The 54,576-nt window shown below is 35.8% G+C and overlaps 3 protein-coding genes across 3 annotated transcripts; 1 reads left to right on the forward strand and 2 right to left on the reverse strand.

Annotated features, from left to right (window-relative positions):
* Positions 1 to 4,265: 4,265 nt before the first annotated feature.
* Positions 4,266 to 18,791, reverse strand: LOC128549273 (uncharacterized). The gene is made up of 7 exons (XM_053525831.1): positions 18,766 to 18,791; positions 17,990 to 18,093; positions 14,975 to 15,162; positions 12,716 to 12,878; positions 10,676 to 10,777; positions 7,500 to 7,768; positions 4,266 to 4,445 (listed from the first exon to the last, which is right to left on the reverse strand). Exons 1-7 carry the CDS (start codon positions 18,789 to 18,791, stop codon positions 4,266 to 4,268), a joined length of 1,032 nt encoding a protein of 343 aa, XP_053381806.1.
* A 417-nt stretch (positions 18,792 to 19,208) lies between these two features.
* Positions 19,209 to 42,733, reverse strand: LOC123540019 (uncharacterized). Its single transcript, XM_053525833.1, has 6 exons — positions 42,436 to 42,733; positions 28,337 to 28,400; positions 25,317 to 26,587; positions 24,071 to 24,164; positions 21,033 to 21,196; positions 19,209 to 19,310 (listed from the first exon to the last, which is right to left on the reverse strand). The coding sequence occupies exons 2-6, from the start codon at positions 28,395 to 28,397 to the stop codon at positions 19,209 to 19,211; spliced, it is 1,692 nt and encodes a 563-aa protein (XP_053381808.1). The 5' UTR covers positions 28,398 to 28,400; positions 42,436 to 42,733.
* Positions 42,734 to 46,640: 3,907 nt separating this feature from the next.
* On the forward strand, positions 46,641 to 48,970 carry LOC123539585 (uncharacterized). The gene is made up of 2 exons (XM_045324229.2): positions 46,641 to 46,966; positions 48,482 to 48,970. The coding sequence occupies exons 1-2, from the start codon at positions 46,696 to 46,698 to the stop codon at positions 48,919 to 48,921; spliced, it is 711 nt and encodes a 236-aa protein (XP_045180164.2). The 5' UTR covers positions 46,641 to 46,695; the 3' UTR covers positions 48,922 to 48,970.
* Positions 48,971 to 54,576: the final 5,606 nt, after the last annotated feature.

Here is a 54,576-nt window from a genome sequence, read left to right on the forward strand (position 1 = left end):
CGGTGATTCTACCCAGGTGCCCGCTCGTGATGAAATAATGCACGGAGGGGCACCTGGGGTCTTCCTCCACTATTAAAGCTGGAAAGTCGCCATATGACCTATGATGTGTCGGTGCGACGTTAAATAAAAAAACAATTAGAATAAATTATGCTATGTTATCTTGCACACCTGTTTAGCAGTAAAAAGATCAAATAAATCATTAAATGTTATCTTTCACACAGGTTTAACAATAAACAAGAGCTGTCACTATTGGTGACAAATGCACCCCCCATCCCCACCCTCCACGAACCGTGCCCAAGAATGCTACAGTTGTCTGCCAAAAAAATCACGCATCATTTTGTGACCTTGACTTTAACCCCATAGACCTGGGTCATAAGTGTGATACCACAAAATGGCTAACATTTATGTCAAATTATTTTGGAATCCCTTGATAAATGGCAGAGTTTCCGACCAAACAAGAAACCTATTTGACTTGTGGAGCTAGGGGTCTGGGTCTTGCGCATGACATGTCATCTCGATATAGGGAACATTTATGTTAGTTATTTCAAAATCTCTTTATTCACGGCAGAATAATGGTCTGGACAAGAAATAAACCCTTTGTCCTTTAACATCTTAGTGTAACCTTGACCTTAGAGCTAGGGATCTGGATCTTGCAAATGACAATCGTCTTATTATGAGGAACATTTGTGCTAAGTAATTTTAAAATCCCTTATTCAGTGGCAGAGTTATGGACCGGACACGAAACAAACCCTGTTAACATTTGCCTTCTAAGTGTGACCTTGACCTTAAAGCTAGGGGTCTGGTTCTTGAGCATGACACGTCGTCTCAATATGGTAAACATTATTCCAAGTTATTTCAAAATCCCTTCATGGATGGCAGAGATATGGACCGGAAACGAAACAGACCCTATTAACCTTTGACACCTAAGTGTGACCTTGACCTTGAAGCTTGGGGTCTGGGTTTTGCCTCATTATGCTAAAAATTTTAGTCATGTCAAAATCCCTGTATGGATGGCAATGTTACTACCCGGACAAGAATTTACACGGACGCACGCACGCACAGGTAGACGAACGGACGGTGCGATTTTAATATGTCCACCTTCGAGTGCATAAAAAAATAGAGTAAATTATGTAATGTTATTTTTACACCGGTTTATCTATGAAAAGGTTGAGAATAAATTTTGCTTTGTTTATCCTGCATGCCTGCATGTTTATCAGTGAAACGTATCTTTAGTTGAAAGACATTAATCTGTGTTATTTTTAATACGTTTATCAATAAATATTACTTGAAAAGGCATTAAGCTATACCTGATTATCAGTAAAAGGACTTGACAAGACATAAGGCTGTGTTATCTTGCACAATTTTTAACAATTAAAGGACTTAAATCAGCATTATGCCTGAAAGCTCCATAAATTCTACAATGATAAACAGAATTTATCATATGTAAAATACAGATTAGATGACATGGTTCGACAGAACCTTACACTTTATACCTTTGCAGAGACTCTATAGTTTTTGTACATACATTTATAGATAAATGGTTTACGTTTGTCTTTCTTTTTTCTTAGGAAATAATGGCAAGATAATAATTCCTATTGGAATCATATCAAATTGTTTTCTGTAGCTAACGTGAAAACTGAAAAACAATGACACGGACATGCATTATATATTCGGGAAAATGCATACGTTATTATGTAACCTGTCTGGCTTGTACGTTTTGGCAAATGGTTTCCTGTTGGGTAAATGTATCGTATGGTTGGGGTGCCAAATAGGTCGTAGAAGGGTAAACTCAAAGATATGACACATTGATTGTGTAGACTCGGCTGGAGTTATGGTTTGACATTCTGAACACAATTATCCAATGAATATAAAAACTCAATAGTTTTCCCAAATAACAATTTCTCATAAACGCAAAATGATATACTGGTACCCGTTTCACGAAACTTTTTTAGGATAGATAGAACTTAAGGGTATAGTGTTTCAAGCAGTCTGCCAGATCTATTTTAATTGTTCGGTTATTCCTAAAATATGGGCCAAAGAACACAAACTAAGGTAGACATATTTGAAACTGAATGAATGACAACGACTTAATTATGAATCAAGCTTTATCCTGACATATGAATGAGCTTTAATAAGAGTCCATACTTAGGAAGGAACTAAGCATGAATCCTATTTACTTTGCAGGGACCTCCGTGGCCGAGTGGTTAAGGCCGCTGACTTCAAATCACTTGTCCCTTACCGATGTGGGTTCGAGCCTCACTTGGGGCGTTGAAATTTTCATGTGAGGAAGCCATCCAGCTGGCTTACGGAAGGTCGGTTGTTCTACCCAGGTGCCCGCTCGTGATAAAATAATGCACGGATGGGCACCTGGGGTCTTCCTCCACCATTAAAGCTGGAAGTCGCCATATAATTGTGTTGGTGCGACGTTAACTCCAACAAAATAAATAAATGAATAAATACTTACTTTGCTGAAACAGGTCCCTGGTATTTATAAAGTCTAGTGCTAGAAACCAGAAGAAAGCCGTGTCGAATAAAAGAAACCTTTCCTTACCATTACAAACTTAAAACTTGGATATTTTGATAGCAAAACCAAACGTGAAGATAAAATAGGTATAAACGCAAACCTTGTTTATGTCGTTGTACATAACATCACTTGTTACAATAAATTTGACGCCGGTATATTCTGACGGTGATCTCGCTTGTAATAAAGTGAGGGAAAACGTTTTATTTTCATAATTAATTCTTTGCACATCTGTTGCTGTAATATATCCTATTTTGACTTGGCTCTCAACTTTTACGCCATTTTTATCAACTGCCGTGCTGTTCCTTAAAACAGAAGTTATAACTGTTTTTGAAATGTTCTTTGTAGACGTTACACTGTTTGCAAATTAGTCGTTATATTACATAAAGATACTGAACGAAATTGAACTTAGATTTAAAAGAAATACCTTTTCTTCTGAATTAGTAAAATTAAGTAAAAAAAAAAATAAGGTCATGAAAGAATTGCTACAAATTTGTGTTCTGTCAAGTTCGTTACAACGAGTGACAGAAGAAAAGTTTCGAAAAATTTGAGATTTTTATAATAAAATTCATAAAAACATATGAAACTAATAAAATCATTCCGATATTGGCATGTTATTTTGCAGTCGCTGACCAAATTTATTTCTATTTCTCCGTAATATCAGAATTTATAAATTTCAAACTTCCATCCAGAACCAGCCGCCTTTAGGTAGTTCTGCACGTTCGATAAACCGGAAGTGATGGCGTAACGACATTTATCCGGGAAACGTAGAATAAAACCTGGATTCGGCGTACGGAAATGAAAATTATTTTATGAATTAATCGAAACAAATTTATTACAACGGCACTGTTGCTACATTTCTGAAGTCAAAATATGATATTAAAACTTCAGACAAAATCAAAATAATGTCTTAAAATTAGCGTGAAATGTCCGGTTCTCTTTACTTAATATAATATGGTAAAATATCTCAAAAATAACCACACGGACCTATACATTTTATTTCGCCAAATTATAGGCCATGTCTTTATTTACAACTGTGAGAAGGTTCGTCAAAATCTACATTGAAGAAACATATCTGTTCGCGAAAATGTTATGAAAGTTATGATTTTCCCATAGACTCCCATTATAAAATATTGCGTGAGGTCCAAATTTTTCAAATCAGTCTAGCAAAAAACCAAGCACACGACCCTATCATTTTTATTTGCTAAACTTTCTAGGTATATTCTAGGTATATTCTTAAGTTTTGAAATATCAGAGTTTAATCAAATTCTAAATTGTAGAAAAAATTTCGATCCAAACGTGCAGAACTACCTTAATAGCTGTATGTCTCAAATTCATTTTATAATTTTACTTAAGTAAGTGCGTCACTTACATCTTTTCATAATCTATAAAGGTATACTACGCCCAAATTTCATTTTTAAAAATACTAAAATGTTACTGAATATTGTATGTATAAGTATAAAATTAACCAATTTATGTGTATTGACAGTACTATGCATTGGGTTTGAAACAGTACACACTTAATACAGGTGTAGTTAAATATATGTACAGTATAAATGTAAACGACCTCTAAAAACTGAGTGTTTTTTTTTAATTATGAATGTAGCTCCTCATACACAATCAGCTCATATATTTAATAAAGTTTAATACATTTGACGAAGATTTTCTACTTTTAAGCATCTAATGATAAGATATTTTAACGAAAGATGGTCATTGGATATCTTAAAATACAAATCATGTTAAATTAATATACGTACACTATTTCAAAATGGTCTCTGCTACCAATAGAGTTTATGCCGGGAAAGACGTGTTCGGACTTGTACTGTTCTACCGGTGGTATGACGACAACAGAAGCCCAGCTCAAATCCTTCGACCGCATTTGTAGATGCACTTGTATTGGTTTGGTTGAGTTGATGTCGTAAAGCTTAGATGTAAGGTGTAATAAATGTGACGTGTTATAAAAATGAAGTCATAAATATGGCGAGTAATAAAAATTACATAATAAATGTGCGTGTAAAAATATGACGTGTAATAAATATGACGTGCAATGAATGTGACGTGAAATAAATGTGACGTGTTGTAAAAATGAAGTCATAAAAATGACATGTAATAAATAGGAGTGCCCGCCCGCTTAGCTCAGTAGGTAGAGCGTCGGTCTAAGCATCGCGGGGTAGTGAGTTCGATCCTGGCGGGGCGTATGTTCTCCGTGACTATTTGATAAACGACATTGGGTCTGAAATCATTAGTCCTCCACCTCTGATTCATGTGGGGAAGTAGTCAGGTACTTGCGGAGAACAGGTTTGTACTGGTACAGAATCCAGGAACACTGGTTAGGTTAACTGTCCGCCGTTACATGATTGAAATACTGTTGAAAAACAGCGTTAAACCCAAAATAAACAAACAATAAATAGGACGTGTAGTAAAAATGTAATAAATGTGACGTGTAATAAATGTAACGTGTAATAATCAAGTAAGCAATGTAATTTAGATAAGATTAAACAAGATAAATCGTTCCATACTTATATCTTTTGCTGTAAGAACATGTGTTTTGTGCCACTGTTAATATCACAAAACAGTGTTTATTAAGTCACAAGAAAAAAATATATATACCCGTCATGAAATATAAAAATAATGCGGCACTATGAATATTTTTATGAATATTTTTTTCTGTATTTTATGCACATATACGCTTTGCAAATTGATGTTACAACTGGAAGCCAATGAAATAGTTGCAGAATAGACTTTAATTATCTTAGCATAGCATTTAGGTCATGCTCTAATCTTTAGCCTGCTGGCGGCATGCCATTCTGCCTTTGCGACAAGTGCAGACCAAGACCAGCCTGCACGTCCGTGAAGGCTGATAGTGGTCTGCACAGTTCACTAAGCAGGCAGTAAATTTTCACTGAACACTCCTTCGAATAATAAATGGTAATGCCCAAAATGAATGATGGATTGGACCATTTTAGATATTTAGCAGGCTAAAGGCTAACCAAAACTTCTAACATCGCCTGCATATTTTTGCATTATCGTTTATAGTAGTAAAGATACAGTAAACAAATTTCTTGTGAGTTTAGTAATATACGTCCTTGATAAAAAATATTACAATTTCAATAAAATCAAGTGATGCAAAAACATCTTTCAGTTATTTAACGGCCAATATAATATACCCTTTTAAAATGCGCTCATTTGATTGATCGAAAAGGGTGCATGCGCGGTCCATAAAAAGCGATATTGACGCACAAAAGTGATAATGACTCTTGTGATATCACTGTTTCTTATATGTATGAAATATGGACAGTCCAAAGAATACATTTCAGAAGGGCATGTAATATATTAACAATTATAAACTTATGTTTCGGTCAATATGTGTTTTACGGACCTGTAAGATCCTCGGTCAGTCTCATTTATACAGGTGCGTAAAAACACATATTGACCGAAACATAAGTCGATAACTGTACAATAACCATGTTTCAGAAGACACATACATGAAGTGTTTTCTTTAAAAAAACACGAGCAAATATTATGTTTAAGGATACGTAAGATTGTCGCGTTTTAACTCACGAAGTGCTCAAGGTGAGGTATTGTGACCGGTCATTTCGTCCGTCGTGCGTCAACATTTGCTTTGTGAACACCCTAAAGGCTACAGTTGTGATCCAATCTTTATGAAACTTAATGAAAATGTTTATCTTGATAATCTCTAGGTTAAGTTTGAATCTGGGTCATGTGGGGTCAAAAACTAGGTCAGTAGGCCAGATCATAGGAAAAGCTTATGAACACTCTAGAGGCGCCACAGTTGTAATCCAATCTTTATGAAACTTGGTCAGAATATTTGTCTTGTTAAGTTTGAATCTGGGTTACGTGGGATTAAAATATAGGCCACCCGGTCAAATCAAAAGAAAGCTTGTGAACACTCTAGAGGCCACACTTGTGTCCTAATCTTTATAAAACTTGGTCAAAATGATTGTCTTGATGATCTCTAGGCCAAGTTTGAAACTGGATTATGTGGGGTCAAAAAACTAGGTCAGTAGTCCAATTCATAGGAAAAGGTTATGAACATCCTACAGGCCACAGTTGTGACCCAATCTTTATGCAACTTGGTCAGAATGTTTGTCTTGATAATTTCTAGGTCAGGTTTGGAACTGGATTATGTCCAGTCAAAAACTAGGTCAGTAGGCTAGATCATAGGAAAAGCTTGTGAACACTCTAGAGGCAACAGTTGTGACCTAATCTTTACAAATCATTGTTAGAGCGTTTGTCTTGATGACATCTAGGTCAAGTTTGAATTTGGGTTATGTAGGATTTGAAAATAGGTCACCCGGTAAAATCAAAGGAAAAGCTTGTTTATACTCTACAGGCCACAGTTGTGACCCAATCGTTATGAAACTTAGCCAGAATGTTTGACTTGATGATCGCTAGATCAAGTTTGAAACTGGATCATATTGGATAAAAAACTATGTCACCAGGTCAAATCAAGGAAAGGTGTGTGAACACACTAAAGGCAACAGTTCTTACCCAATCTTAATGAAACTTAGTCAGAATATTTGACTTGATGATCCCTAGATTAAATTTGAAACTGGGTCATGTGGGGTCAAAATCAAGGTCACCAGGTCAAATCAAAGGAAAAGCTTGTGAACACTCTAGAGGCCACAATTGTGACTTAATCTTTATGTAATTTGGTAAAAATGTTTATTTTGATGGTCTTTAGATTAACTTTGAAACTTGGTCATGTGGAATAAAATAAATTGATCACCAGGTCCAATCAAAGGACAAGCTTGTGAACACTCTAGAGGCCACAGCTGTAACCCAATCGTCATGAAACTTGGTCAGAATGTTTTTCTTGATGACTAATAGGTCAAATTTGAAACTGGGTCATGTGGGGTCAAAAACTAGGTCACCAGGTCAAATCAAATCAAATCAAATAATCCACCACTTATTTAACCCCCTGAAAGCATGAAAACATATATATCACAGGTCTTACCATATCATTCTCTACGGCTCTGCAAAATGTAATTCCGGTTAGGCTGATTGTGTCCAGGTGGTCATAGTTCCCCCTAATGATAACTATGGTACTGTCTTCAGTTGCCACTAGACGTATTTCCGCTTTCTCAGTGCTGTCAAGGTTTAATGGCGGAATGTAGTGCTGTTTACCTAGTGTCTCGCGCGGTGGCATCTGGGCCCTATTGTCGTCTGCACCACAAAATATAGCCATAGGCCGATTTGCTGTTAGCAGCTTTTGGTGGCCTAGTTCTACAATGACACAATACCAACGACTCATTATTTTTTTTAATTCATTACATTAAATCTGAAAGTAGAATGTAAATGGTTCATAGCCCGCCCGCTTAGCTCTGTAGGGAGAGCGTTCGTATACGGTCCGCGGGGTCGTGAGTTCGATCCTGGGGCGGGGTGTATGTTCTCCGTGACAATTTGATAAAAGACACTGTGTCAGAAATCATTCGTCCTCCACCTCTGATTTATGTGGGGAAGTTGGCAGTTACTTGCGGAGAACAGGTTTGTTCTGGTACAGAATCCAGTAACACTGGTTAGGTTAACTGCCCGCCGTTACATGACTAAAATACTGTTGAAAAAAACGGCGTTTAACCCAAAACAAACAAACAAAAATGGTTCATATCAAACAATAGAAATCCTGAGTCTGAATCACTGTAATAAGTGTTCTATAACTTTAATCGTTTCTTTTTAAAAATCGCACCCACCCTCAAGAAAGGAATCTAGCCCCATAGCACCTCCTTGCGACACCAAAGCCAACCATTCTATTTCATTACCAAATTATGAGTGTGTAAATAACGTAACTACATTTTATGTTAATTGCACCAACATTACGACGCAACAAGTTTTACTGCTAAGCTGTGTTTTCAATAGAACGTAGAGGTTGATGCAATCTTTTTCATTTGATTAGATATCATAAAAATGCAGGAATATTAGACAAAGTGGCCTCGTAATATTTGTGAACAATACAAGCCGGAAATATTAACAATTTCAACCAACAAAGGTGTCGGCCGCTCAACCCAGCGGTCGTGGGTTCGAGCCCCATTGGGGTCACGACCATAACTTCTCATATGACACCAGTACTGGTTTTTCCTGGAAGCTGACTCGAGAGTAAGTAGTCTGACATTGGTCCAAACATACTCGATGAGGTTCATGTTTATGCATTTGGTTACCTCCCCTCATGTATTTCTTAAGGTTCATGTTTATGCATTTGGTTACCTCCCCTCATGTATTTCTTAAGGTTCATGTTTATGCATTTGGTTACCTCCCCTCATGTATTTCTTAAGGTTCATGTTTATGCATTTGGTTACCTCCCCTCATGTATTTCTTAAGGTTCATGTTTATGCATTTGGTTACCTCTACTCATGTATTTCTTAAGGTTCATGTTTATGCATTTGGTTACCTCTACTCATGTATTTCTTAAGGTTCATGTTTATGCATTTGGTTACCTCTACTCATGTATTTTCGGTTTTGACTTTTCTACTTTGTAGCCTATTATTCTTCAAAATATTTATACCAAATTTGTCTAACACAAATTCTAGAGACGAAACTATAAACAATTTCTAAACAAAGCTCTGCGTTCTACAAAATATAATATTCGCACTCACTGTAATATTCAAGCACTGCAATCTCTCAAAACAGTTTATCCTGATTGTTCTTAAGAACATGGTATAAATATAAAATTCAAAAAGAAATATTCTTGTCAGTGGCGATAACCAAACATACAGCTTGAATTTTAAGCTTTAAAAACCAACAGGTAAGTGTTAACATAACCTATGAGAATACAGAAGTTTATTACCAATCAAGTTATTTTGTGATAACCTTTTCCAACATATTGTTTGAATGTTTTTGTTTATGTTTTCAAATTTATTATCGAAGTACGCCTAACAACGTTGATACTACATCTTAATTAAGTTAATCAGAAGTGGACACTTGTACCATCTTACAGAGACTTTGTTTTATCATACTTTTAATTTAAGCCTCGAAGAACTAACCTCGCCATTTTTACCATGTTTCTGACCAGGTTCGGTGAGCATTCCATTCTTGAGTACAAATCTTTTTTTAAAAACTCTTAAATCCAGCTGGCTTACGAAAGGTTGGTGGTTCTACCCAGGTGCCCGCTCCTGATGAAATACTGTACGCAGGGGTACCTGGGGTCTTCCTCTACCATCAAAGCTGGAACGTCGCCTTTTGACCTATTAAACTGTGTCGGTGCGACGTTAAACAAAACAAAATACAAATAAAATAAATCTGGCATAAATCTGGCATTCCTTAATAGCAGCAGAGCAGACAATTGAACAAACTTGAAGACTTGGAGAAAAGGTTCTGTGAACATCCTTAAGGTATACAGACACTAAATAGGAAAATGGTGCGAAAGAAATGGTAGCATAATGGCGGATTCAGATAATAACTGTTCTCATTTTTGTATTTGTTTGTGTTTTGTGTGTGTGTGTGTAGGGGGGGGGGGGGGGGTTGTTTTGCTCTGTAAAGCTATGTTCCTTGTTTTCTTTGCATTTTTTCTGAAATCACAGGCCAGCTCAATGCTGGATAATTAGGAAGCATTTTCATAATGAAATGACTGCTTCACAGAATTTATCATGGAATCTTAGGTCATACAGCACCACTACAATTAAGGGTCTCATTTTTAGCTGATTTTGTAATTTGTGTTTGACTGAAAATATTTTTCTTGCACCAAACATGACCCCTACTTTTCTTTTAATTTTTATTCAGCACTGACAATATCCTTCAAGAAAATGTAAGTTACAGACATTTAAAATAGGTCCTGGCCCAGCCATTGGAAATTTGTCAATTTTAGACAGAATAAAGAATGCTAGCTATTTAATGTGTTCGTGCCTTAAGGGGCTGAAGAGGCATTGTTGTATAAGAGTTTCTTTAATTTTACCCGTTTTCTAAAATGGACTCGTCCATCATTCAATTTGGACAATACCATTTATTATTCGAAGGGGTGTTCACTGAAAATTACTGACTGAACAGTGTAGACCATGATCAGCCTGCACGGATCTTGGTCTGCACTGGTTGCAAAGGCAGAATCACTTTCCGCCAGCAGGCTAAAGGTTAAATACAGTCGAGCAGAACGGTTGGGAAAACTGGGAAAATAAAACTGGGAAAATAAAAGAGTTTTACGGTTACCTTTATCATACATCTCTTTAGTTATTGAAACTGGTACAGGTCCAACAGGTCCAACGTTCGATTCTGTGTTATCTTCGATAGCATACCCTGTGCAAACTGAAACTGAAACAAGCAATGACACTGTTTTATACATAGTTTCAATTTTTGATATCTTTTTTTTTCAATAAGGAAATTACACCTTTTCAATGTCAATGATTTCAAAAGCCAATTTATTATCACATTTTCACAGTAGGTGTTGAGCAATCTTCAGTAGGAAGTAAATGCAAAAACTAAATCCCTGTCTAGTGTTGAAAATAATTCCAGTGTTTTTTTTTTTTTTCGTTTTTTTTTTATTGAAGTTAGTGATTTGTTGGTCTCATATTTAACAGTCTCTTGAACCCGCGTACAAAAAAAAACTGGACTAATGACTAATTTCACACTTTACAGAAATGACTAGACACAGATGTAAACAGTTAAGGGACCTCTTGTTTGTTTTCCTCCGAGTTTTATCATGAAATTCAGTGTCTTACAATTATGTGGAACACAGAAGAAAATATTTTTTATTCAATGTATACAAAAACAGAGATGGTAAACGTCCTTTTATTGTGGTATGTTTAGGACATGCATTTAATTTTTTTAGGTTAAATTATCTCGTGCGCACGACATCTTAGCTCGTGCGCACGACATCTTATCTCGTGCGCACGAAATCTTATTTCGAGCACTAGACATCTTATCTCGTGCAAACGACATTTTATCTCGAGCGCACGACACTTTATGTCGGGCGCTCGATATCTTATCTCGACATCTTATCGACAAGATGTCGTGCGCACGAGATAAGATGTCATGTGCTCGAGATAAAATGTCGTGCGCTCGAAATAAGATGTCATGCGCTCGAGATAATTTAATCTTTAAAAAAGTAAATGCATGTCTTAAATATACTGTCGTATCTTTTATACACTTGTAGAAAATTTCATTGAAATTAAACCTTGTCCAATAGCTTCAAGACATTCTATTTTGAAGTGGAAAACAAATATAACTAAACTATCTTATTAAATTTTAAATTATTTCTATTGGCAATTATAGTTTACACACAATTTACACACAATAATCAAGTGACCTATACAGCAACTCGAATTAAGTTTTATCAATAATTATCATACTTGACTATATAAGTTATGTTTTCAAAGTAATGACTTGACAGCCTTTAGTCCAATATATAGAGGATATTACATGAGTGTCTTTTCATATTGAATTTATTAAACGAGTTGAATAAAATAATAAAATGCGAGGCTGTGCCGAGCATTTTATTAATTTTATTAAACGAGTTTAATAAATTCAATGTGGAATGTCACAAATGTAATATTCTTTTTATCACATGTTAGCCTTTCTTGTCGAAACATTAAAAATTCGACTTTCTTTTACTATATAAACAAGTCAATTTGATCAACGTCTCCTATACTATAAATGACGTGGACGTCAAAGCTTTATTACACTAGTGTATTATCATTTTTTATTTAATGGCTTTATTACACTCCCGCGACGTCAAACATGTGATGAATGTAGTTGTTACAGATTTTGACAATAACTTGCACTCAAAACTGTTACCTTTTCTGAGTCGAGAAACGCCAAAGATCCCCCAATAAGTTTAACCAAGAGTTTTGAAACTTGGTTACGTAAGGAGATTTGATGACTACAGATCTTTGTGTGAAGTTTCAATGAAATAAATATAGGTGTTTTAGATACAGCCTGACAGTTAGTTTAAGGCACAATTTTAGCCAAATGTTCTAGGTTGATAAAATGCTATAATATACACTTTGTTCAACCAAGAGTTACCGAACTTGGTCTTTTCAGTAGGTTTGTTGACTAGGAAACCTTGTTACAATTTTCAGTTCAAAACATGCAATTACTGAGATATCGCCCTACACGCACAACTTTTTAACCGAGGTGTGACGTCGGCGGCTACTCCGACGCCCGGGTGAGCAAAAATAACTCTCACTACATCAAAAAGGCGAGCTAAAAAGGAAAAATAACGATTTAAATTCAAACAGTGAAATCATTTACCATTTTCGGCAGTTTCGTTGGTATCAAGTGTGCTGTCCAAAAATAAGTGATAGCTAGGTCCAAGTATGTCAACCGGAAGTACTGAATGACCAAACGCTTTTCCTGATGAAAGATTACGAAACACGTATACAGAAATTTCATCTTTAGCATCAATATGTATTACCTGCAAAAACCACATAAGTTGAAAATAAATATCTTTAGAAAAGAGGATGGACGGGTAGCCAGCACATGATATGATAGGTCTAAGATTCAGTGAAAATAATGAAAGCCTGAAAATCCACATGCTCACCGTAATAAAAAGTATTTTTTAGAAGAGTCATTTAAGTAAATTCTGGCAGTCAGCTGGACCTGTCCTGCAAAAGTCTCAGGCCTGTATGGTATACATCAAAGATATACTGAGTACTTTATCCTGACAATGTGTCCTGAAATTTTTTAAATGTTACTGAATCGGACTACTCCTGAAGAAATATGCAAGAGCTCAGTCACATTTTTGCATGATTTGCTCTTGACCTTGATTTAAGAAACCCTTGACCTCTGACCGTTTTGTAAGAAAATTTGCGAGTTTATTTATGTCCTTAAAGCTTATCAAAGCCAGACAATTGTACTTCAGCATGTTGAAAATATTGCTACTTTTGTGTGAAAAGGCCATTTTAAATCTATGATTTAAATGTTGGTACTTTCAGTTGTATATCTCGACCATTTTGGTCACTATATTTTTTATTTCAATATTTTTAGGTCCTTATTATCACTTCATGATAGGCTAAAATGTATTCTTATAAAATTGTGTAAAAGGAGAAGAATTTTACATGAACTAAAATAAAAGCATCATTATATATATTCAATTTGTTTCAAGTATAGCACCGTCACCGAAAGAATGATGTACAGATTATGTTAAAACATTAATTATTACAATCATTTAGCTAATGTTCGTTTACGCACACAGGCTGAAAAAAATCGATTGACATAATAGCAAAATGAAATAAAAATGAAGAATAAATGAACTCTTTTCCCCAGCGGTGTTGTGTTTGATTTCCAATTTGATATCCTGACTGTTTTACCAATAACATCCTAACCACACATCTTACCTCTAACCCCTTTCACACACAAAGCAAATCTCTGTACTGGGTACGAAAATTCTCAGCTGAACTGAGTTTTTATGCTCCCGAAGGGAGGCATATAGTTTTTGAACCGTCTGTCGGTCTGTCGGTCTGTCAGTCTGTCGGTCTGTCCGCAATTTTCGTGTCCGGTCCATATCTTTGTCATCGATGGATGGATTTTCAAATAACTTGGCATGAATGTGTACCACAGTAAGACGACGTGCAGTGCGCAAGACCCAGGTCCGTAGCTCAAGGTCAAGGTCACACTTAGACGTTAAAGGATGTGCATTGATGGGGTGTCGGTCCATATCTTTGTCATCGATGGATGGATTTTCAAATAACTTGGCATGAATGTGTACCACAGTAAGACGACGTGCAGTGCGCAAGACCCAGGTCCGTAGCTCAAAGGTCAAGGTCACACTTAGACGTTAAAGGATAGTGCATTGATGGGCGTGTCCGGTCCATATCTTTGTCATCGATGGATGGATTTTCAAATAACTTGGCATGAATGTGTACCACAGTAAGACGACGTGCAGTGCGCAAGTCCCAGGTCCGTAGCTCAAAGGTCAAGGTCACACTTAGACGTTAAAGAATAGTGCATTGATGGGCGTGTCCGGTCCATATCTTTGTCATCGATGGATGGATTTTCAAATAACTTGGCATGAATGTGTACCACAGTAAGACGACGTGTCATGCGCAAGACCCAGGTTCGTAGCTCAAAGGTCAAGGTCACACTTAGATGTTAAAGGATAGTGCATTGATGGGCGTGTCCGGTCCATATCTTTGTCATCGATGGATGGATTTTCAAATAACTTGGCATGAATGTGTACCACAGTAAGACGACGTGTCACACGCAAGACCCAGGTCCGTAGCTTAAAGGTCAAGGTCACACTTAGACGTTAAAGATCATTTTTCATGATAGTGCATTGATGGGCATGTCCGGTCCATATCTTTGTCATTCATGCATGGATTTTAAAATAACTATGCATGAATGTGTGACACAGTAAGACGATGTGTCGCGCGCAAGACCCAGCTCCGTAGGTCAAAGGTCCTAAACTTTAACATCGGCCATAACTGTTCATTCAAAGTGCCATCGGGGGCATGTGTCATCCTACGGAGACAGCTCTTGTTATATATATATATTTTAGCGGGCACTACTTACTGAAGAATGTTGACTAAAATCACTCTTTGCCACAACCTCTGTTTTATTTGGACCTACGACTTTAGCCTCACTACCATGAATTCTAACATCGACAGATTTGTCATTGACATTCGTCAGGAATATGAAATATCCATTATCATTGGCATCTACTGGAACCACAAACTCCAACCCGAAATTGTCCGCAGCATCTGAAGTAACAAAATCCATAATTTCAAGCGAAAGGATAAATTTGATTTTTGTTTTATTTTGAATTTTTTTTTTCATTGAAAAACTATGACCTTACTTAATTAAAAACAAAAACTGTCTTCCTTTTTTCTCTTGCAAACTAACATCTATGCATTTATCATATATAATTCTTCCTCGACACTCTTTTCACACTTAAATTAATATTATTATTATTATTATACCAGATTTATATAGCGCCCTTTTCATGATCAATTTCACGTTCAAAGGCGCTTTACATAGTTCAAATGCAGCCACACAGGGCGCATAATTCATCCTCTACTAGTACAGACACAGAGCGATCTGACCAGAGGGACAGAGTGAGACAAAGCCCCCACGACAGAGAGATCAGAAATCAGACACAGGCTTGTCCGGCTAACTTAGCCTAGCTCGTTTCGAATAGACAGCCTGGTTCTTTAACGTGCCCAGTGTATAGCACATCTAACATCTATATTAATACTAACATCTATGGACTTATCTTATATAATACTTCCTCGACACTCTTTTCACACTTATCCGTGACACTATTTTAAATGAGTACATTTAAAGTTCCATAAGCCTATAAATTTTATTCTAAAAACAGATGCAACAGCTGTTTAAATAAATGTTATGCATAATTACATGGTTAAAAAGCGCCGTTTTCAATACTGCACATGAACTTTAACACTTAGTGCCATAAAGGGAGGTAATCAAAACAATAATTTCAATAAAACTTTCTACTATGCTCATCAATATTCAATCTTTTGACAAATATTAGAGAGAGAGAAAAAAATCGGAAGTAGGATTTAACTAAAGATTAATATACTTCATATTCATAGCGAAAATTGTGGCAGTCACATTTTAAACAAAGGCATTATGAGCCTTTAAATTAGCCAACTTACGACAGGTCAATCTCATACGCAGTGATCTCCCCTTAAATGTTAATGGAGCGCTAGGGGAAGTAACCGCCGCTAAATGTTACAGCGCTATGTATTTTTTGTTCAAAACCGTATTCATCAGAAAATATGGACTGAAACTTAAAAAATCAAACAACTCAGATAAAAAAAAAGAAAAATTTTAACTCAGAAAATTGTTGCTTTTAAAAACATGTGTTTTACTCTACAAAAAATTTGCCCGTGTATTGAACCGGAAAAAGGCCCATCCCTCCCTCTTACTTGCAAAAATCCTTCCAGCAATCTGAAATAGGTAGATAAATATTTATTTCAACAGTTCTTCTGACACATCATTTTAATGATCTAAATAAAGCACTTTAAACATTCTTTTTCGAAGTCAAAAACTTTAAAATGAAACCTTAGATTGAAACACCAAAATAGCGTTCTTCTTTGTTCTACATAAATACATTTTTCCTTTGGGCCGCACACACATCAGCCCCTTTTTAAATTCTGTAATTTATTTTTTCTTGAAATTTGCATGCTAAAATAAAAATCAAAAGAAAGGGGTGTCTGTTTGATGCAAGAAAAAATTTTCAGTCAAACACAAAAACTGCAAATCACAAAAAAATGAACCCAAAATTTTATAGGGTGGGTATGGCAAATTTTCCAGAAAATTCTGTCATGTTATTTCATTATGAAATGCTACCTACATTCAAGCAAAATCTGCATGTGATTTCAGCAAAAAAATGCAAAAAAAATAAGAAAATAGTCTACTCTAGCCAAAAACTGAGGACTTTTTGGGAATCCGCCTTATCGCCATTTTCCTTTTATTTTGTAGCCTATAAAAAAATTTTTTTCTAAGACATTTTGTCAGTTTCATTTGAAAGTTAAACAACCTAAATGCAAAAAAAGATAAAGGTTTTATTTTTTATTTAACATTTGTAAGTTTTATGGCTTTTTCTTTTCATAAAAAACCCCGTAAATTTTTGCTGTCGCACAAAATTTTAAAGCATTCCCCTACTGTACCTTGTTTTTCCCCTGTTTGTTTTTTTTACCGATCGCTCAATTACACAAAAAAAAACTGTTAAATTTTTTCTTTTTTATCTCTGTTTCCCAAAATTTAGAAATCTTGGAAAAATAGCTTTTTAAAAATACCTAAAAAACAGGAAAATGGATTTTTTGGGGGTTTTAAAACCCATTTCAAAAAAAATTTGCATTTTCTATCAAATTCTAAAAAATAGCCCATTTCCTCCTAACGGGCCCCTTTTCAATTTTTACCAATGTCCCTAAAACCCCAAATGACAACGGTAAAATCTGTTCCCGTTTGAAATTGGCATTCTCCGGTTTTTTCCCTGGGAAAAGCGGCGCACTTAAGCTATATGTCCGAAGAAAGCCGAATTTCTCCGGGGGTACAATCATACGGAAATTGCGAGGTCATTTGGGACCGTTAAACATATCGTTTCTTTTTCCCTTTTCGATTATTTTTGTGTCAATTTTGTGATTTTTTTCAAGCGTTTAAAAAAAATTTGGGGACTACCGAAATGGAAAAAATTAAATAAAAACATCAATTTTAAATTTTAAAAATTTCATATTTTAAAAAAATTATTTCCCTCTATTTGTATCTTTTAAGATGGTAGTTTAGCCGGATTTTCTTTCTGCGGGTGGATGCCACTCTCGGAGTGATTAAGGAGGTGGACCCGTTACAAACAAACGGCAATTTACTTAAAATTTTTTGTGCTCTTTTTGGCATTTTCCGGGGTTTTTTTGGGGGGGGGGGGGGGGGGGGGGGGGGGGGGGGTCCACGTGATTTAGCATATTTGCGTCAAAAATGAATACGAACTGGTTAACTAAACACGTGACGCATGGAAATTGCCCAAAGTCATTTCGGTCCAAACCCGAAAAGAAAAAAAAAAAGAATTACCTATGACAAAGTGGGCACGTTCGTATAATGCTGTTACAAACATCACATCATAATCGATCTCCAATGACGTATTTATTTTGACAGGTTCATCGCTTTCCCATTTGCTAAAACAGAAAAAATTTTTTTTTAAAAAATAATAAAAATATTATTAGAACGAAGATTTTTTAAATTTTAGATACCTTGGTTTTTAAGGTGAACTATCCCTATTTTTATATTAAATTCTTCCTTTCATTCAAAAATTTAATGTTCATTTTGTATAACCACTTTAGTTCAATAAAATGGCGCTGTTTTGACAGCCCGCACGTAGTCAGGAGGACTTCTTCCCTGCGAGTCGCGGTTCTTCGGGGGAACAGAATGACCGTAAAGCAGATTTTGATGTTAATCTTCTCAACAGATGGAAAAAAAATATAATGAAAAAAATTTAAAGGGAAAGATGAATTATAGCAAATTTTTCCATGAAAAAGGGGCCCAAAGCTCGGGTTGCGTTTATTTCGCATGAACTCCCAAAAAAATATTTTTTACTATAAAAAATGTTTTTGGAGGGTCTTGAAAGTTTCAGATTATTCGTTACAAACAAGCGCAAATTTTCGCGACGGGATAATTCATAGTTTGACAAAATTAAAAATTTTTCACACAAAAAGGGGAAATGTTGATGCGTCATCATTCCCAATCAAACCCAACCCCTGTCATAAAAACTTCAGATCTTGCTAAAAAAAATTTTAAGGGAGGGGACGCGTAACACAATCGGTAGTTTTCCGTGCGATCCGTATTCTCACATGCTGTTTCGGCATTCTTTGGCCATAAGAGAAAAAATAGTTTTCGTAACCGGAGAATGCCGAACTGCAAATACGGGGATTACGTATTACGGAATCGCCTACGGTTTTTTACGGATGGCATCGAATCATTGTGCTGCTTGTTCGATATTTATGACCGATTTCTATATTTTGTCAACATTTTCTGTTTCTGCAAAGTAAAAAAAGCTGCAGGTGACATTAAAGGGCCCCTGGAGCTCTAAAAAATTTTTTAAAAAATTCTTTTGATCGGGTAATGAAACATGTAATTTCAGGCAATGCTTTTTTGATGATATTTGGGCAATCTAATCTGTTTTGTTACTACAAACTTAAAATTAACATACTTACAAATTTACAATAAAGTGATTTTAGTTACAAAAAATGTTTTAATACCCAAATCCTGGACGCGTATCCCCTTCCTACCCCTTCTATTTTGTCTTGTTCTTCTGAAAAATTTCGCCACTTACCGAAATAGTTTTAGTCTCACATTCAGGCGTACATGCTTGTAACAAAACGAGCGAGGGTGTTATCTGAATACAGAACGACACAGAGACATGGTTGCGGGTGCATGATGGTGGCGCTTACTAAAAAGGCCGTAGGCAGGGTTTGATTCAAAAGGGGTCGGGTAGAAAGTGTATATTTTCAAATCAAAATGTTCCGTGTTCCCAAATTACTATTTTAAATCATGGTTATATAAAGATTGGTTCCTTTTAAAGACGATATGAACATTTATGAATATAATTAATAAAGGTAATCTTAAGGAGCATAGAAAATAATCAGTCAAATAACAGCAGAATCGGTTCGATTGAGTCTGTTCATGAGAGGTAATAAAAAAAGTGCTACACCTCTCACGCCCCGAAAGCGCAGAAGCGGACTTCTATTGTAGAGAAACTTAATTGACGCCACGATCCTAAAGAACAAGATCATATAGGAACACTGAATTCAGTTACGGAAAGACATTTTACAGACGTCATACAACACTTAAAGACCGCTGTTCTAATAGTTTGAAAAAGAAGATTCTTTAGAAGCGCAGAACGCAACTAAGCGAATAAAAGCAGACTCGGTTTGATTGAATCTGTTCATTAGAGGTAATGAAATGTGCAACATACATTACGCCCCCCTAGCATCGATTAAAGTGGAACTCTATTAACTGTGCATAGTGAAACATGGAATCCAAGATCTGTGGTCCCAACGGACATGAAAATGTTTCCAGAACACTTTAAAATACACTTCTCGGCCTTGTTCAACTATTTACTTTTGGATGAATACGACCTATTTACTTTTGGATGAATACGACCCTTATGTATAAATTTTTACAGGACCCGACTCCGGTGCTTGAAACAAGTCTGTCACAATCTACGCAAACTGAGTACAACATTCCGGATCAAGGTACCGTTATAACTGCGTATTGTATCAGTTCGTACAAAGAACCTGCTGTCTGTCCACATAATTGAGCAACACCATGAGAAAACCAACATAGTGCATTTGCGACCAGCATGGATCCAGACCAGCCTGCGCATCTGCGCAGTCTGGTCAGGATCCATGCTGTTCGCTAACGGTTTCTCTAATTGCAATAGGCTCTGAAAGCGAACAGCATGGATCCTGAACAGAATGTGCGGACGCGCAGGCTGGTCTGGATCCATGCTGGTCGCAAATGCACTATGTTGGTTTTCTCATGGTGCGGCTCAATTGTTCTTTAAGGTAGTTGACCTATAATGACACTCGGCAATTTCCGTGCGATTACGTATTTCCCGTACGCCACTTCGGCATCCCTCGGGCATAACAAAAAGTACCATTTCATGGCAACCGGAGAATGCCAAATGCAACGTATGGAGAATATGCAAATCGCAAGGAAACTGCCGATTGTCATTATATGTCTACTATCTTTAAGCTACTCGCCAACATTTTAGGTGAAAGATTTTAGCATGTTCATTTCCACCAAGTTTGGTGTATATACTGTATATATGACACTGAAAAATGATAATTTGGGTGAAAACAAAAAGTTAGATATTGGTTAAAATGCAAGACGGATGTTAATTAATGCATTATTTCAAAAGCGTTGTAACGGTTTACTACTTTCTGCACAATATATTTGGTTATTTATAAGAATATCTCGCAAAATTATTATATCAATAAGTTTGTGCCATTTTCGCCTATAATGTTTGGGCTAGTCGCATTAATGAAATTGACGTCTTCACTATGACTTCAGACATTAACAGGCCTAGGTGAAAAAAGGAAAAGTTAAAACTTACACGAGCTGTGTATGACATGACAGGCTCACTACTAGTCCTAAGTGATACCACGACAATGTCGCAACTTGTAACTCTGAAATGAACCGGCGACGCTCCTCTGACATTAATTGATTTGAAAGTTGCCTCCCCTGTTTCGGCGTCTTGCGTAGAAGTGAACTCAATGCCTAGAATTGTGACAAAAATGTTAGCACATAGTACCAAGTTGGCGACTAATTATAAGTGCATGTATAATAAAATCATCCTCGGATTATAAAGTTTACAGACTATTAAGTATATGCTGATTAAGAACAAAGAAAAGGTTAGATTATGGATACCTTCATTCACATATAATTTATACTATGAATAACTTTACTCCAAGATAATGTACGCACTAGTTATGTGCACTTAAAGGCGTTGCATACTATGAATAACTTCGCTCCTAGATAATTTATACTGCAACTAGGTGCATATATAGGCGTTGCAAACTATGAATAACTTCACTCCCAGACAATATATACTTCAACTAGGTGCACATATATGTGTCGCAGATCATGAATAACTTCACTCCCAGACAATTTATTCTACAACTAGGTGCACATTTAGGCGTTGCAGACTATAAATAACTTCACTCCCAGACAATATATACTACAACTAGGTGCATATATAGGCGTTGCAGACTATAAATAACTTCACTCCCAGACAATATATACTACGACTAGGTACGCATATAGGCGTTGCAGACTATGAATAACTTCAATCAAAGACAATTTGTACTACGACTATGTGCACATAGTCAGCAGTTGGCATAATTAAGTGCATGTATGAATAAACTTCACTCCAGACAATGTACTACGACTAGTTCATATATAGGCGTTCAGACTATGAATAACTTCACTCAGAAATTATATACTTCACTTGCACATATAGTTGCAGACTATGAATAACTTCACTCCAAGATAATATACACATTAGGTGCACATATAGGCGTTGCATGACTTAAATAACTTCACTCCAGAAATTTATACGACTAGGTGCATTTTAGGCGTTGCAGACTATGAATAACTTCAATCAAAGACAATTTGTACTACAACTAGGTGCACATATAGGCGTTGCAGACTATGAATAACTTCACTCCCAGACAATATATACTACAACTAGGTGCACATATAGGCGTTGCAGACTATGAATAACTTCACTCCCAGACAATATATACTACGACTAGGTGCATATATAGGCGTTGCAGACTATGAATAACTTCACTCCCAGACAATATATACTACGACTAGATGCACATATAGGCGTTGCAGACTATGAATAACTTCACTCAAAGACAATTTATACTACGACTATGTGCACATATAGGCGTTGCAAATTATGAATAACTTCACTCCAGACAATTATACTACAACTAGGTGCACTATATAGGCGTTCAGACTATGAAATACTTCACTCCCAGACAATATTATACGACTAGGTAGCATATAGGCTTGCAGATCATGATATCTTCATTCCGGACAATTTTACTACATTGTGCACATATAGGTTGCAGACTTGAATAACTTCACTCCAGACAATTATATAGATAGGTACATATAGGCGTTGCAGACTATGAATAACTTCATCAGACAATTTGTACTACGACTATGTGCACATATAGGCGTTGCAGACTATGAATAACTTCACTCCCAGACAATTTATATTACGATTAGGTGCACATATAGGCGTTGCAGACTATGAATAACTTCACTTCAAGACAATATTCTTTTACTACGAATAGTTATATAGGCAGTGCAGTCTATGAGTAACTTCACTCCAAGATAATTTATACTACGACTACGTGCACATAATATATACATTGTAGAATATGAATAACTTCACTCCCAGACAATTTGTACTACGACTAGGTGCACATATAGGCGATGCAGACTATGAATAACTTCGTTCACAGATAACTTAAAGACTATGAATAGCTTCACTTACAGATGTTTCAGACTATAAATAGTTGCACTACCAGAAAACTTAAGACTATAATTACTTACATCTGTTCTGTTTACTTTTGACCAAAATGGTACGCCATAAGAAGAGACGGACGAACGGACATAGATACAAAGTGAATAATATAGGGGAGATGCCCTAAAATAACAATAAATTCAGTTAAAAAGAAATTTGACCTACCGTAAAAATACGTTTTTTATCCTCGGCTGCGTTCGCTTATAAATGCATTCCTGTATCATTGCCAGTCCTAAATATCGCAAGAAAATCCCTGTTCTCTGAACCTTTTGCCTGCTGACGGCAAGTGGTTTTGCTTTTGCACCCAGTGCAGACCAAGATTTGCCTGCACCTCTGTGCATGAAGAAGAAATGTTCCGGACAATATCATTCTTGTATCTGACCTTCGGCCTCTATGTGTGACCTTGACCTTAGACCTAGGGACCAGGTTTTGCAAACGTTTGTGCCAAGAAATATCAAAATCCCTTTAAGGATTGCTGAGTTACAGACTGGACAGGAAAAAAGCCCTTTGACTTCCAAGTGTGACCTTAACCTGTCAGCTAAGGGCCCGGGTTTTGCGCAAGACATGTTTTCTGATCCAGGGGAATATTTGTGTCAACTGATATTTAAATCCTGTTTTGCATGACAAAGTTATAGACCGGACAGGAAAAAATCCTATTGACCTTTGATCTCCAACTGAAACCTTGTCCTTTAAGCTAGGATTCTGGGTGTTGCGTGTGATACGTTGTCTCATAATGGTGAACATTTAAGCCAAGTTGTATTGTTATCCCTTGATGGATGACAGAGTTCTAGACAAGACAGGAAAAAAACGACTGACCTTTGACCTCCAATTGAAACCTTGTCTTTTGAGCTAGGGGTCTGGATTTTGTATTATGACATGTCGTCTTATCATGGGAAAGTGCGGACGGACGGACGGACGGAATGACAGACGGACGGACGGAAAAGCGCATTCCTATAGTCACGAATCTAGTTTTAAACAAGTAGGGGGCTAATATTGACACTGAATATGTCCTCTTATTAACATTTACGACTATAATAAATTATGCTTACGCCTGTCATTTTGGGTACAATTGTCTTCATCAATTTTACCATCGCAGTCGTTGTCTATTCTGTCGCCAGGTGCAGGAGCAGTGGGAATACATTCCTATAGGTCAAAATAAAGTTAATTTACATTCCTGTAGGTCAAAATGTAGGACATTATTATCTGGAGTAACAAAACACTCCTGTCTGAATTTCATTGTAAACCCTTCGAAATATCTAGGTATATGGGCAACAATCGCTCTTTTTGATTCTAGAAATCGTTTATAATGACTTGTGTTTGATCCAATAATGTGTATACTTTGTTCTCCTTGTCTACAGATATGAACGGTGTAAAAATCAAGATAAATGGCAATCTGTGAGCATAATGGCGGCCATTTTATATTTCAAGATGGTCGCCTTACCCTTGACCTAAAAAAAGGAACCGATACTTTTTAAATCCAGTATTGTAATGTCTTTCATAAAAAATATATTTCCGAAGAGTACTGCAAAAGTTCCAGAAGAAAGGTCAAACAGGACATACGCTCCCTGGTCGAATTCGTTACAGTCGTCTGCTTGCAACCTTGCTTAATTAACCTTTAGCCTGCTGGTTGCAAGTGATTCTCCCTTTGCGGCCAGTGCAGACCAAGATCGTGGTCTACACTGTTCGCTATTCAGTTAGTAAAATTTTCAGTGATCACCCTTCGAATGGTAAATGGTATTGTCCAAATTGAATGATGGACCAGTTCATTTTAGAAGTTTAGCAGGGTAAAGGTTAATATTGCCGATATCTCACAGAATGGATGTCTACAAGAGTGTTGGCATTAAAACACTTCAAAGAGGGCAAATTTCAGTTATTAGAATATTTTAATTGAAAAGAGTTAGGTAAATAGTGTTGTAGACTAACATTACCGGTTAGATAGACAGACTAAAGCAAATAATTTGACCCTCAGCGACGTTTGAATCTTTCCAGGGTTCAATTTATTTCCTTTTAGAACTCCATCTAGCAGACATGTAAAAGGTCTTTGGTTTACATATGTTCGCCGCCGTGCCTGAAATAGGTCGGAGGGTATCGCGGTTTTTTTTCTCCATAATTAAAGAAATTTCGTTATACAGCCTAAACTGCACCATCCTGGTGTCGCAAATAATAAACGATTCAAGGTTACCAGATTTTATATGTTTTGTCGAAATGAATATCTCGTTATTCCTTTCAAATGATTTTCAAGTCGTTTTTCAAGAAATAAACAAACAGACTTAATCATAAAATTAGGCAAAATACCTCATTTTCCCAATCCCATTTTGCATGTAAAAGTACTGCAGACTTTCCATCGCAATATCCATAAGTGCTGCGATTTGCTCCTTGTGAATGCCTTGCCTCACTTTCAGGAGACATTGGTCCGATCTTTTGGACACTATAATCGGAACCATTGATAGTTGTCCAATTAGGGAGCAAATCACCACCCTGCGTCAGCAACAACGTAATAGACCCTGTATTACCCGTTTCTGCTACCGTAGTTAAAATACTCTGATTCTCGGCTTTCTGTAAACAGTCAGAATAATACTCCTCTTTGTCTGTCCACTGCTTAATATGGGGAACCAGCACCATAGCTGGACTTCCGGTCACTATTGTCGTGTCATTGTAGATGTTTAGAGACATGACCTGGACAATAAGGATTGGTTCTGATGCATGAATACTGCTGTGCACCTCCCAGTCGATTCGCCGCTCTATCGATTCTCCCTTGGAAGAAATAGTGAATGGCGAAAATCCAAGAATATGGACGGTAGTTTCTTCACTTTTAGTCACGATTTTGATGATGTCGCCTGCATCGTTTAGATAATTAGGGGCTACAACAAAGTCTGTTCCCCATTTGTTGACTGGAGGGATTTGTTCAATCATATAGGCTGCAGATCCGCTAGCAGTAGGAACGTCTCGTGCGCCAACAAAAACTGCTACTTCGTGGTCCGATGCTATGTATGTTCCTGATAAATCAGTTTTGTTCTCAGTGCTCTCAATATGCAAAACCTCGTTCTCATTTAGAAAGAATGGTATCGGTTCGCCAGGTGGCGCGTTGACCGGAAGTGTTTCTCCATTACAAGTTATGATGTCTGGCGAAACTTGTCGAGGAAACACGATGTTAACCGAAGTTTTGTCGACAGTTCCCACAACAGCAAACTGACAGAAACCTCCCAATGAACAGTAAGTAACAACGTAATACTCTGTACCAAGGTGCTCGTCTGGAATTGCAAGAAAACCGTCTGCGAGGGTACCTGTAGTATCCGATTGGTACACGTGCAAAATAAATTCACCATGCGACTCTACTTTGAAACCAGCTGGGGAAATGCCAACTGACTTTGGAACAAGCCCCAGGCAATTTCCTTTTGGAACTAACTTCTTTATGTTCGTTGTGCCTTCTTGCTTCCATTCGCATCCTACTTCGTTTATTACAGTCGGCGTGTTTCCTGTTCCTTGATAGCGTAGTTCTCCAACTGTTGGTTCGCCATTTTCGATGTGGTCCTTGCCAAGGAAGGTCACGTGGTATACCATACAATCTGGAAACATTGCAACGGCTATAATATCTACATCAGCTTAGTATTTCTACATTAAAGCTACAAAACGGGCGACATTACAATCATGACTTCAAATGAAAGGCAGTTAAAGCCACTTATTCACACAGTTTTAAAACTTTAATTTACGCATAGTTCAATGCTTATTGAGAATGTCGCCAAACCAAGTTACACGTTAAAGATACTCGCCCATAGTTTGTGTGAAAAGTTTTCACCATGTTCATTTCCACAAAGTTTGGCATAGAATGTATATTTGGCACTAAAAATGATAAAGTGAATGAAAATAAAAGTTAGATATTGGTAAAAATGCAAGAATAATGTGAATTTTCTTAATTATTTCAAAAGCTTTGCGAAATATTTTTGGTTATTTATAGAAAATATCTTGCAAAAATCTTACGTCAATAAATGTGCATGTACCATTAGTTACTTTCAGATACTCATTTTTATGGATTTTCGAGGTAATGTTGTTTGTTGTTGGCTTATTTGGCCTAAAATGTGTGGGTTAGTCCTTTTAAACCTATATTTGATATTTACTTAACTCATTTAGAATGTTCATACTTTAATATCCACCGGTCAAAAAACGTCTCATATGCGCTTTTCCCATTGTTTTTGCATATTTGTTTAACTTTTGTTCATTTCCACAAAGTTTGGCATAGAATGTATATTTGGCACTAAAAATGATAAAGTGAATGAAAATAAAAGTTAGATATTGGTAAAAATGCAAGAATAATGTGAATTTTCTTAATTATTTCAAAAGCTTTGCGAAATATTTTTGGTTATTTATAGAAAATATCTTGCAAAAATCTTACGTCAATAAATGTGCATGTACCATTAGTTACTTTCAGATACTCATTTTTATGGATTTTCGAGGTAATGTTGTTTGTTGTTGGCTTATTTGGCCTAAAATGTGTGGGTTAGTCCTTTTAAACCTATATTTGATATTTACTTAACTCATTTAGAATGTTCATACTTTAATATCCACCGGTCAAAAAACGTCTCATATGCGCTTTTCCCATTGTTTTTGCATATTTGTTTAACTTTTGTGTTTTTATTATTTATTGTTATTATTATCTTTTTTGGGCGGGTGTACTTAACAGAGATTAATTGCTACAGTGACTGTATACTAAACACGTTTGCTTTAATAATTTTCATCAAAGCTTTATTTCCTTTTTGGTTGCGGGTTTACCCCGCTACCAAAGTTACAAGTCGATTTCTGACAATCATATAGCTTTTTTTTTCCTTTTGTGATTAAGGTATGTACTTACCCTTGATACAAAAAAAAAATTGATAGTAGCTTTTTTGTATGTGTGCATTTCGCTTTAAACAGCTACATTGTAAGCCATTAACTCTATTCATAATTTTATCACGACATCAGGAGTTCTAACTGACCAATCAGAGAGCTGCATTTTCAAGTACCTGCAAGTTTCCACTTGGGTAAAACGAAGTATATTTACAATGAACATATAATGACTTTAGAAATAAAATATCGCACTATTTCAGAAATCAAATTAGATTTTTGACTGCACATGCCCCCAGACGATGCTTCAGACTACAAAACGTTGAACTTTCATTGAAATGTTATATGGATTTAATACATTATGTACTTTGATTATAGTTTGAGATTTTACACAGGGAGTCTATGATAAAGTCCGAGTAAAAAAATCTTTACTCAGGTGAAATTAGTATCATTCTGCAGTGTTTCGGACATGGCAAAATTATGAATTGTTACTCTACCTGTTCTGTGAAGTCCAGCTGTCAACAATATCACGCCCATTACCAGCACCGGGCCAGTCATCTTCTGGAATAAGAAATATATTTACTTCATGTTTATTCTAATTTTACATTCTTTAATCGTTGACCGGATGTTTAGACTAGTTAAACTCTTAAGTTTTTATGCTCTGAGGTAAAAATAAATTTTCTGCCACTTTTTGAGAAATGAAAAACAGGTAAATATTATTCGTGATATATAAAGACTTAAAACATTTTTTTTATCTGAAAAACAATTCTATCACAAGGGCGTGGTTTACACTAAAGTTTGAATGCGCGCATGTCCAACCGGAAGCAGAAGACAAGAATCATGACATATTCGGTGTGTGTATATATCCTTTATTGCCTTAACAGCATAAACCATCTGTTGAAAGTTCACATAATATTTGCAGCAGGAGTAGGGCAGACAGAAAAATTCCGGACACACATATGCATGGGCAATAAAAGACAGACCTAGGTAGAGCTAACTGGTTATATAATTAATAGGTATGCAATTAATACAGTGAAGGACCATGCAATTAAGACAGATGCCATGAAAAAAAGCACAAGTAGTTTTTCTCTTCAGATGACGTCATTTACGGCTACACCCTCGTGATATTAATTCCTTCGCATCTAAATTCCTAACATTGATTTTATTCAATGACAAATAACTGTATGGGATATATTACTTTAAGTAAACTTTTGTCTTGCAAATGATTTACGTCGCGACGTACTGTTCGTCACGACGTACGACGTACTGGCGAAGCAACATAACGACATCACGACCACACGATAACTCGATGAATAATAAAAAAACGGTTATACTGTTTTACTTATGAGTTTAATTGCTAGGGTAAATAACGACCAATAAATTAATTTCAGTAAAAGTAAAGATCTAAAAGACCGCTAAACCGACAGATTTGTATTAAGCCTTATCATTCTGGACACGATTAATTCTGCCTTTGTGACCAGTGTAGATCAGGATCTGTCATCAGCCTGCATATCCGTGCAGTCTGATCATGATCTACACTGTTCGCCATACAGTCAGTATCTTTTTGGTAGGCACCCCTTTTAACAGTTAATGGTACTGTCCAAATTGAATGATGGACAAGTTCATTATAGAAATTTAGCAGGGTAAGGGTTAAAATATCGAGATTGTAAACATAAAAAAACTACAACGCAGAAATCGGCATCTAGACTGAGGAGAGATCGGCTGTATAAGTTTAAACACATATTTATTTATTCAGGACGGGTCAAAATTGTCCACCTACAATCGTTTAAAGACGCTCCACACTATAACTGTATTATTCTTGATACTTCTTTGATAATACATATATATTAAAGATTCACCATGACCCAGTGACCTAATTTTCCCCCACATAAACTTCATGAAAATCACTCTAATAATACAGCTACACTAACAATATGACAGATGGACACTTGAGGCCTTTCCTGAATTAAATTAGATGTGCTTTTACAACTTCATCTGCTAACTTATTCACTCAGTCTCTTTTTATATATGGGTTATAAACATAGAATTATTACTGTCTTACACTGTAGGTATAAAGTGTGGTCTAAGTTTAATTAAGTAACTCAAGTTCTGTACATGTGCATGTTGTTTCATCAATGAAATAAAATGTTGAGACATTTAAAATATATATATATAAATGTCACTAGATACATTATTTTTCATTGTTTTATGCAAAACATGTATAATAGATGATAAGCAGTAATGCTTAAAATCTGAACAAATTCTTTGTTCTGTGCTGTTCTGTTCTGTTCTGTATAATTACCATCATGGAAACACAAAATATCATTATTCTGCGATAGGTCTTTAATTATTGAAAATATCGCGAATAACATCATTCAAATTAGATAGCCGGTGTTTCAATTACACCGATCCCAGTACGGTTTCAGTTTAAATAATGAAATATTAAGGTAGTTTTCAGGAATTGCATTTACATTTCATTTGAGACAAGTCATAATTGCAAACAAACTAAGTGATGCGTCAGGTCTACAGAATTAATGTTTATTTCATATATTTTAACGTGAATGTAAATCGAGCTGGCTTTAAAAAGATAATTATTTTATTGATTCACTTTTACAGACACTTAGTTAATATAGAAATTCCCGTTTTTAGCAGTATGTATAGGGGCGACATAACTGCTAACGCTATAAATGTTTTGTATGGACACTACATTTGCTTGATTCTGTGTATATATTACATGTAATGTCACAGTCACACATACGGCGCGGTTAGCTACGTCTAACCACGGATAGAAACGTAGTAACCCGTAACGATCCGTACCTGAGCCGTACCTTAAAGTAGTAACCCGTATCAGTCCGTAGCAATCCGTACGGCTCAGGTTCGGACTGATACGTATTACTACGTTTCTATCTGTGGCTAGACGTAGCTATCCGCGCCGTATGTGAGACTGAGGCATAAGTGGCTAGCCGATATTTATTCCAATAAACTTTGAAACTACTGAAACTAGCTAACGATATAAACTGATATTTCACGAAGATAGTACACGACCTTGTGCACTAATTGGCCAATTCAACGAAATAAATAACTTCAGTTCACTACGTATATTATTATATTCGTAATTCTTCATCTTCTGTCTTTGATAAAGGAACTCATTTGTAAGCGTAAGGCACTCTTCATGTGTTCCTAGTAAAGGATGTGATTTCTTTTCTTAGTTGCTTTTTAAGTACATATATGATAAAAAGAACATTAAATCGCGAAGTTTCAAAATTTATGCGCGTGTTCTGTATACGAAGAATGCTGAGTTGCCTAACGAGAATACGTAATCACACGGAAGTTGCCGAGTGTTCACGAATGGGACGTGGACGTGTATTTTAGATAATTATAATCATGTGATAACCGCATGAAATAAATAGACGACATGTGTGAACGAATACCTGACGTTCACAAGTGAATATATTTGACCGAAAATGTTAGACCTGATGTTCTCGAGTGATTATGTTAAAACGGGCGTCCATGAGTGAATAGACTTGGCGTTCACGAGTGAACATGTTAAAACTGGCGTTCAAGAGTGAATATGTTAGGCCTGAGACTTGACGTTCACGAGTGAATATGTTAGACCTGACGTTTTCAAATAAATATGTTAAAGTGAAAATGTTAGATCTGACGTTCACAAGTGAATATGTTAGAGCGAAAACGTTTAACCTGCATTCACGAATGAATATGTTAGACCTGACGTTCACGAATAAACATGTTACACCTTCCGTCCATGAATGAACATGTTAGACCTAGAGTTCACGAGTGGATACGTTAGAGCGAAAACGTTAGACCTGACGTTCACGAATGAACATGTTACACCTGGCACTCACGAATAAACATGTTACACCTTGCGTCCATGAATGAACATGTTACACATGGCGTTCACGAATTAATATGTTACAGCCATTAATAGAAGTATTATACTGATGCTTTATTCGATATTTATTCCAAGTTGAATTTCCACTTAAGCAACAAAATTATTAGTGTGAAGAAGAAACCTTTTGTCTCAATAATTATATGTCTTATTGATAAGTTTAGAAGAAAAAGCAGAGCTATTGCACTCGCCCCGGTGTCGGCGTCGGCATCGGTGTCGGCGTTGGTTAACGTTTTTGATAAAATCAAATATCTCTGTTACTATCAAAGATATTGACTTGAAACTTAAAATATTTATTTACTATCAAAGTCTACACCAGGAAAAATAATCCCCATAACTCTGATTTGTATTTTTACAGAGTTATGCCCCTTTTTAACATAGAATTTTTGGTTAAAGTTTTTGATAAAGTCAAATATCTCTGTTACTATCAAAGCTATTGACTTTAAACTTAAAATAGTTATCTACTATCAAAGTCTACACTAGGAGAAACAATTCCCATAACTCTGATTTGAATTTTGATGGAGTTATGCCCCTTTTTATCTTAGAATATTCGATTCAAGTTTTTGATAAAGTCAAATATTTCTGTTACTATCAAAGCTATTGTTTTGTAACTTAAAATAGTTATTTATTATCAAAGTCTACATCAGGAGATACAATCCCCATAACTCTGATTTTTGAATTTTGATGGAGTTATGCCCCTTTTTGACTTAGACTTTTTTTGTGTAAGTTTCTGATAAAGTAAAATATCTCTGTTACTATCAAAGCTATTGACTTGAAACTTAAAATAGTTATTAACTATCAAAGTGTACACTTAGAGAAACAAACCACATAACTTTGGTTTGAATGTAGTCAGAGTTATGCCCCTTTTTATGTATGTTTAAATTTTTATAAAGTTTTTACTGGCAAAGCCCTAATTTTGAGTCAAGCACAGAGAAAAGTCGAGTGCGCTGTCTTACGGACAGCTCTTGTTTGAAAAATATTTTAAACATTATTGGTATTCATATTGTAACTGTCTGTTTATATTATATGTAACATTCAGAAATATATAGACATAAAACTTAAATATAGTTTAAAGAGCAGATAGATAATTGACTGAATATGTACAAAAAAGGGATAGAGTTACAACTTTTTACAACCAGTAAATTTAGAATCGAATAGTAATATTTGTACGAAATAGTTAATCTGTTATTAATATATCACAGCTATATTATTGACTCAGCTTTAAATCATTTTTTGTTGTGAAAATTGTTCATTTTGAGTACATTTTATAATAAGTAGTGACACCAATGTTAGTATAGTATTGAAAAGGCCATAGAGCTTACAAGTATGTAATATTTGAATTGAAGTTTTGCTGAATAAATTATATCCCGCAAAAGAAAAAAAAATGTTACACCTGATTTTCTCGAGTGAATATCTTAGACCTGACGTTCACGAATGAACATGTTACACCTGGTGTTCACGGATGAACGTGTTACACCTTGCATTCACGAATGAACATGTTACACCAGGAGTTCACGGATGAACATGTTACACCAGGAGTTCACGGATGAACATGTTACACCAGGAGTTCACGAATGAACATGTTACACCTGGCGATCAAGAATGAACAATGTTAGATCTGATATTCTCGAAAAGTTACTCGATATTTAAAAAAAAAAATCGCGGAATATCATTTTTATAACGTCAATCAAAGACTAAAATAAAATATTTCAAAATCATTGCATTCAATCCGGTTTCCAGTAAAATCATGAAATATTCAAGATGTTTTGCACATTTTCATTTATCTCATTTGAGCTGAACCATAACTGCATAAAATACTGATTGAAACTTTAGATTAATTGACAGAATTAATATTTAAAATGTTATTTTGATGATGAAAGTGAATCAGCTTTTTTATTTATTTTATGGGTGTTCGTTATTTCAATGCGATTAAATCAGTATGAAATGTATGAAGCGCCTCTATTATAAAGGATAAATGTTATCAGAATCAGCTGTTTAAATGACTATAATGACTATAAAAAGTAACACAGTGCCACCCCTACTGAAAGGGCCAGCCATGTTGACTTATGAGACACTTTAATACATTAAACAGCATTACAACCCGATTCCTAATTTTTAAGGCCTGGCAACAGGCAGGTAGGCAATCGGTAAACATTATTAAACAAGCTGGGGGCTCACTAACCGGTCTCTCTTCAGTAACAAGACCCGCCTCTGACAAGGCTCGAACTTTTGACCTCCCGATTGCGGTGCATGTGCCTTATCCATTAAGCCACCGCAGCAATATTTGATTAGTCCAACTAACGACTAGATGATACCTTTTAAAAATACTTTTCTATGTTTTTGTCATTTTTCTACTCGTTATTTTATTATTTTTCTTTCTTTCTTTTTTTCATTTATTTTTTATTCATTCTTAATTCATTTTTTTTTTTTTTTTTTGCTTTTCTTACCGCGGCAAATTCCAAATTAACTCTGATTAAGTCTGGCTACTGACGTGGCAGTATATTTAAATTTGTCTATGTCTCTATTACATCCTCTATGCCATGCCCTGATTGTGTATGTATGTGTGAATAAGAAAAGAGGCATAATTATACAAAGCTGGAATAGCCAAGGAGTCATCTACCGTGATCAAAACATCGGGTCTGAATACAGACTAATACCGGAGTTTTTTCAAATTTGAACACTTTGAAATATAACTTTTTCAGAGACATTCATGAGACTTTCGAATTCTGTGCTTTGTACTGTTATAAATACACATACTTTGGTTGGACAGAAATCGCAGTTTTACCCGCGAAAATAGATGACAAATAAGAGAGCAGAGTGCTTATGCCGTTGAAAATAAATCTTTCATATTCAAGCATGAAAAAAGTAGTAAATATGCTTGGACATTAAATTCCTTTCAGTTGATTACCGTATCTTTGTCATAATACTGGGTTAAAGTGCAGCAAGAATAGTATTAAATGTCGAAAACCGACCTATCACGACAGCACCTACAGTTATTGAATCCACCGCTCGTGTATATATATATATGCTCCCAAAGTCAGTTTACAGACAACAAAAAACATGCCAGAAGTAAAGGGTTTCCCTCTTCTAAAATTAGGGAGTAAAGATATTGAAAATGCAGTATCATCTGCTCTGCATTACACTAATCAACAAAAGGCAAGTTCCTGCAGACTGTATAAGAAAATATGTGCAACAGGATATAGGATGGGAAAACTGTTATTTCTGATAAGGCTAGTCTCTACTTAAAACATATGAACATAGGCGGTTTTGTTATACATGTATAGGAAAAGATGGAACAGAAGATTGTTTTACCGCAGGAGTTTCTGCCATGACTCGAGTATCGTTTTTAGGCAACACTGAGAGTTTAATTGTCAACAAATAATCTAAAATGAGCTCTAAATGCTTTTATAGTTTATACATAAAAGTATACCTTTTTGTACAATTTGCGAAGGTTTCGCTAAATATATGATATTTCATCCAGAGTTCACATAAACAAACATTTGACTATAATTATAATTATACTTTGCTAAACTGGTCATACTTACGCTGTAAATTAGTTCTGCTATTTCGATCAAAAATGATTATGCACCGGTTAAGATTCTTGAAAAGATAGATTTTTGGACTGATTTGTATATTCTTCGGTTTGGGCAATGACGCACAGTTATGTCTCTGCAATCAAAATATTAGGTTGCATATATATGCGTTCATGTATAAAGCTTTTTCAGTTTCAAAATACAAGATATACGCTAATAATAACCCAATTACCGTTGATTCATACGCTTGAAGTGTTATTCTACAGGTCACCAATCTTCCTTTCTATGCCGTCCGCGTCTGTACAGCTTTAAATTCCGTTTACGGTATCTAAACAGCATAGCTACCCTACGTGCAACCCGTCGCAAAAATCGTGGAATATTGTTCTGTATACTAAGGAGTGGTAGTGACAGACCCGTGGCGCATATTTTGTTTATTTCATGTTTCTTTATAAGCGCCATGAATATTTTTATTATCTTTTTTTTGTGCTGCAGCCTAATCCTTTTGATTAGGACGAATAGATGTATTTGCATAGGAACAAATTAGCAACATTAGCAGCCATGTAGAGTTGAGCAGACTGAGTACGAAAAGCAGACCGAGTACGAAAAGTACGCTATAATACGAGATAAAATTTCAACAATAATGCGATCGAAACATAAGTCCCTGAAAATAGATTCTGTTGTTGGTTGTTGCTTTTTATTTATTTATTTATTTATTTATTTATTGTTCTTTAGTTTGTTTTGTTGTTTTGTACATTTTAAAGCACTTGTTTTTAAATTGGGGACCAAAAGAACACTTTTATTTGCGGATTTTTTTTATATCTATCAGTTACAAGAAGATAAAAACATAAACCAAGGAATAGAATGAAATAGGTAAAGGCGCAATCCAAAATCGCAGCCTCCCCCAAAGCGCAACCAACATCACGCGAAGGTGCACAAGTCTATCCACATAGACAAACACATGCTGCACACACACCCCAGCACAGACAAAGACAAAGCAAACACATGAGAACAAAACCAAAAAATAAGGGACACAGTGGGGAACCGAAGGTGTGCGGGGTGGGGGAGTGGGGGGCGGGGCTTAACCGGTTTATGGTGCGAAACTACTCTCACTCTCACACCCACTCCCCTTCAACCATGTTCCAAAATCACAGGACACTTGTCTATAAAAATTATCCCCGCCAGGCGAATCCTAAACACAAGCAAAGCTAACAAAAGACGTGGCATGTAAAACACAAAAATGCCCTTGTTAATTTATACAAACAGCAAACCCTAATCCACAAAAAATACATGTATACTCATTGCCTTTGTAGTAGACAAAGCATCAAAAGAAACGCCCTTAAAAGCTGGAAGAAACAGCTCAAAAGACAGATTTGAAGACAAGCCAGTCCCGGTGGGATTTAAAAACTGCCCGACATTCTCCTGATCAACCAGACACAAAGTGGAAAGCGTAGCGTATAATTCCACTGAAAAGCACTAAAAAAATGAAATGCCTTCTTTGTTTAAAGTGTTGGAAATTTCATATAAGCTTTACATTATTTTATTGTGTATGTGATAAAAAGAATATTAAATTAGTGTAGCTTTGGCTCTGAATAATTTAACTTTTTAAATAAAAGGACAATACTTGCCAAAGGCTCGCATGGTTTTATTTGATTCAAAACGTTTGTTTGTAATTCAGGAGCTTTGCAACTCTGAAAACTTGTATTCTTTGGAAAACATTAATCAGTAATTGTAAATTGTAAAGTCATTGTAACTAATTCCGACCACTCTCGGCGTGTGGATATTACGATAGAATTTTACTTTAAAAATAACGAAAAACTCCAAAGCCTTCGAATCCCATGGAAAGTTTTTTCCCTTGTTTTCTGTGCGAGCAACTGCAAATGCATTGGTAAGCACGGAACCAGTTATTAAATAATTATATAAACCAAAAGAGACTCTTTCTAAAGGAAAGTTATTTACTTTTCGCGTTATTGGTCGATGGTATACCAGTATAATTATGTACCTCACAGATATTACATTCTCAATTATATGAACATTAGCATTATCAACGGGCCGCTGACTAGTTTTTACCAAAGCTAACTTTGTGGAGATAATCATTTTGATACTACGAGTGAGGCGTGTTCATTAAAGTTTAAAGATTTATGTAATTCGTTGTCTCAGAAATATAAGGTCGTCACTGTTACTAACGACGAGTCCTATAAATTTTAGGAAACTGCATCGAAAGGGCCAAAATCTGAATATTAAATCATTGTTTTTTGACCCTGATTACTGAACCGATATTGACATTTTGTTAATGATATAGGATCGTATATGTTACTTACGACACATTTTTCTGTCAGTTTTAGGAATATCCAACGAACAAAATGGTCATATCTGCCACTTACAACCTTTTAACCTTTAAAGACAGCATGCTATGTGATATTATGTGCTTTTGGATACAAAAATATATAGTAAATAGGTCGTTAGTTTCAGATACACCATTTCTTTATTGACGGATGCAAGTAGGCAGATATACATTTTTTAAAATTATCTTCAGTAGTTACTGTCAGTAATTAAAAGCTTTGAAAAGATTGAAAATGCCATGCGATGAAGTGTATTGTAATACATTCGCTTCACTATCCCCCCACCCAAGAATAAAAATTGATTTTTCTCGCATCAGTGCGATTTCTTTTCGGAATTTTCAATTTGCCCCTTAAGAATAGACGAGTACTAGTACGTTTCACTTCAGTTTTGACTGTCATTGAGGGCAGGTGATAAAGGTAGATGACTTTCCTAATTGCACTTTAAAACTGTTTCGGAACAAAGAGTATAGAGGATATTTGTTTGTTTCAGTGAAATATCAATTTTATTTCACAAGTGAGCATCAAAAACTGATATTTTCACGAGTGGCGTAGCCACGAGTGAAAATGACTTTTTTTGGTGCTCACGAGTGAAATAAAATTGATATTTCACTGACACAAACAAAGGGGGGGGGGGGGGGGGGGGGGGCGGGAGGGGGGGGGGGTCCCAGTTAGGTGTCTGCGCAAAATGTTTTTTGATTTTATTTATATTTTGTGGGAATATACCTACATGTATTAAGTTTCATTAACAAGTGTTGCTGTTACCAGTTTTGACTTACTTTTATAGATATTCACATTTAAAGTGGGGTGGGGTAATCTGACATGTGACCAGCCAGGAACACAATTTCTGTTATTTTTTCAAAAATGGTTCTAACTTTTTACCTGAAACTTTCATGATGAAATAACTATGCAATGGACATTCACACAACATGTTGCATTTTAAATTGTACTGAATACTTTTTTCATCACAGAGCCACAAAGTGGTCTAATCAAATTTACTGATTTTCAATGGACGAACTTTACCAAAAAGCTAAAACATTTTTCATTAGTTTAGATATTAAGGTGTTATTTACAGCAGATATTGCAAACTAAATAAACATTAAAATGACAGTATATCAGTACACTCTGATTAATATTGGAAGAGTGGTACACTCTCAAACTGGGAAAAAGTGGGTGGGGTAAATAAATATTCGAAGCAACACTACAAAAATTGTGCAGTTGTTAAGAAATTGCCTCAGATTGTCTATTACTATCTTAATTTTATTAAATACAGCATTGATTGATAAATTTTAACAAAAAATTTCCCATTTTATACATGTGTGTCATGGAAAAAGCATGGACCTTGAACATGACATGTAGACAAACCAAATTAACCCTGGAAGCTCAAAGTATTTAACAAAAGGTTTTGCCTGAGGCGGTATATTTTGAGGAAAGCTATTGTTCAAATTAACATTAAATTTTCTGCATTGATTTTTCCACGGCACTCATGTATAAAGTCTTATTAAAGTGAACAAATTTTGTTTAAATTTATCAACCAAGTCTGTATTTAATAAAACTAGAATGTGTCTGTAGGACACAGGGTGTCCCCCTCCCCCCGCATGGTACATTTGTCACAAATAAGTGGAAATAATTCAAATGTTTTCAGTCTTAATGGGGTATAGCCTCAAAAAATACTATGGAAAGGATTCATTATTCTATACCATATACTTTTTGAGCTATGAGCATCACAAACAAAAAATCCACTATTTAAGCTATTTCAAGGGTCATAACTCTGTAATAAATGCTAAAATTCTCACGAAGTGCCATGTGTGCAAAGGTCACATTATGATAAAGACTCAAGCAAGGTTTCATGAATTTACATTTAAATACTTCTGAGTAAGGCACCGAGAATACTTCTGGGTAAGGCACATAATAAGATAAAAATGTACATTTTGTTACTATTTCAGGGGCCATAACTCTGGAAATAGGGGCAAACCCAGATAAAAAATAGTAGATGCGCAAGTTCATATCATGATAAACACTCATCAATTCATATCAAATACTTTTTGAGGTAGGCATGTCAAAAGGTGAAAATGTGCATTTTTGACTATTTCAGGGGCCATAACTCTAGAAATAGGGCGCTGACCCAGATTTAAAATAGGAGATGCGCAAGTTCATATCATGATTAAGACTAATGCAAGGTTTCATGAATCTATATCAAATACTTTTTGAGCTAGGCGTGTCACAAGGTGAAAATGTACAATTTTTACTATTTCAGGGGCCATAACTCTAGAAATAGGGAGCGGAGCCAGACGAAAAATAGGAGGTGTGCAAGTTCATATCATTATAAAGACTCATGCAAGATTTCATCAATTTATATCAAATACTTTTTGAGCCAGGCGTGTCCCCAGGGTGAAAATGTGCATTTTTTACTGTTTCAGGGCAGTAACTCTAAAATTAGGGGGCGGAGCCAGACGAAAAATAGAAGGTGTGCAAGTTCATATCATGATACAGACTCTTGCAAGGTTTCATCAATTTATATTAAATACTTTTTGATCTAAGTGTGTCACAAACTTCGGACGGACGCACGGACGAATTGACGGACGGACGCACGGACAAGAGCAAATCTATATGCCCCAACCACTCATGGGGGCACAATTAAGATAGTAATAGACAATATGTGGCCATTTCGTAACAACTGCACAATTTTTGTAGTGTTGCTTCGAATATTTATTTACCCCACCCACTTTTACCCAGTTTGAGAGTGTACCACTCTTCAATATTAATCAGAGTATACTGATATACTGTCTTTTTAATGTTTATTTAGTTTACAATATCTGCTGAAAATAACACCTTAATACCTCAACTAATGAAAAATGTTTTAGCTTTTTGGTAAAGTTCGTCCATTGAAAATCAGTAAATTTGATTAGACCACTTTGTGGCTCTATGCTGAAAAAAGTATTCAGTACAATTTAAAATGCAACATGTTGTGTGAATGTCTATTGCATAGTTATTTTATCATGAAAGTTTCAGGTAAAAAGTTAGAACCATTTTTGAAAAAATAACAGAAATTGTGTTCCTGGCTGGTCACATGTACGATTACCCCGCCCACTTTAAATGTGAATATCTATAAAAGTAAGTCAAAACTGGTAACAGCAACACTTGTTAATGAAACTTTATACATGTGGATATATTGCCACAAAATGTAAATAAAATCAAAAAACATTTTGCGCAGACACCTTACTGGGACCCCCCCCCCCCCCCCGCCACTTTTCTTTTTATTTCATGTGTAAAACTCTACTTTTGTTGCGTAATTTATAAAATATCGAAAATCGCGGGAAAGGTCATCAGAAAGCATAACACAAATGACGTCATTTTAACGACATCATCGTCATTATGGTCCCCGGTATTCATAACGCTCGGTATACAATTACACTTCAATCGCGACGGAGAACCGGAACTAGTTCGGCAAAAACAGTGAAAAATAAAAATGATAATCTACTGTTTCAAAACTGTGGATTATCACTTTTATTTCACTGAGAAAACTCTATAATTCACTGGAAAACATAAAATAAAATCCAATACTATTTAAAAAAATCAGATGATCCGAGAATATTCTTGCGAACTTTGGTGTAAATTGACAAAGCAGTTTTAGGAGATATATTTTTCAACGCAACGTGTTGACGACGCACAACGACGGACGTATTGACAAAACCTCGCCGGAAAACATACAGTACTCGAATAAAAATCTTAAAGCAGCGCCTAAAAAGTATGTAAAGTCGTAAATAAATATTCACGACCAGCAAGCAATAACTCCACCTGAAAAAGAGCCAATGATATTTCCGAGGCGGCAATAATCAACAAAGGAAGAGGGAGGGCGAGTGGATTTTACGTTGTGTGATATGTTGTTTTACAGGCAGTACACATTTTTAACAGAAAAGATGGAGCCATGGCACCAAGAACCTGACATTGTTTGTTTGTTTTGGGTTTAACGCCGTTTTTCAACAGTATTTCAGTCATGTAACGGCGGGCAGTTAACCTAACCAGTGTTCCTGGGTTCTGTACCAGTACAAACCTGTTCTCCGCAAGTAACTGCCAACTTCCCCTGACTTTGAGTCAATGCACGTTTAATACCATAACTATATGTTTAGCACCCGTATTTAGTAGTATTTAAGTACTAGGCCTACTATAATCAACAGGCAGCCAGCTCCAAGGATAAAACACTAGCAGATGCTAAGCTAGAATGTTTTGGAGACTTGCATGTGTGAAAAAGAAAATTTTATGTTAGAGCCCTATGTAAATCCTACGTCGAAATGGGTCAAGGAGATCTGGTAGGAAACTAGAAAATAAAGTTTTATGTAAAAAGCAAAATACTAAGCCTGTGTTTTCTTGAACATGTATTATTTTAATTTAACTAAGTAAAAATTGGCCCTTGGACCGAGCCAAAAAAAAAAAAGACTGAAGGGTCATTAGTAAACCTTTGTGCTATTTCAGTAAGCTTCAGTGGTTCACTTCACTATGGTGATAAAAATATCTAATTTTTTTCCAAGAACATAGCGATAACTTCTTTAATGTGACGTAGATTTCGTAAGTACGAAATAAGATAACGAAATCTGATTTCGATATGTTCAAAATAAGATTTGTTTGAACGAAATAAGATTTCGTTAGAACGAATGAGGATTTCGATATAAGGAAATAAGATTTCGTTATAACGAATTAAGATTACGATGAAATCACGAAATAGGATTTTATTATAAAGAATAAAGATTTTTGTCATACCGAATTACAAAAAAAGAAGAAAAATAACTTATAACGATTAAGAAAAAAAACCAAAGACAAACCTTAATTGTTTCAGTGTACCGTTCTCGCCTCAGAATGATTTTTGTCCTAGTGATAAGATTAACTTGAGTCTACCGTTCTCCGAGTCCTTCTTGCAAATAAAATCACTCCAAACAAAACAGATACGCTGATATGCATAATATATTCTCTACGCCCAAGCGAGCAGCAAATTTCTGTGTATGATACTTGAACATTAACCACCATTACCAATATTGATTTTCAACGATAAACGTTAATTTGAATAGTTTCTATGGAATATTTAATGATACATAACAAAATATGAAATCAGAAACACTTCTAATAAATTAATAATTTATAAATGCGTTACACATAACAGCAACAAACGAGAAACGGGATGCTTTTTAATTTAAAAGATATTTTTTAGGATCACATATTTCTCAACAGTACAATAAAAATCAGGTACCGTAGATTCAATGTACAATAAATTTAAACTTTAAAGTGTTGCGTTCAACATGTTCAGTACTCGTGTGGCATTTTCCTACATTCACTTTCATGTTAAGCCGACAATCGGCAAATTTCGTAATTTTCCGTATGCGATTTCGGCATTCTCCAGCTTTTAGGCTGAACAACACTAAATCCGGCTGTTCTTTATTTTAGATAGGATAGGATAGGATAGGGATAGGATAGGATAACACCTTTATTTTCTGAAGGTTACATACTTAGTGTACAAATACAAATATTATACAACTTAATTCCAGTATGGCCTTCAATTAAATTTCATATACATTCATACATCTACACAATCATAGAGTCAATTTATAATTAAACATTTATGCAAAAATACACATATCAGAATTACTTAAATATTTCTTCGACAAACACGTCCCAAATTATAGAAGTCTTAAATGAACATAATATACACAAGTTATAAGTATAACAATAACCACGTTTCAAAAGAATTACCACGTGTCACAAAGTTTAATTCACGACAATTAAGACGTGCAAAAACGGAAAGTTTGTCCCTTAAAATAATATACATGTTCCAGGTCTGGATTATAAGATAATACAATAATAATTATTATTGCTAAACCAACTATTCAATATTCACGCTCATTTGGACACAAATAACATTAATTCAACAAAAAATGTGTTATTAGAAGTAATACATTGCTAAAAACTATTGTAGCAAGAGAAAATTATTATGAAGTTTTGTGTAAGAAGGAAGTGAATTCCATATGTGTGCATATTGTATAACTAAATGTTTGTTTCATGTAGTTCGTTTTAAGTTTAACAAAAGATGAACGCAGACTGTAATAATCATTATGAGCAAAATGTAGTAAATCTGAAATGTACATAGGACAGTCTTTGTACACTAGTAATGAAATAGGACATATGCACCTGTTTTCAAATAATAGAAGTTTTGAATTTCTTAATACATCATCATAGTCGATAGACTTTGATTTTGTAATTATTTTATATCTCGTGTTTGCAAAAATGTAATTTTATCAGTGTCCGATTAATGACAAAGTCCCCAGACATTGCAATAATATTCCATGGTTGACATAATATATGCATTGTAATACAATAGTTTCATCTCGTCTGTTAAGAAAAATGCAATTCTTCTAGGTAGAGTAATTTTTGAGTTTAGTTTATTAGCTACGGTACTAACATAGAATTGCCAAGACAGAGTTTCATCGATGTATTCACCTAGAACTTTCTGACACAACGATTTCTATGGCCAAACCATCTAAAATTAACTTGAGATTTTTAGTAGGTTTTATTTTGACTCTAGTGCTTAATACAATCTTATACTTCAAGATTTAGTAAGGCTTTCGACAAGGTTAGCCATAATAAAGTCCTACTAAAAATGCATGAATATGTAGTCAGAGGTAACACACTAAGATGGGTCAAAGGCTTCTTAGATAAAAGGATCCAATCAGTAGTCCTAAATGGCACTACCTCTGATGTCATCCCAGTATCATCAGATGTCCCGCAGGGGTCTATACTTGGTCCCCTGCTCTTCCTAGCTTACATAAATGACCTCCCACAAAACATCAGTTCCAATGTCCGTCTGTTTGCAGATGACACGGCAATATATCTAACATTGTCATCTGCAGACCAATCTGTCACTCTCCAAAATGACCTAAAACTTCTAGAAAAGTGGGAGTTGGAGTGGGATATGGAGTTCAACCCCTCCAAGCGTCAAGTGATCCACGCCACTAGAAGGAAACATCCTATCCCTACCCAGTATTACCTACATGGAGTCCAACTTGAATCGGTCAGCTCAGCTAAATACCTAGGCGTGGATATCGCAAATGACCTATCATGGGACAATCACATAAATAGGTCAACCAAAAAAGCTAACCAAACCCTAGGGTTCTTACGAAAAAACATTAAGGTCATTTCCCAACCCATTAAGGCCATTGCTTACCAGACTCTAGTCCGACCCCAGCTTGAATATGCCTCCGAGGTATGGTCGCCCCGCACCCAAACCCAGATAGACCAAATTGAAAGCGTCCAAAGGAGAGCCGCCCGTTGGATCAAGACTGACTACGACCGTACTTCTAGTGTAACAGATATGCTACACTCCCTAAACCTTCGTCGACTGGATTTAAGGCGTATAGATTCTAGGTTATCACTCTTCTATAAGATTCATCATGATCTGGTTGCTATCCCAATCGTAGATTACCTTACCCCAATGACCCGATGTGTCCGCTATGGCCATTCCCTAAGTTATAGGTTAATTACTGCAACCACTGACTATTACAAGTTCTCTTATTTTCCGAGAACTGTGTACCATTGGAACCAACTTCCCCCCATTGTCGTCCACCTCCCTACCCTAGAGAAGTTCAGTGCCGCAGTTTGCAGCCTTGAACATGTCTCGCCCTAGTCATCCTGCTAACTCAAGTTTTAACCTTTTTATTTCACCAAAGTTATTTTTTAGTTTCTTCCACTCTAAATTTTTATCACTATATTCTTTCTCTTTATGATTTTGACGCGCAAAACGTCTACGTCCCCGCAAGGGGTTCGACGGTTACGGAAGATAGATAGATAGACAATACATTTTGTCATGTTATTTATTTTACACCAATTATGGACACTACTGAGGTATACTGAAGTTCAGATTGTATTTTTGTAATACTTTGGGCGGATTTATATAAGGTGGAATCATCGGCATATAGATCAATATTGGTAGTATTTGAATTCAACGCCATGTCATTGATATATATTAGAAAATAAAGGGTCCTGGTAAGGATCCTTGTGGGACACCGAATTGTACTGTCATCCTTTTGGAATGCAGCTTCTTTACTTTTAAAATCTGCGTTCGATTCGCTAAATAAGAATTAAATATATCCAATATTCTGTCTGTAAAATGGTAAAGTTTAAGTTTATAAAGCAGTATTTTATGATCCACCATATCAAAAGCTTTTCTTAAGTCAAGAAAGCCCCTACATACTCCCCGTTGTCAATGTCTTTTAGCCACGTTTCTATTAGGTATGTTAAAGCAGTCTGACAGGAGTGGTTAGGTTTGAAACCCGATTGATTTCTGTGTATCATATTTGTTCGTTTAAAAAAGTCCTGTAACTGTGTAGCAATGTGACGTTCAAATATTTTAGATATTGTATTAAGTATGGAAATAGGTCTATAGTTTCCTGGGTCTTGTTTGTTACCTGCCTTAGATTTAGGAATAACCCTTGCTTCTTTTACCTTCTCAGGACAAGTACCACTGTATATATTATTATTAATGATAGATGCAATTGCAGAAGTAATATGATCACCACAATAACTCAGTAATCTTGGTCCGATACCGTCAAGATCAGTCGATTTCGATAAGTCAAGGTTCCAATGATATTGTTTACATTTAATTTAGTACGAGTAATGTATTCAATATAAACTTACATGGCGCAACTTCGCATCTAAATATTTTTGAAGTTTTGTAAAATGTGTATCAACTACAGGTATTTTTTTTAATTATATGGGATACATTACGAAATGGTAGTTGAGGGCATTTAATATTTCCAACTCACCAGTTACGACATTATCGCCAATAATGAGTTTATTTGGAATATTAATCATACGGAAATTACCGAGTGCCAATACCTGTCCACTACCTTAAAAACCTATTAATAGACATATTTGGTCTGCACTAAAACAACATTAATCTGAATAGTATTCAGTGATAAGGAAACTGCTTATCTCAGTTCGTTAAAAGTGCAGCAAAAATGCACCTATATTGTGCAGACAAAGCATTCATTTCTTATCATATTGTCTCACAACACTCGCGCTAACTGCCACTAAGTATGGGACTGTTCTGGTTATTTTTTGTGTTGGTATCTGGAATAGCCTGCGAAGAGGCGAGCAAAGAGAAACGACTGGCACTTTTGAATTCTAAAGTAAAACTTCAGCATGAGGAAAGGGAGGAACTTAGACGTCGAATGAGTGAGCTAGAAGGACAAGTTGCGGCTCTAAAGGTGACACGTGGTCCGGACCAAAACACGGTACAGCTGACCACAGCCGCCGATTCGAATCTGAGGGATGATACGTCTGGGGCCAAGGGACATATCTCGAAGCGTTTGTTCATATTTCATTCTTATCCAATATTTGATATTAGATTTAAATAATTGAAGACCTCAAAATAAATCTTATCCGAGATAATATGGCGAATTTAAATATAGAATATAAATAGCGTTCAGCTAACGCGGACTTTTGGGCACTTTCCCATGGAAATAAATTTGAAACAAAGAGCATTTTGATGGTGAATAACGTCATACTTTTATACATTTTGTCGTTTAAAGCTACTCGCTCGCAGTTTGTGTGAATTTTTTCAACATGTTCATTTCAACCAAGTTTGGCATAGAATGTAAATAATTATGACACTGAAAAATGATAAATGGTTAATTATAAGTTGTTTTTTTAATTGCATTCGTGTATTTATACTTTGATAAGAATATTAAGTTAAAGGAGGATTCAAATCTATTAGCAATATCTACATGTATTAGAAACATTGGCAACAACAATAACAACAACATTTGACAGGGTAATGAACAGAAAAAAACGCGTATAAACAATAATGATATCAACATACATGACACATTGTGTAGAGGTTAAATATCAATTATACATGTATAATTAAGACAAACATGCCTTTGTTAGTACCTGAAAATGATGCATTAGAATGCACTGCATATTGATTTTCTGTTATATCAGGCCTAAGGTCAATTCTTCCTCCTGATTCCATTTTTCTTTATTTTTTGGAGGGATATAGTTTTTGCGGTGTCCGTCCGTCCGTCCTTCCGAGCCCACATTAGCATACTAAGGTATTGCCCAAGTAACATCATTATAATGCGGTAGTGCACACATAATTTCGTCAGGATCAGTAAACTAACTTCAGAGTTATTGCCCTTTAAATGTTTAAAAATCCACATATGTGTTCATAAAAACTGTACAATTCGTAGAATTTCATTAATCTTCTTTATTTTTTTCAGTTAACATTTATTACCAACATTACCAAGTTGTGTACCTTCACCCAGTCATCCCCACCGCCCTGGTCACCCATTCCTTCTCCCCCTTCCCCCCCCCCCTTCCCCCCCCCCCCCCCATTTTCTTTCTCTTTTTTTCTTTTTTTTTAACCTTAAACCTCCATGAATATTTATCAACATGCAAAGTTGTACCCTCCCCCAACCTCGCTCTTCCACCCAGTCACTTCACAGCTTTGATCATGCCCCCGCCCCCACACCAAAAAAAAAATATATATATATTTCGTGTTTTTTTTCATTCTCCATCACTATATATGATCCGCATGTGAAGTTTTGTACCCTCAACCGGTCACCCCTTCCATGTACACTTAAAACATTCGTTTTAAATTAAATTGATTCTGACTACCTGACTAATGAAATTTTTTGCTTCTAAATAACATCCTTAACTTTTTGCCGGATATATTTTCCACAAACCCATTTGGCGGGGAATACCAATTCATCGACTTTTCTTGTTTAAAACTAGGAATTCAAAATGAGAGTATTTGAATTAGGTGTATAATAGATACTGATAGATAATCGTTTATATTTATTTATCTATATTTGTTTTCAGGTCAGTCGACCCCACAAGCAGCTTTCCATGTGTATATGGACAGAACAATCTGCTATCACATTGGAGAATCTTTCATATTCCAGTCCAAACCGTTAGACATTGGAGGTGGATTTGGCCACGACGACCGTATCTATGACGTTCCATTATCTGGCATCTATGTCCTCACATGGACAGTGGCAGTACCAACCATTTATCACTCGGTTGTAACAGAACTGTTCGTAAACAACGGTGCTGTAGGGATTTTGACATCCGATCCAGACACGGGTCCAACTACGGCCACAGGTATCCATCCGGCTTCTGGTGTTGTTGTGATTAGATTAAGCGCTAGTGATCACGTGTCCATTCGTATAAAGCAAGCGTCCAATAGCTGCGGAGGCAAAGTGATGAGCGATGACAGCGTTGTTCGAACAACGTTTTCCGGTTGGATGATATCAAATTAGCCACAATAATTTGTAGCTTTAACTTCTGAAATAAACACGAGAGATGAGATTGTCGTCACTGACCTTCTAACTTGAGATTTTGTTTATTAAACAACATTTTCTTTATATTCCTAAAAAAAAAAATAACAGTCCGTCATTTAAAAATATATTTTTTGAACAGAAAAGATCTTGGTTTACAGACACTAAATAGGCAAATGAAATGAAAAAAAAAACATGCCGTTTTTTCACATCATGACGGATTCCATTAGTCCTAGAGTTTTTAATCTAGATTTTACAGTCTGTTTATTAGGCTGAAAAAAATAATTCTTGCATCAAACTTGACCCTAAGGGTTTTTTTTTTCATTTTGATTCAGCTCTGACACTATACAGATATTGAAATTTAAAATGGATCCTTGTGTGGGCAACATACATTGCAAGTTTCTCAATTTTGTATAGAATAAAAGAATAATCCATGACATGTAACCTTAGACAAGAACCAACACGACATCAAAAATTTGAAATAATGAGTAAAGAACTAAGGGCATGTAAAATGTGGTGGGAATGCAGTGTGGACAGAATTGCTTCGAATAATTAAAAGAAACTCTCCTGAACAACTTAGAGCCATTCTAGTTATTTTAACCATATGAGTCGCGCCATGAGAAAACCAACATAGTGCGTTTTCGACCAGCATTGATCAAGACCAGTCTGCGCATCCGCGCAGTCTGGTCAGGATCCATGCTGTTCGCTAACGGTTTCTCTAATTGCAATAGGCTTTGAAAGCAAACAACATGGATCCTGACCAGACTGCGCGGATGCGCAGGCTGGTCTGGATGCATGCTGGTCGAAAACGCATTATGTTGGTTTTCTCATGGTGCGGTTCAATTATGTTTGATTAAAGGAAAATGTGACTGACAGATCTGAATAAATATGACTGTACTTCAGAACTCTTACATTGACTAAATTATTGTCACAAAATGTAAAGTGTTCCGTAAGCTGCGAAGAAACGACAGTATTGCTGCTTATGGTAGAGGACCCATAAATGGCAATCGGCAAATTTCGCATGATTACGTGAATGCTCGTACACTATTTCGGCACTCTTCGACCATAACAGATTTTTTTTTCATAACAGCCGGGAATCGCCGACCGGAATCGCTTATGGAAAATGCCTAATCGAAGGGGATCAGGCAGCTATCTTAACGTAACCAGAGTTTTCTAGACGCACTCACAACAACCATTTTGTGTAAACAAGCAAAAGACAGCGTTCAGTTCACATTCGTTAAATAAAGACGTTATTATTTTCTTCAGTATGTCTAAGGCCCCCAAACATATCATGGCATATTGGACAAGCAAGCACTCTGCAACCCACTTGTATTATTATACACACAAGACCAAAGTTGTCAATCTTTGATTAGTTTACTATTCTACCCAGTCTTTGTACTTGGCGTTCTTTTTTAAATTCTTCATACGTTCCCCCTCCCCCTCCTCCACCCCGGGGACAATACCAGCGGTAGTTTTCTACTCTGATTCAAAGACCATAAAAAACATCTGGTCGCAGACTCATTCGGGCGTTATCGGGTATAACTTTCGTCCCGAGATTTATCCGAGATTTATCCGCATTACCTAAAAACTTCTGACTGGTGCTAGCACTAGCAGAAACCGTGAAATCATTAATATTTTCAGGGATTCCGGGATGAAATCAATCCATAAGAACCAGTAAGTTTCCATTTCTTTGTACAAAGGTCAAAGATCTACTATAGTTATTATTATATCCCTTACGAAATAATAGTTTTGGCCAAAACCATGAAATGTCGTACCCGCAAAAATACTTGACTAATGCAATTAAGTGGGGACCCCGTTTACTTCGCATCACCTGGTCATGGAGATATATGCTTTGGCGTCTCGACTGTAAAACATTATAACATGCGAGGGTTGATTTTTATTTATTACTGCTGCTACTGTTGTTGTTGTTGATGATGAGCTGTTTCTCAAGTGTGTTGTAGACAGATATCTAGTTGTAACACCGGGCAATTAACCCTGTCAGCGTTCCTGGATTATGCAATACAAACCTGTTCTCCATATCTCAACAGGTTACTATCAACGTCTCCACATGAACCAGTAGTGGAGGACGAATGACTGCAGATACACTGTCTTCTATGAAATCGTCACGGAAAACATACGCGTCGCCAAGGTATCAAACTAACAACCTCACGATCCTTAGCTTTGTATTCACTTTTGGGCTAAACTGATATGAGCCGCGCCATGGGAAAACCAACATAGTGACTTTGCGACCAGCATGGATCCAGACCTGCCTGCGCATCCGCGCAGTTTGGTCAGGATCCATGCTGTCCGCTTTCAAAGCCTATTGCAATTAGACAAACCGTTAGCGAACAGCATGGATCCTGACCAGACTGCGCGGATGCTCAGGCTGGTCTGGATCCATGCTTGTCGCAAAGCCACTATGTTGGTTTTCTCATGGCGCGGCTCATATGTGTAAGTATAAATTGCGGATATTTTGGATCAAGTGACAGCTACCATTTACCAAGATTGTAGGTGTATATTAAGCAACACATACGCGAAACAAAGTAAGGCTACCTATATTGTTTATCATAGAAGATTGCCACAGCTTTTTTCAATACAGCTCCCTCTGGCTATTTAATAAATAATGTGTAGAACACCCGTGTTTTAACGTTATTAATACACGGAAAGAGTTTAATTGTCCGCGGAATATTTCTCGAGGACGTAGACCGACTTAATTATTCCGGCGACGTATAACCGATTTTGAGGGTATTAATTCAGATAAAACAATGTTTTACATTATTTCTAATTATACATTATTTCGATTCTGATATACCCTCAATCTAAAACAATAGATAAAAAACATATCAGCGCTCTTTCTTGGTCGCAACAAAAACATGGACGTCATCGCACGTTATCGTGACTTCATTTAAGCGTACGCGTGTTTTAACAGAAAAAAGCATATTAGAATTGTACATCTCTTTTGGGCGGAGGTCTGCACTGAATTTTCCTACCACACAACATATGTGCATGTGTTACCTGCCGCTACCACCCTTGTGCCAACTTTATGCCAACTCTTTTGCTGTATCATATCAAAGACATACACTATAATTTCAGTTTGGAAATAAAGTAAGGAGATTGAGATTGAAAACTCCTCTAATGCAGAACAGCAAGATTTGAGAGGCAGATAAATATTATTGAGCACTTCTGGAAAAAAGGAAGTAACTTAACTTTTGATCAACATGTTGATACATCTGTATATCACATGTTTGACCTTTCGGAATTGAAATAAAATCGCTACATTATTTTGATATTTAGATAGTGTAATAATTAAAGCTTTGTGACGTAGATATCGTTTTAGGAACAAGAGATGTTGGTCGGAAGGACTTTGTCTACAATAGGGAATCATAGGGGAAAGTTTGATGTTTCAGTAGAAAAAAAATCTAACGTCTGATAAAAAATTGGAGTTATAAAAGTCATTGAATAGAAATGCTTAAAATGTCCGGTAGATCCTCGCATTTTATCATTTTATTCAACACGTTGGATTAATTCAATATGAAAAGACATTCGTGTAATATTTTCTATTTATTAATGGAAGGAATTGAAAACGATCGTGAAGTGTATATAGTACCGTGTCTGCAGCGATGTATACATTTTGTAGAAATGAATGGTCGTCTTCGTGTCAAATATTCTATATATTGTCGTTGAATAAAATCATTGTTTGGAGTTCAGATGCGAATGACAAACAATGTTTCAGTCTTCCTTGTTTAAAGGGCAATGAATGCCTGAAAATGAGTCTATTTTTTTTATATGAAAGCCGCCCTTAATCCTTTCATAACGCTGAAAGACCTTTTAAAATCTTGAAATTTAAGAGAATGGCTGATCATGGAGGCAGCCATGATTTTAGTGCGTTTATGACGTCATTTACACACTGCTGAATTCCAAATGCTGTAACATTTTTTATCATTAATGAACAGCATTGTAAAGATTGTTGAAATTGTCAATATTTTGTAAAAAAAAAAAGATCGTGTTAGCCTGTAAATGATCCGCATTCTATTTGTTTGGCTGGGTAGTGTTTGGGAAGGGACCTAATATCTGTTGTAAATTTTGGTAGGACAGCTTAGATTATAATGGTGTATTCGGCATTTTCTGGTAAATAAAATGGATGTGTTATTCTCCGCATTTTAAAAACTTTATAATGGTTGTCTTGCCGTCTGATATTACTATGCTGCATTGTTTATATGTCATGCATGTCACATGCCCTTATGGACCCTAAATATATCAATGAACTTGAAACTTTATTTAGCAAATAACCTTTTTAGATAGATTTATTTCATAGGTTTCTTGAGTTTTAGATGTAAAACATGGTAATTTCTTTCATTATAGCTGGAAAAGGTAGAGAAATAATTTTAGAAATTTACAGAAACAAGCAAATTCGATGAATTGGTATCCCTCGCTGAAAGGGTTTGTGGTGAGGAATGGCAAAAAAATATATCCGGCAAAAAGGATGTTACTAAGAAGCAAATAATTTTATTAGTCAAAATCAATTTGACAGAAAATGAATGTTTCAAGTGTACATAATAAATATATGTTATGTTGATCCTGGCTAATGAAATTATTTTGAATGGAATATGTTTACTGTAATAAGCTTAGCTTTTAGAATTAACTGGAATTATTTGAAATCGAGCGGATGAGGGTACAAAACTTCACATGTTGATTATAAATATTGATGGAAAGTTAAAAAAAAACAACAAAAAAAACAAAACTAGAATGTGCCTGTAGGGCACAGGGTGTGCCCCCGCTGGTACATTTGTCACACATAAGGGGCAATAATTCGAATGTTTGCAAAGTCTTAAGGGGGTATAGTTTCAACAAACTTTTATTGAAAAGGATTCATTATTCTCACATGATTCTAGACCATATACTTTTTGAGTTATGAGCATCACAAACAAAAATTACACTATTTTGGCTATTTCAAGGGCAATAACTCTGTAATAAGCGCTAAGATTCTCAAGAAGAATGCCAAGAGTTCAAAGTCACATCATGATAAAGACTCAAGCAATGTTTCATAAATTTACATCAAGTACTTTTTAGTTAGACACATAATTAGCTGAAAATGTGCATTTTTTACTATTTCATGTGACATAACTTTAAAAATAGGGAGTGTAGCCAGTAATAAGAGATTGCAACTTCATATCATTATTAAGACTTATGCAAGCTTTCATCCATTATATCATATACCTTTTGAGCTAGGTGCATTACAAAGTGAAAATGGGAATCTTTGACTATTTTAGGGGCCATAATTCTAAAAATAGGGGGCGGATGCAGACAAAAAATAGGAGATGCGCAAGTTCATAACATGATAAAGACTCATGCAAGGTATCATTAATTTATATGTAATACTTTTAGGTTAGGCGCGTCACAAGGTAAAAATGAGCAGGTTTTACTATTTCAGGGGTCATAACTCTGAAAATAGGGGGCGGACTCAGATGAAAAATAGAAGGTGCGCAAGTTCATATCATGTTTAAGGCTCATGCAAGGTTTAATAAATTTATATTAATTACTTTTTGACTTAGGCGCGTCGCAAGGTGAAAATGTGCATTTTTTACTATTTCAGGTGCCATAACTCTGGAAATAAGGGGTGGACCTAGATAAAGACTT

This window comes from Mercenaria mercenaria, chromosome 16, assembly GCF_021730395.1.
Source record: "Mercenaria mercenaria strain notata chromosome 16, MADL_Memer_1, whole genome shotgun sequence".
In the NCBI taxonomy this organism is placed as follows: domain Eukaryota; kingdom Metazoa; phylum Mollusca; class Bivalvia; order Venerida; family Veneridae; genus Mercenaria; species Mercenaria mercenaria.

Coding starts and splice junctions, on each gene's coding strand:
- LOC128549273 (XM_053525831.1), bottom strand. CDS start 18,791: ATGGCCAAAGAATGCCGAAACAGCAT. Junction 15,163..17,989: donor ACGTGCCCACTTTGTCATAG/GTAATTCTTTTT, acceptor TTGTTACTTCAG/ATGCTGCGGACAATTTCGGG. Junction 4,446..7,499: donor GAGCCGTAGAGAATGATATG/GTAAGACCTGTG, acceptor CTTACATCTAAG/CTTTACGACATCAACTCAAC.
- LOC123540019 (XM_053525833.1), bottom strand. CDS start 28,397: ATGACTGGCCCGGTGCTGGTAATGGGCGTGATATTGTTGACAGCTGGA. Junction 26,588..28,336: donor AGCTGGACTTCACAGAACAG/GTAGAGTAACAA, acceptor CAATGTTTCCAG/ATTGTATGGTATACCACGTG. Junction 19,311..21,032: donor TCATGTCATACACAGCTCGT/GTAAGTTTTAAC, acceptor TTCTGTATTCAG/ATAACACCCTCGCTCGTTTT.
- LOC123539585 (XM_045324229.2), top strand. CDS start 46,696: ATGGGACTGTTCTGGTTATTTTTTGTGTTGGTATCTGGAATAGCCTGC. Junction 46,967..48,481: donor CAAGGGACATATCTCGAAGC/GTTTGTTCATAT, acceptor ATTTGTTTTCAG/GTCAGTCGACCCCACAAGCA.